This window comes from Pleurodeles waltl, chromosome 6 (assembly GCF_031143425.1).
Source record: "Pleurodeles waltl isolate 20211129_DDA chromosome 6, aPleWal1.hap1.20221129, whole genome shotgun sequence".
Classification (NCBI taxonomy): domain Eukaryota; kingdom Metazoa; phylum Chordata; class Amphibia; order Caudata; family Salamandridae; genus Pleurodeles; species Pleurodeles waltl.
Window position 1 is genome coordinate 312882005 of NC_090445.1, and position 72089 is coordinate 312954093.

The following is a 72089-nucleotide window of genomic DNA, read 5'->3' on the forward strand; positions in this document are numbered from 1 at the left end:
GTCTCCCACAAGACACCCCCACCAGCCCAAGCAGCCAGGGGCCAATGCTCAGCCAGCACACACAGGAGACAACAGGACCAGCCACCACTGCTACCTGCACCACCGACACCATGCCCTCTCAGGAAACACCTGTTGCAACAGTGGTGTGTGAGCCTGCACCAGGTACAAGCCAGAGTGCCACGGCAGACAATACAGGGCCTCCACTGCTTCGCAGGCGATGTAGAATATCAACAGCAGAGCGGCAGGCAGAGTCAGGGCATGCCTCCACATCACCAACCGAGGCCCAACTGCTACGGGGTCAGCGCCTGCAAAACCAACAATTAAGGAGGATTAGTGGGGTATTGCGGCGCTTTGAACGCAATCATGCCATCAGTATGCAGCAGGTACATTGGAGTTGCAGGTGATCGGTACCAACACGGGTGACCTTGCACTGTCTATGCGCCAACTAGTGACAGGACTGCTAACGCAGAGTGACAGTGCACGGCGCAGGGACCGCCAGCTGCTGCAACGCCTGGACAGGATGGCCTCCTCTATAGTTAGGCTGGCTGTCAACACAACAGGGGTGTCTAGGCGCACAGTCAGCCTCCAGGTGGACATGGGCCACTTTGCTGGTGATGTGGCACGGGGACTGGGCCGTCTCATCCATGCAATGGACCTCATGGAGGCACGGAAGGTGGCCAGGGGCACAGGCCACACGCCACAGGACAGTGAGGAGGGCTCCACTGTCAGCAGTGTCTCTGCCGGTGACACCAGGGTGCTACGTAGTGGAAGCACAAGGCAGAGCACTGCTGACCCCCCTAGTACCAGCCAGGCTGGCCGAGCCCGCCGTAGGGTGTGAGCTCCACACTGTCCTTGGGTTTGGGGCACATGATGTCAATGTGTCCCATGCCAGGTGGACTATTGAAGCCCCTGAACTGTTCCTATTGTACATAGTTTGGTTATTTGCACTTATTAAATCACTTGTTCTTTCCACTTAACACATGGACTCTTGGTGTGTTACATTGGTGAGTATGGTAAAAGTTGGCACGTACCTTCCAAAGTATTGGTTTGCAATGTGTTCCCGTCTCAGTCTGCCTTGATTTGCGATGCTCCTATCCCCATGATGGCGATGTGGTTGCTCTTGCTCTTCATCCTCAGAATCTGGGTCTTCAGGGGTGAGAGGTAGCCCATGTTGGGTGGCAATGTTGTGCAGTATAGCGCATGCAACAACTATTTTGAAAGCTGTTATTGGGGTATACTGGAGGGCACCTCCACTTCGGTGGAGGCATCTGAACCTTGCTTTCAGTAGTCTAAAGGTAAGTTCTATCATGTTCCTGGTCCTCTTATGTGCACTGTTGTATCGCCTCTCGCAATCATTGCTGGGTGTTAAGTACGGAGTTAGTATCCATGGATGTAGTGCATATGCACTGTCACCTGTTTGGCAGAAAACGTACAATGTTAGCAAGGCATGGGTGGTTTGCACATTGACCTGTGTGCATGTCTTCAAGGTGTATTCAGCTCTACCTAGGAGGTATCCGTCTCCAAACTCCCCACGTTCCAGGCGTTGGTGTATCCCACTGTGCCTAAAAATGTAGGAGTCATGAGTACTGCCTGGAAATTTGGCAACCATGTCAGTGATGACATAATGGGCGTCACATACCACCTGAATATTGAGTGAGTGGGTACACTTCCTATTGCGGAACAGATATTCCAGGTTTGCAGGAGGGCATATTTGTATATGTGTCCCATCTACACACCCTATGACATGGGGGAAGTTGGCAATCCTGTAAAATTCCAACATGGTGCTGTTGATTTCTGCCTCATTCCTGGGTAGGTATATGTATCGGGACATGTGTGTGAGTAAGGCGTCTAGGAATGCCCTAAAGAACCGTGATAGTGCACTTTGGGATACCCCACCTGCCACAGCAATGACCCCCTGATAGCTACCCGAGGCCAAGAGGTGCAGTGAACATAGCACTCGCACATGCGTAGGGATGGTGCAGCCGCGCACAGTCTGGCGCTCTAGCTGTGGTTTGAGTAATTCTATTAAATCTAGTATAGCTGCGCTGCTAAGTCTATATTTATCATAAATTTCCTCCTCAGTTTGCTGGAAGAGTGTCTGCCTTGTTCTGTATATCTTCTCCTGTCTCTGGCTCCTCCTCCTCCTCTGCTGGGCGGCGTGGGCTCTCCTCCTCACTGCTATCAGGTATATCGCCGCCATCTTGAGTAACCCAGATGCCTTCTGGGTCTCCTTTTATACTTTGGTTCTGGTTACCACCTGCTCTGAGTTAGTGGTAAATTGGAAGTGCAAAATGTTTTTTTTGCGACTAGTCGCAATTTGCGAGTTGCTATTGAATATGGTTTGCGACTCGCAAAATGCGGGTCGCAAAATGGGGTCGCAAATTTTGCAAGTCGGTAACGGCTCGCATCGCATTTTGCGAGTTGGAAATGGGATTTTTGCATCTCATTTCCGATTTTGCGGGGTGGCAAATTGCGAATCGGGCCATTTGCGACTCGTAAAAGTTTGCTACATCTGGCCCTAAGTCACGCTGCAATTGTTGGAGCGACTTATATTATCACGTTCTCCGACCCAAACCATTCTTGGTGGCTTGTATTTGTAGCTACTCAAATGGTTGCACTTTGTATACTGCAAAGGAGGTTATCGTGCTATAGATCTGATACCGTTTGGAAGCTTAGAAATATGCTATTGGCTGTCTGATACTTCTCAATCGATTAAAAGGTGCGATACCGAGAATGATATTTACTCAACTGAAGTGAGAAGCATGAACTGCGAACCTGTCGATGGGTTTAGTAACATTTCCTACTAAGTCCTATTGAGGGGACTCGGGTACTGTGGTTGTGCCGCATGCTTATTGATTGTGACTTACTCCTGAAACTAATTTCATGAACTGATATAATATTCAATAAGAAGAGTTTCTTATTGACTACTTAATGAATCTCAAGTCTCTTATCTGTCTTCATAAGAAGGATTATTAGTTTATTGCTCAGCAGCTCCACTCAAGTTCTGCATCTGTCCATCATAGACCTTGATAGTGAATGGAAAAACGATTTACCTATAATGCCACCGATATATTCTACCGTGCTTCATAGTCAGTGCCTCGGTAACTCAGCAGAAAGAGACAAGGGAGAGGTACAGGAAATGTGGACATTTTATCCTTCTCACATCCAGATCTGGTAAAGAATGGTGATAGTGCCCGTTCTGATAAAGAAATAGAGAGCTTTACTCAAATCCATAGCATTTTTGCAATTTCATGCTCATCAAGTAAAATCTTTTCAGCGCACTGCTAGAATAGGCTAAACGGAATCCTGTCCTCCCTATTTCCGAAATGGGAATTTGTGCACTCAGTCAACTTTAACCAATATCTTTGTACGTAACACAGAACAGAAATGATCCTCCATTATGTTGAGATTGTATTGATTTAAAGTTCACACTCAAAACAATGATAGCTCAAACCTGTTTACAACAATTTGTTAAATTAACAGTGCGAGAGGAGATTTTGAGCAGCATCTGTTTGTCTGAGAATACCTGTGCTGTAGTCAGTATGGGAAGGCAATGGAGTAACAAGAACTGTAACTTTAATGGTGTAAATCAAGATGTATGTTAGCACTTGTGCTGATCAATATATTCATTTTTCATTTATATGAACATTTATTGGAGACAAATGTTTGTCCTCCCGCATTCATTTTGTACATGTACAATATTGCTCTCGTTAGTCAAGCTCCTGCTGGATTGCAATAAATGTTAAATCATTTGGGTCATTATTACAATATTGATGGATGGGCTGTGAACCATTTTAAGAGTAAACACGTGTGTCTTAGCTTCTGTAAAAGAAATTTCCCCTTAGAAATATATACAATATATGGGATTAGAATATGGGACTAGAAACCTGTAAAACAATTGCAAAATGCTAACGCTAATTCTCTTATGGAAGGCTTCTTGAAATATAACTAGGTGCTGGGTGAGAGTTCCCTTCTACCTTTAAAGATGGTTGATAACTTTACAGTAATTATGTATTTATGCTGTTACTCTCTGTTTGGGTGCAAACTCATTTAAAATGATTGGATGTGGAAGAGCGATCTTTGCTCAGAGAGCCCATTGACTTACAATTCTGCATCAACAATCGAACATGTTTGATTCCTTCACTAGATTAACATGGTTAAAAGCAACACCTTATTACATTTTTCTCAGAAAATCTAAGTATATGCCCTTTTTAGGTCGCAGCCTACAAGACAGCACAACTGTCTGGTTTGCTAAAGACTTCTTGGGGACCTTTAGAGAGTTGACCTAGGAATACATTCCTCTCATTGATTACTATTGGCTTTGTGGTTTGTCACTTACACTTTCTGGCTTTCCATTTGCTGGCTTTCTTTGGTTTAGGCTCTGCAGGTTCAATGTGTTCCTCCCATTGCCTCAGCTGTGTTTACGGTAGTCTTCCATGAACTCGCTTTCTGTTAGAAGGACTTTAAATGTTGTTCTTATCTCATCACATTTGCTGTACAGTCAAAGACCGAGGTCAAATTTCAGCCACTGTTTTCCAAGGGCGCTTGTTTACTTTTCCTTCTCTGACTTCAAAGTGAGAGGATTTATGTGACATTCTTGCTGGATATTGGAGGTAGGAAAACGTTTTTTTTCTAGTACACAACATTTAAACTAACTGTGTAAGCATTTTAGAATATATCAGAATTACGAACACACAAATCAAGCACATTTTTGTTATTTCTGTAGTGTGTTGGAAACAAAAACTTTAATATGATCAAATAGAATCATTAAACTAAGAGATGCAATTTCCACAGATTTTTGTCTATGCTTTATGTACTCTCATTAGTAAAACTATATGTCTGTGCAAATGTAATGGTCATTTCAAATGAAAATATGTTGTCTGTGATGACGGTGTGCTACCACACCATGAATACTCTTTTCACTCCACTTTTTTCTGCACCACTCCACACCACTGCACTCTACTCTGTCCCACCCCACTTTAAACCACTCAACGCCACTGCACTCTGCACCACTCCACTCTACCCCACTGCAGTCTATGCCACTTCACGCTATGCCTCTCGGCTCCACACCGGTCTTCCTCAGGACTGATCTACACGGGACACCCACATAACTCCACACTACATTAAATATCGATCTTCATCAATAACCCTTAATGAGTCCATCAATCTTGACTCCCACAGGAATAATCCACACAATTTCCACTTGAATTCAGATCACTTCAAAACCTTCCATATATCGTCTCTTGTAATTGAATTTAATGGCCCTTTCTTTGCCAGCATTCCTTCAACCTTACATCCTTCGTCGAAGACCCGTGTGGAGCCGATATTTGGCCTAAGAGCGTGAGGGGGTCGAAACGTCGACGGTGATGTTCTAGCCTAGATTTGGTTTATTGTTGAAGAGGACCGAATTGGGGATATAATTCTGTTGATGAAATAATATTGTGATTTAATGTGGTTGAAGGAATAACCAACAGGCTTTTTTATGATAAATTTTTTTAATGTTTTGTTTGGAATTGTTTAATGGGAAATCTATCATTTCTTATTCTGTCTGAAACACGAGCACTTGATCTTAATTGCACTTGGTTCTATTCTATCTCTTCTTTTGTTGTGATATGATGGGGGACTATACAAATTGTATTTATATGAAGTAAATACATATGGGGTATTTTTAATAAATAATGTTCCTTGGAATGATTGAGTGGTAATGGTGCATGTGTATATATGAGGGGTGAGGTGACTGTGGTCACACTTTTGTTCCCAGGGGTTCATGTTGTTTTTGTAATCAAGTTTTACCCAGACCCCTTTGGGTTTTCTGGGTTACCCTCTGTGGTTGGCAAAATACTACACTAAATGGCCCTATACTCTACCCTGTACCACTCTATGCTACTCTACTCTGCATCACTCTACACCACTGCACTCTATGCCACTCAAATGTACTCTGCACCACTGCCCTCTGCATCACTCAACTCTCACCACTCCACTCTGCACCATTGCACTCTACTATTCACCACTCTCATCTATGCCACTGCATTCTACTATGCTGCATTGTACGCCGCTGAATTCAATGCCACTGCACTCTACCCCACTATTCTCTGCAACACTCTATGCCAATGCACCAGTCCACTCTAATCGATGCTACTCCAGTGTATGCCAATCTACGCGACTCCACACTATGCCACTCTAATAGATGAGATTCTCTTCCACTCCAGTCTACAACACTCTACTCTTCGCCATCCCATGCCATGACACTCCACACCACTCTCCTCTATGCCACTTTGTTTAGCCAAGCTGATCAACAGCCACACTGGTGAACAACATGGCTAAAACACCTTGCCAAAGCCAACAGCTCTTGCATAGGCGAGACATATTGGCTTTGCCAATGCTCGTTTACATCACTCTCTGACTTGGAACGAATTGCTGGCACTCATTGAATTTGTCAATACCTGCATATTTTTATTTGAACCACTGAAATTAATCATAAGTAAATCAATTGTTTTTGGTGCCATGTGGGAAGTGGAAGCTACTTGGAGTCTAAAAAATCTTTTGTAAGTTAGCTTGCAACTACGAAGAACAAAGCCTTGACTTAAAATGATATCTTCTCCTTTGACCTAAATTTGAGGCATTTGCTTCATTTAGAGTGTCCATTGAAAGCATCATCAACTACTACATCCCTTTCACACAGATTTCCGGCCCTCCCACAGCACAGAGACTGCTCTTCTGATTGTTATCGAAGAGCTCAGCTAGATATTGGATAAAGGACGCTCAGCTGCACAGATACTTTTAGATCCTGGTGCAACATCAAAACACAGTATCACACAAGATATTAGTTAAGCGACTAATGATTCTAATCATAGAATCCTCCTAACACCAAGCCTGCTGTAAAGAGTTTAGGTGTCTGGATTGACAGCAATCTATCTTTATATAAATATAGACAGTGACAGCCTGCTGTTTTGGCATGCTCAAAAGACTGAAGGAACTTCAGTGAAGCTTTCCAACCTCCACTCAGAGGGCAATCATTCATGCCCTCATTATGATGTCATGTTTCGATTTTGTCAATATACTATATACTAGTATCAGTAAGTCATCCAGAAAGAGTCTTCAGTTTGATCTAAAATATATCGGCGAGGCTACTTGGACATCTTCCTAAAACTCATTCAACTTCTGGTCAGCCTTTAAACATCACTGGCTCCCCCCAGGGAAACGGATCCAGTATAAGGTGCTCTGTGTCATGCTTTGAATTCAACTGATACTGCCCCTTCTTACCTGAAATGCCTTCAGACTAGACTTCTTCGATCTTCAGTTCATATTCTGGCCACCATACCATAGTTCAAATGGCACGATAAGGTGGCTGTTTCTTTAGTATATTTGGCCCGAGACTCTGTAACAACCTTCCATCTAATTTACGTTCCTTCAGTCACCTACTCACTGTCTGCAAACATCTCAAGACATGGTTGTTCTAATTTACCTTCTTGGACCAGTGTCTCCTACCATTGTTTTTGTCAAGCACACTGGGAACCCACATTTGGGGTAGCTATGTGTGATACAAATTCTATTAACATAACTTCAACCAATTATTAGTGATGGATTTGAATGGTTATCTCCATAGAGATCGAATATGTAGAGTCTGTTGAAATGACAAAGAAACTACTCAGCATTTGTTCCAAACTGTTACTGGAATACAAAATGAATTTATTTTACCTGACTTTGAGTATGAAGAATCCTGCAGAATGAGTTGACAGAAATTGTACAATTCACCAATAATAAATGCGATTGTCAATGTGTCTAACTTTGTACAAAATGTATTATATATTTCATATTTACTGGAATGTGTGTGAAATAAAGATGGATGTTGTGCGTGTGTTGGTGTTTTAGAGGTTAAATGAATTGGATAAACAAAGTAAACATTGATTTACAGTAAAGTGATTTTTCTTTCAACATTCATCACATAGTGGTACATGTGACCCTTCCCAATATAGATGAATCTCAGAAGAGGCGCACCGCTGGATTTCTTCGAATGTCTCTACTGAGGCACGTGGGTGCGTCAGTCACAGCACGGTCACGCTTATTTTCCAAGGATAAGTGCGTTAAAGGGCAATAACAGTTTTCTTAGCCTGCACAGGAAGAACATATTGAGTACGAAACAAAGGTGGAAAAGCAGAGATAGTAAAGCCGCTAACGGTGAGATCCAGTTTTACACATCTAAAGGGTTATTTCTCCCCTTCTGAGGTACTATTATTTTAGCTAAATATGTTACATTTTTTCCAGATTATTGTGTTGGCATGTTAGTGTACTCTTACGTCATGGTCTATTGTTGTTTCCTTTCCACTCCGGCACAGAACATGTCCCAACAACCAGCCTTTCTTTCTTCGCTAGAGGAAGCAAAGGTAGCCTGGTTGTGACCATGGAATGTTTGAGGCATGCATTTTCCATTGGTGGGAATACATTTCCATCAATTATCGAGGAAGCTACTTTGCTACATTATTTAGGGGTTGTGGTCGGGCAGACTTGTGACGCTGAGAGTGATTCCAGTTGTGCACACAGAGGGAGCACCGCAAACCCTTTCAGCGGATGTTAATATTGAAAAGACTCTTCGGACCAACAGTTGATATTGTGCTGTGAGAGACACGTGTTCGTCCTATGCACATGCACTAGAAGAACAGAAAGTAAAGGGGTTAGTTTTGTCTTGTGAGTTTTGGAATCCGATGGACTCGTATGAAAGATTATCTGGGAAATGAACCTACAACAAGTGGAACCAGGAGAGGCTGACAGTGAAAAATACATGTTTAAAGGAAACCGTTGATATTGCCATTGTGTTCTCTGCATTTCTGTGAGAGAGATGGAAACCGTGTTTAATTTGTAATGGAGCTGGAACCTTATGTTTTACTTTGGGGTGCTATTTGCCAGGGTCACTAAATACCAACTCAGTCTACTCTTGAATCTTCCTCATGCCTCTTTCCTTCACCGCCCTACATGCTCTGTCGCTTTGTCTCTCTATTCTATTCCCGTGTCTCCCTTTTTCACTGTTTTACTTTTTCTTTCTTCTTCGATCCCCCTTTACTGCCTTTCTCTCTCTTCTTCCGGGCTGATGATGAAGAATAAGTCTGGTTCCCCACAAATGAGTCCTAGTGCTCCCCACCTGCACAAATTAAGCACTTGAAAACGGGGTAAACGGATGAAGGGAGTGTAAATCTTGTAAGTGATGCAGCCATGAGTAATGATCTGAAGGCAGATAAATGAGGTAACAAAGGACATGTTTTTTATATCATAAACTGTTATTCTCGCAAGTAATACCGATCACATGACCCTGATTCGTGTTTGTAATGCAAGGAAGAGGCCACACGAGCGGACGCAGGAGACCTCATGCATGTCTTTAGAGGGGCGACGAAGGAAGAGGCGAATTAAGTTTGCAACCAATACAGGATGCAGAAGGTAGAGAATCTTCAGCAAACCATATGATGATGTTTTGTTTGACGCTGCAGACCTGCATGTGTTGGTGATCTAAGACTTTTTGTAAGATCTTCTGGGGAAACAAACGTGTATGAAGGTGGTGAGAAATAATGTTTTTGACACTGGGTGCTTGACATACACTTGAGGACAAGTGAACCAGTCTCTGAAAGTGGCTGTATGTAAATCGGAGCCTGTACATCACCCATGTAAGAGCCATTACTTCCATGTCCATCTTCCCAGATCCAGTCCTTACACATGAGATATCATCCACTTCTGGCAGGCCCTATTCCCTAGCCGACTCAAAATACTCCCCCCAACATGGCTGCCATTACCCAGGGGCCACTAGAAAGGGGAAGAAGTCAATCCATACATCCTGAAGTACAAAGCAAACCACAGAAAAATGAACCACATATTATCAATTCCCCTCACCCCCAGGCGGTGGGAGGAGGGCAATCCCAGGACTGAATCGGGGAAGACTTGGACCTGGAGTAATGCAGATTACCAGTAAGTAACTGAAGCATTAGACCCTGAACTGGACGAGCCTTAAGAGTGTTAAATAACAGAAACCATTGGGCCATTTGATGGCTTAGACCAGTGGACTACTTTAGACATGTCCTACACCTACCCCCAAATCATAATAGGAAATATTGTTGTTTAACAACTTGCTACGGTGTTTCGGTGATTTATGCAGCAATTTTTTGAAGTAACTGCTAATGCATCTTGTTTTCAAGAGCGATCTGGAATATTATAGTTGGACTTCTCACGAGCTGGTGAGGTTGTTCTTAAACAATGGGACGCCCGGAAGACAGAAATGTCAGGTAAGATTTGAAGAAGTAAGACCTGAGGATTTTAGGAAATGAGTATCACTGATAGTGACTTTGGAAGAGACCACCATTCTGACGTCACCAAATACCATTTGAAATAGGAATCGAGAAGTAAACCAGGAGGGAGAAGCGTTTTTGTACAATAACAGTGTTTCATTGTCTCGACATTCATAAGGTGCATGAGTGAAATCACTTCAGGGTCTGCGGTACAACTATAAAAAGCAATAAATGCTTTAAAAAGAAAAGTACCACAAGTGGTTGGAAAATGAGGGATAGTATAACAGTAAGTATTAAAATGGTGGAAACGAATTTTCCATTACTATCCTACCCACTTGATTCTCTGCCCTCGCCTGTGTCTTCGCTATACGCCTCTCTGCCCAGTGTCTCCCCCTGCCTGCCCCTCACCCTATATAACGTAATGGGGCGCCCCCCATAACAGTACGTGGGAGTGCTACCGTGTCTCTCAGGCAGCCCGCCTCACCTACGTGTTAACGCACTGAGCTGCGCGCCTCAGCCCACTTGAGAGGCGGTGGTCGCCTGCACTGCAGTGGCTGCCGGTGTCTAGTTCCGCCCGTTTCTCCCTCCCGTCCCGGCTCTCTCCGTCCTCCTGCTCCCTGCTTCTATTCCGAGTCGACCACATCTCCCCAAGCACAGGCGGAGAGTTTCCTCACACTCCACAGGTCGTGCCTGGTTAGTTCAGCTCAGGAGAGTGAATGTAACGCGTGCATTATTGATTACCTCAGGGGAAGTGCCGCCTGTGGCGGGGGGGGGGGGGGGGGGGGGGGGGGGTGCGAGGCGGCTCTCGCGTCCGGTGGGGTGAGTAGGGGTCTCTGCGCATTCAGACTGCAGCAAAGCGGCGGCTGCCGATGTGATGAACCGAGAGACTGGGAGAGCCGAGGTGGCCTTGGAACAGGAGGGTGGGAGGTGTCAGAGGCAGCGGTGCTGCGTGCGCTGGGGATTCCTCCTAACTTGCAGCTGTTGGGGTTCAATCGGTTGGGAGTCGTTTGAATTCAGGGGGTAAAACTCCTTGGAGAAAAGAATGATCCAATTCGTTATTACTAGAGATCGGTTGTTTGGCCGCAAAATCGATTATTATTAGAACCTTTCAATTATTGGCAGGCGAAGCAGTTATTGAAGCGTTGGGGGCGACTCGTTTACTTTAGAATCTGTTTTCTGATTGACACGTTATTTATTTCCCCGGATTCTGCGCCCTGTTGATAAATTAAGCCTTTCATTTCTGCGGCTGTCTGCTTGAGATGTGTGTATTCCACCGGCAGTTACACACGCATCCTTGCACTGACAGCTGAGGCAGCCTCCTGTCAGTTCCTGCCTGCAGCCCCCTCACTCCCTCTTGTATTGGCAGATGATGCATTGCTGCGGACTGCCTCTTGTATTATCAGACGAGTTAGGTCACGGTGTTCCTGTATACTCTCACCTTCATTGTAAACTGAGACCCTGCCTGCTGCACTAGGACCAGTCGATCGCCCCCTCAGTCCCTTACAATCTTCTGGTATTACCGTATAATACCAGACACCAGCGGCAGTTCTGAAGAGCCTGCAGAGCAACCGTTATGTGCCGCGGCAGCTCTTCTGGTCATTACGGTAATCCGTGCCCTTCACAGGGAGACGCAAAGAGTGTAGCGGCGACGAGCTTCACTGGGAGCGGAGGGACCTGAGCATCCGCGGGAAAGAGGCGAGAGGGTCGAGCACCGTTACTAAAGAGGCAGGTGAACATCACCAGTGAGAAGCCAAACACCATCATCGATGAGAAGAGTGGCGAGCACCAAACGCGAAGAAAGAGGTGAGCGTCTCCGGCGAAGGAGAGGTGAGCCCCGCCAGGAAAACGGGGAGACTGTGGGATTCATCAGCAAAAAGGTAAAACCGCCCAGTAGGATAGCGTGTTTAGAGTGATCAGCAGAGATGCCCCTCGCCAGGAGCTGACCATATTCAGGATGTGAGCATCACCAGAGCAGAGAGAGCATCATCACCGAGCGAAGGTGCGCATCGCTCGAGAACAGGTGGCCAGTCACTAGGAGAAGTGCAGAGGAGACAGGGGCGCATTCTTTCCCAAAGAAGGAAAGAGGGGATCAGAGAGCGAGACAAATATCATATCACTAGGAAAGCGGTAAGCCCCACCAGGGAGAGGTGGGCGGGGAACCTCACGAGGAAGCCAGCGGGGTTCCCCAGGGAGAGGAGAAGTGAGCACCATCATGTGCAAAAGAGAAGTGAGCTTCAGGGAAAAGAGATACTGGAGCATCGATAGCCTCATGAGGATCACTAGGAAGAGCTATACATTATCAGGCACCACCATGAAAGCATTGCGAATTAGCAAAGACAACGCGTGTGTGAGGCTCACCAAGAGAAGAGAGTAGAAGGTAAGCATCACTGGAGAGAAGTGAGCATCGCCATCATGAAAACGCTGACCAGGGAAGTATCTTGGTCAGTAAGATTGGGGGGATGTGAGCTTCAGATTTTGCAACAATAGCGTTGGCATAGAGTTACCATACATTCACTTAGATGCAGGGCATAAGGGGACATAAGGGGCAGTGGAAAGGGAGAGCAGTGTGGATTGTTAGTGATAAGTAAAACAAAATGTTTTGTAAAATAACCACAATTTTTTAAGAATTTCAAAACAGAGAGAAGAGAGAGAGAGAGAGAGACAGTGTGCGTGCCTATGTGTAAAACTCGTAGGTGAAATCCGACCTACACCTCATCATACCTGACTGAAAGGTCCCCGAAGGTACGCCACTGACGGTGCGCATAATTGTATAGAACGTACCGGTGGGCATCATTAGGAGAAGTTGACCATTATCAGGGTAGACAAAATGAGCACTAGGAGGAGAAAAGTAAACACCACCAGGAAGAAGGTGAGCATCATCAGCTGAGCAAGGGGTCTGAGCATCACCAGGAGATGGGGGAGCAGTGGGGACCATCAGGCGAGGAGAAAGGTGAGCCTGTTTGGCTAGAGGAAGAAAGTAGACATCATCAGGTGAAGATAGTTGTGAGCATCACCATAGGACGAAAGTAGGCCTCACCAGGGAGAAAAGAAATGTGGGAGAGATGAACATCATCAGGAGGGGGGAGAGAGTGGATAGAGTAATCCAAAGAAAAATGACCATCATCATGAGAGAAAAGAGTTAAAGAGGACCAGGATGGGACAGCATAACCCAGGGCTTTCAGTGGGGCGGGTCCTGCCGGATCTGAGACCCAGCAGTAATTAAACAAACTGACTTTGAAACGGGTCCTTATAAGGCTCTATATTTATATTCTTCACTTTTGAAGTAGAAACATTGAACAATATCTCAACAATAACTCCAAAAACTCTCAAGGTAGTCCTTGTTAGTGAAGAGGTTCCTTTTAGAATTTACAGAGTTTACTGCATCTTGTATTCCCTCAGGGTATGTGCTTTTTACAGAGTCTTTACTTTTTTCATGGAACATAATAAATCTTGTATAGTGCATGCTGTGAATTAAGTCCCCTGCAGGGGTCTGCGTGAAGTCAGGATGTACATGTGATGGGCACAATTTAGAGTTCTGGAGTTCAAGCTGAAGGCAGTGTGAGTTTCTCACAGAGCCTATCACTGGGTCTTAAAAGTGTTCAGACTACATGCTCATTCAGCCCTCACCCTCTATGCTGAGCGTTTAGAGCAGGGGTCAGTTATGTGCCAGTTGTAATTGTGGTAAAGTGTGAGAAGAAGGTACACTGCTGTTGAAATATGGACAGTGCCTATAGAAAATAAAATTCATGCTTACAGATAAGTCAGAGGGTTGTGTGTGAGGGATGATGGAGGAGATGAAAGGATATACATGCAAAAAGAGAAGAGTGTAAGTGACTCACAGAGTTAGTGATTCCAGAGGAAGGTGATGTGAAGGGAAAAATGGGAGTGACTCGGATACTCTGAAGACCACTTCCTTTTACATGGGCCTAAGTAATGTTTACTTCACAGTCTCATATTTTCAGCATTGAAACATTTTCAATTCCAATTATTCACTATTCACAAGAAAATCATTGTTGTTATTCATTTATTTGACACTGCCGAATATCATTGGAAAAGCCAATAGAGCTGGCTTCTTTTAAGCACGTCTGCTGTTGTGTTATATGTCTGGATGTGATATCGAAAAATTAACTGAGAAACCCCCAAATAGAGGTCAGGGGGCATGCTATGTGAAGCACAGGATTTTACTTGAGATGTTTTAAGCACATAGACCACAGCTCTTGGAAAGGATTCCTTGTTACACTTCATTTGCCACTTCCCTTTTTGAGAAACCTCAAATTTTACATCCCACTTAAATCACAGGCATTACAAGTAAGGGAGAGAGGTAAGCGTCATCAGAAAAAGAAAATACGTGTGTCTTATTAGTAAAATAGAGGTTGGAACATCATTAGGAGGAGTCAGTGGCCTGAAAATCGAAAGGAGAGTTGAGCCTCAGTAACATAGGACATAGGTTTGCATTCTGAAGAAAGGAAAGAGGTGAGCATCACCTGAAGAGGAGCGAAGTGAGTATCATATGGGAAGGAGACAGGTGAGCATCGTATGGAAAAGGTGAGAGATGGACACCATCAGGATAAAGATGCAAGTGAGTATTATCAGGAAAGGAGTGAGAGGAATGTCTTGAGAAGAGTGGAGGCATAACTAGGAGAGAATAGACCAGCCAAATCAGGACAGGAGAGCGGTGATAGAATGGCTCATTTTGGAGATTAGGAATACACCATGTGACCACTGTTTCCTTTCCCCTCTTAATAGTCTGTGCTCTCTTACAGACGGATATCCCAGCAGGCTCCACCATGTCTCGTGCCACCCCGCCTCCACGGAGTGACATCCCACGGAACCTCAGCTACATTGCTGGGCTGTATGAGCGGGCTTACTATCGTACAGCGCGGCCCAGCCTGGAAGAGGACGCTGAAGAGGAAGAGTCAGACGATGACTGTGTGGACAGTGATAGCCCAAAACGGGCTGGCTACAGTAGGGGTCGGGATGCCAAAACTGGACCTTCATCTCCCGGCACTCGCCGGAGGGCCCGCTCGGCACCTGCTGACCGTACTCGTGCTGAGGCAGCTGCACTGCGCAGTTGCAGCCCAAACACAAGAAAGACGGTGCGTTTCGCAGATTCCCTGGGTCTAGAGTTGGCCAACGTCCGCCTCTTCAGACAGTCTGACCTGCCCCGGATACCAGCTCATGTGCAAGCCAAGCTGTACCACGATGCCATTAGTCACTTCGGGCCTTGCCAGCTAGGCCTCTCTCTACAGGTATGCCACTCTCATATCACCACTGGAAATCCGTGAACATGATGCTGGGTGGGCAAGGGCAGTAGCACAAGCCTTTCCTAGGCCTAGCTAGTTATTTTATCCAACAATGGTTCTTCAGCGTCGGATCTTTCATAGATAGTTGTACCTTTTATTATTCCATCAATAATTCAGTCCCGTACACATAACAGTGGCAAGATCAATGTATGATTCATAACATATAAAATACGTTTAAAATTCATACAATAGTTGCCTTATCATATTTCCTTTAAAAAAAGTTCGCATAGTCGACAAAGCGTAGGCCATTTGTCCATTTTCCAATGCTGAATTTCTTTCAACTAATTAGTGAGTATCATGCACACATAATAAATAACAGTCGTCTGTCATTGACTAATTTGTATGTTTTATACTTCAAAATATAGTTCCTGAATACTATCTGCACAAATCTAATGAAAGTGAGTTAAATTGGCAATATATGAATTCGTGCTGCTCCCACATTCCTTACATAGCTGTAATAGTACATTAACCAAATAAACAACTCACTTTTGAATAATATCCATAACAGCTCGTTATTTGCTATAATTTCTCAGGAAGTACTGAACGATCACTCACAGAGTCCTTTAAGTAATGTCCCTCGGTGGCAAGGGCAGGGCTCTGCCTTAAAATTAACACTTTTTTTATTTATCTGAAACAGTGGTTCTTGTCAAACAGATTATGTATATTTTCTAAAAATAGCCCAACGGTCCTTACTGGAGTTCCTGAATGTTGTTTTCATTTAGCCGCTTGTCATAAGAATCTCTGCCCTGGAGAGTTCATTTAAATAAGGGCGAGCCTGTCTGAAATTGGTTATGTGCCTCGAACTCTCCACCGCAGTGATCAGTCAACTAATATTATTTATTGTGATCGTACAGCAATCGCACAGCTGCTTTATTGGGTGAGCCCCCTTACCCTTACTTGGAGTCATGACTGGGGTGTCACGCTCCTTGTAAGTATGTTTTTTTTTTACTATATACTGAGTGGTGAACTCACATGGGTGTTGTTGGTTCCTTGCTTTCATCAGGTATCCTTATTATATGGTGGTCCTGATGAGACCCACCTCTTCTTTTAGAGTGTCGAAACGCCGTTGACTGTAATTAAGTGAACCTAATAATGTAACCCTTTGGAACCAATTGGGTTACACTGACTGGACTATTGGTGAATTTAAGTCACGTTTGTGTAAAGTATAGGAAACCTGGACTTGAAATGTGGTGAATGTTTGTGGTTTTTAAAAAAAATAGCACTTGTGGGTTCTGGTTTGCGCTGGGCACCTAACTTTGCTATTCCATACTTCAAGGTTTTGATACTTTTGGCTTTTGTATTTTGTCATGTGAATACATTTCCTTTTGAATTATAAAGGGGTTATATCTCCTTTTTCAGAAAACTATTCTCTGTTGTGTGGTTGGGCTATTTTTTAATCAAATATACAAATACTGTTTGACAAGAACCACTGTTTCAGATACAAATTGAATGGCCCAGACTTTTTGCTGTGTCTTATGTAAATTAAAATGAACACTGCAATGTTAACTTCTGCAATTCATAGACATAATTTTTTTATGCTTAGTCTTCAGTTTGCCAAGGACATCATGGAAAATACAAAGACTGGCTCTCAGTGAGTATCTCACATTGCCTTGAAGCACAATAATGTGATTAGTCTGGCCTCATCTTGCACTATGTGTAAGGAAAGCACCAGCTAGGAATAGGTCCCTTGTCTGTACAACTCAACACCATATCTTAACCTATCCTTATCCAACACCGCCACACGAACGGAATCTGTAATCCAGCAATTTCATGGATCAGCTCATTCCTCTCTGGATGTATCCAAATAGTTAGTTTTGCTCTGTTTACATCCTCTGCCTCAAAATTGATCTTCAACATCCCTTAAGGGTCTTCGTTGATCCCCACATCTTCACATTCTACATAACACCACTCACCAGTATGATCCACGCTCATGGGCTCAGCATCATCTCATACGCAGACTACCCCCAGTTTATTCTCTCCCTTTCAAATCACATCCCAAACACCCAAATGGATTTCATTAGCTGCTTGTCTAAGATCGCGGACTGCGTGAGGACCAATTGCTGATTGTCAACAGCAACAAAACAGAAGTGGTCATATTCAGAAATGACACACCCGCTGTCCTCGTAATAGTGACCTCCCCTCCCCCCCAAACTGGGGCCGACTCCTAGTCTGCCTAACTTGGCTAGGAAATTAGGCATCATGATGGACAATGAACTTTTGATCATGAACCATGTCAGCTCGGTCTCCTCTGTCTGCTTCCACACACTCAAGGCTCTTAATAAGGTTTTCAAATGGCTGTCAGTGGACACTCATAGGTCCGTCACACAAGCTTTGGTCACCAGCAGACTGGACTATGGCAACACATTGTATGTCAGCATCACCTCTCAACTCACCAGAGCGCTCTAAGTCATACAGAACGCAGCTGCAAGACCCACTCTCAAGCTGCCACACCCATACTTACTCATATATCCACTGCACTGCATTGTCTCCCTATCCTCAAACGTGCCCTCTTCAAGCTGCTCGCACACCTACAAAGCACCACACAACAAAGGCCTAGCTTACCTCAACAGCTGCATCCAGCTTCACACACCGACCAAACGCCTAAACTCGGCTAACCTTTTCTTCGCTCTCATCCCCCACATCCACCATGCCAGAGCCAGGGGCTGTGCCTTCTTCTACCTTTCCCCCAAATCCTGTAATGGCCCCTGCCTTGTCAGAGCTGCAAGCCCCAGCTTTGAGTTCAACAAAAAACTGAAAGCCTCTCTCTTCCAACAGGCCACAGAATAGTGTACATCTCATTCTCAGGCACTAGGATACCATCCTGGGTGACATGCATGCCATACAAAGTAACATAACATAACATACCTCAAGGACCAAAACTTAGCAGATTGTTTGAGTGACACACAGGAGAGAAAACAAACAAAAGGATTCTATGAAGCCTCTGTACTATAAAATAAACCAGAAAGACGAGAAAACACAATACCCACTCGAGCATGACTCATAAAATATCTCATAGTTGCAGTCTGTTAGGTCAGATGCAGTATCGCACACTTATAAAATGCAGCAGTCTCCTGCAGCTTACAGTCACAAGTATAAGCAGAGCACAGCAGGTCAGCTAATAGTGGTAAACATGGTTGGACAAAGGGCAGTACTGAGAGGTCACTTAACTTTTGCTCCAGAAACAATCCTATCCTCCTGTGTTTCTTATACTGCTCAAATAGATCTTGCTCCTCCCTGATATCTGTTTAGCAGGTGAAATTCCCTGATCCACCATGTATCTATAGTCTGTGTTGATGGATTCATCAGTTGTATGTGATGTGGGGACAGATAGGTTGCATGCAGATAGTTGACCTGGATCATACGAAGCTATGAGGACATCACCAGTTCCCTAGGGTACAGGCATGCCTCCCTCCAATCATCATCATCCAGCTCAATTTTTTCCTCTGAAGAGAAGGGAAACCATCGGGAGCATTGATAATCAAGGGCATAATCACAGATACAGGTCCCTTAACCAGGTGTCCCACGAGGATTTTAGCCTCGAGCGGGTTGAAGTCAGGGAGTTGGGTGTCCAGTGGGAGATGAGCCCGTGGAGCATGCTGTAATTGAAAGAAACTGAAAATATGTAGGGGGGATAAAGCATAGTGCTGTCTCAATTCTTGGTAGGACATCAGGGTTCCCCTGTGGTGGATATCTCTCAGGTACGTAATTCCAATCTGATTCCACTGGGCAAAGCCTTTGAGGCTCGAGACTTGGTGAAGCCAGGTGCCCTGCCATGGGGGAGTCAACTTCGTCGGGCAGCAGTCCCATTGGATAAGGTGAAGTGCTGCTGTCCAGCACAGTACCACCACACGATTACAGGATGGTGCCGTTAGGGCATTCGGCCTCTGTAGAACAAGTCAAAAAACCCTTCAAACCCAGAAGATGATACTCCAGGTGGTAGTCAGGGTCATCCTAACCCCCTGCAAACCATTAATTTATGGCCACCAAATGTGCAGCTAAAAGTAGCTATATATATCAGATATGCCAAGGCCACCATTGAAGGGAGATTTCTGTGCTGACTTGAGTGCCACGTGGTGGCTCTTACCTGCCCATATGAAGGGCGTCAATTTTGAGGTCAGGGAATAGAACCACCCCTGGGGGACTGGATTAGGAAATTTTGCCAGAATGTATAAATACCGGGGGAGGCACTTAATTTTAAAGACTACAATGCATTGCTTAGGGCTAAGAGGTAAATGGCTCCATCTGTGCAGGTCCTTGTCCAGAGTTGAGGCCAGGGGTTGAAAGTTAAGGGACCAGGTCTAATCTGGGAGCCATGATATATCAATCCCCACCAATTTCACCAGTCACCTCCAACAATAGGAACTTACGTGCATTAACTTGTAGACCGGAGAACCCTCCATAGATAAGCAGGATCTCCATGCCCTGGGGGCCTGAGGCTGGGCAGTCACTGATGAAAAGAAGAATATCATCAGCATATAGGGCTATGCAATCTTCAAATCCCCCTTCCTGTCCCAAGCCTATCCGTAGAGGTCCAGTAAGTGGGGCATCATAATAGAGTGGTATCTTTTGTAATGTTCAATAGGGAAACCATCTGGACCGGAGGACTTCCCCGACTGGAGTTCGGATATAGGGCCTGATTACAACTTTGGAGGAGGTGTTAATCCGTCCCAAAAGTGACAGATATACCACCAGCCGTATTACGAGTTCCATAGGATATAATGGACTCGTAATACGGCTGGTGGTATATCCGTCACTTTTGGGACGGATTAACACCTTCCTCCAAAGTTGTAATTAGGCCCATAGCCTGGTCTACCTCTTCAGTCTTTGAAGGGTGCTCCAACTCATCAGCCAGAGAGCTGAAGGTAGAGGTATGTTCCAGAGAAGGGGTCTCTCGGTCTCGGGGGTGGGTGGGGGAGAGGTAGGTGCGCATCTCATATAGGTCTCGATAAAAGGCAGCGAATTGGTAGGTCTTCCTGGAGATTACCAGGAAAATCACTGACAGCAGGCACGATTCTAGTAGAGATATTGTGCGTCGCTATCCAGTATAAAACCTTACCAGATTTATCTTCTGATTCATATACCAGTTGGGTCGAGGCCCTCCAGTGCTGTCTTTTCATTCTCCATGGAGACCTGTCTCAATTTGGATCATGTTATTGCTAGCAGGTGGTGGACTTCATCTGTACTGGAGCCGTGTACTTGGCATTCCAAGGTGAGGATTCCGGCCGTTAGATCTGCTACTTGTGCTTGTTGCACGGATTCACTCCGTCACATATAGCACTTGAGCAATCCTCTCAGGGTGGGTTTACCCTCTGCCCGCAAAGTTGCCATCAAGGGTAAAGAGCCCACATTAGTCTGAAAGAAGGCTCACAGTTCCTTCTCTATGAAGGGGACACACTCTGAATCCATTAGATGCCACGCACTAAACCTCCAAAGTGGCTATTAGGTATGCGGTTGTGCACCATACTCAGTAAAGATGGGGCACAATTGGATATACGGCGCAGGAGGATCCGTATGGGCCGTAATGACAAGAGAACAGCAGAAGGCAACTAGATAAGATCATCTGAGATTCTGTATTGTAGGCTGCAGACTGATGTGTATAAGACCATTGCGAATGATTCCACGAAATCGCATGCATTGCATAGAATCCATGAAATCTGCCCAAATGACCATAATCGTGAAGGGCATCTGCCGCCCAGGATGTAGGATGTCGGGGGTGCCCCGCAAGGGATCAGGAACCGCATTAAAGTCCCTGCCTATAAGGGTAGTCCCGGTGGGAGGGCTACTATTAGGGACCGGAGGACCTGTAAGGTGGGTTGCTGGAGCTGTGGAGGGACATAGCAGGAGATAAAATTATAGTGTCGGGCAGCCATATGTCCCTCAATCCCCACATATCTCCCCTGAGGATCTTCATTTGCCCTGATTACTGTCAGTGGAAGGGTTCTGTGTAAGAGGAGTGCGACTCATCTTGAACCTCTGGCGAAGCCTAAGTAGAAGACTCTGTCATACCCAAAGCAGCCTAGAAAAAGGCATTGAGAATCTAGAAGGTGTATCTCCTGAAGTAGGACCACATCAGATCTATACCGCCTGATATAGCGCAGTACTGTAGATCTCTTAAGACAGTCTAGGAGACTATTTACATTCCAAGAGATGATCTTAATCATCCAGGAGGGTGGTGCGATATATGTGCGGTAGTCGGTAACTGGTCAGTGAATGAGGTAGTCAGCGCATGGCAACCCAGAGCATAGTCCAGGAGGAAAAAAGGTCACAGTGGAGAGCTCGCAGATCGAATACCTTAAAAGTAAAAAAGGACACACAAAATAACAATCCCACGGAAAACAATATAGTCCCCCCGTTAACTCCCCACACTCCATACTTCCTCCTCTGAAGCATCTGTCACCCATAAATAGAACATGAAATACAAAACTCAGAGGAATTTCAATGGCAGTGTCAGTCACCCATTGGTTGGATCTGACAGCAATACAGTGACTGACAGAAATATAGTGACTAACTAAAAAATGAAAGCCTAAATTTAGATGCCATACATATGGTTACTAAAACAATACAAGACTAAGACATTTGCATGTAGTGAATACAACCCTCCCATATGTCCCCCCACAGCCAGAGAGTCAGGCCTTGAGGTACATGATACCACTCTGGGTGTCCATAGTCAAGTCTTGTTCCATTGTAGGCCCCCATTTCTGCTCAGACATAACGCTGGGGAAGGGGGGACTAAGCCAACGAGTCGAGCACACTGTCTGGGGAGCCGAATAGTTTCAGGGTCGCTGTGAGAGTCTCATCAAGCTCCATATTAGCTAGATTCTTCACCACAGTGTGTGTTCTTGTTGAGGTCCAGGGCCTGAAGTGCTTTCTTTGGGCCCCCGGGTGGGGAGTGGCAGGGAGCAGTCCCATGCCCCAGATCCACTCGATCTCCCAGTTCTGCAGGGCATATTGGTCACCTCTCTGCAGCCCAATCCCTGGCCTGCTTCGAGGTGCCAAAGAAATGGGTTTGAAGTGGGGCGGAAAGAGAAGCATATAGCAAAAGTCAAGAGCACAAACTTTCTGTTTAACTTTCTCCAAAGGAGTGCAGTTTCTGTTGGACCACCTAAGTGTAATTCGGGAAATGTCAGAGATCTGGTTGGTTCTGAACTTCTCGTAGGATGGTGTCTCAGAGGTTAAGGAGTTACAGTATCACCAGACGAGGTGGGGTCTTCCTGGTCAGGGCCCGGTGTGCCCTATCAAATACAAAACAGCTGGATAGTTCGCCTGCTGGGAAACAGGATCAGAACCAGCTTTCAAGAAGTCCGCTCAGCCCTGAGCCTTCCAACTCTTCAGGAAGCCCCACAAGGTGCAAATTGTTACGCCTAGAGCATTTTTCAGCACCCTCGTCGCTCTTTTCTAGGCTAGCTACTGTGGGTATTAGTTTTGACACTTTGCGCTTAAGTGTAAAAATGTTGTCTTAATTCGTGAAGATCCGTGTCTCAGTTTCAGTCACTCTTTCTGCAGCTTTGCACACAAAAGTGAAAGGTCCACATGAAGACGGTCTACTTTGGTTTCAACCGCCTCCAGTGAGTTCTGGATTGCCTTCAGGATTGTTCCTAGGTCTGTAGTAGATTGAGCCAGGGCGGCAGAGTGGGAAGCTTCCATGGTCTCTTTGATGTCTGATGTCAGAACATGTCGAACCATATACTGGTCTATTTTAGTCTGAGCTGCCATAGGTGAAGGAGGCTTACCACATCCCATCGTCAGATAGGCCCTGACCAAGGATGATAGAAAGTAGGGTCGTTGGGGATGGGCCCGCTTGCCCCAGGGCAGCACGAGAAGCCCGCCACAGTGAGGTTCAGGTCCTCGGAAGCAAGTCCACAGTGATACACCAGCTGGTCAGAGAGAGAAGAGGGCCCTCAGGCGGGACTGGTAGGAGGGTCCAGTAGCACTGATCCGCTTGCCACGGGGCAGCATGAGTAGTTGGCAGTACTTGGCAAGGAGCCATGGAGCCCTGGAGAGGAGAGCCAGAGCAGAGAGTTGGATGGTCGACCTAAGTCGCTGCAAGTCTCACACCTCCCCGGGCTCTCTCTAGCCTCGGCAATGCGATAATGTCTCGATTACACAGTGTTGATAGCACACCTCCAGGGGAATCGGCTTGCAGAAGGCACAATTAGGGTTCCACACGGTTGAAGCAACAGAATGCTTAGTTCATGGCTTGATCATGGTGAACATTTCCTAGATATACCGGTGGCGCACCTTACCTGAAGGAGGATTTGATCAGATACAGGGATCAGTGCAATATCATATGAACCTTTGAGGCACGAACGTTAACCTCGTTGCTCCTGTAAATGGTCCTGCACACAAGGCAGCCAAGCACCAGTGATGTGCCTCAAATCCAGCAGTTGTTATTCCCAATGCAGTGACAGTCTGTGTTTGAGGGTCCAGTCAAACTCCCTCCTTCAAAGTCACAAACAGGTGGAGAGGTCCTGAAGCACCATGATTACCCCAAGGCCAAGGGAACTCGACAAGGTGTTCCAGCCAACACGAGGTCTAGACGGTATTGTGCACGTGAGCAGGGCCTGCCGCAGTCGCACCGAGAGGTTGCGTGAGCTTGAGAGCAGGCGCTTAGGTTGCTGTATGGGATGGTATAAACCTCTCTTGTGATCCAGGATGTGTCAGGCGCCCTTAGCTGTCACCTTGGGCCCAGTTGTGGCACCACTGCCTGCAAGTCGTCTTTGTTGGAGCCAGCTGCAATTTCACCAAGGCAGGAATTCTTATTGGCCCCTTATAGGGAGGCCATGATGGCTATTTCCATCTCTCTCGAAGTCCTCCACACTCCTGTTGTGTCACTGGGGTGCGTGTGGAAACTGTAGACTCGTAGTTGAGCAATGCTGGGTCTGTCATCTGCCTCAGGTCGGCATGCAGGATGTGGGAAGCGTGGCCGTGATGAGTAGAGCAAAGGTCATGCAGTATTAGGAGGTCGCTGGGGGCTTGGGTGTGTCCTGAAATAGGAGAGTACACATGGGGAATGGATTACAGTTGACCAGGATCCACTTAGCCAATGAGGTGCAACATACCATTTGGGATTGTGGGTGCCGCCTGCTTCTGAATATCTAAAAGGCAGGGGAGGAGGCCTCCAGGCCACTCCCACCCCCTTTGCTGGTGTTGGAAGTTCCCCAGGTTCTATACCCATCTCCGCCCAAGGAAAAGCAAATGTGCTGACTGGCCCATGCCCACAATACAGAGCTGGAAATCACCGTAAGCCTATGCGGGACCAGGATGTCTCCCATTCGAGGGCACTGGGACTACAGCTACATGTAGGCCACACCATGAGGCTGCTCCAGGCAACAGAGACATTTCACAGCGACCGCCATCATGTCGCTCTGGATTCACACAGCTCCAGTTACGTGCTGCAGTGCCTCTCATACAGCAGATAGGGCACTAAAAAGGGGGCCACTTCATGTGAGGCAAGGTTCAGGGGAGCACTGGAGGGGGTCAGTACGGCTCTGTCAGGCAGGATGAAGCAGGATTAAACTCAGGTGACAGGAGCACTATTAAAGCTCCACCGCTATGTTGGCCACCTAGGTCACACCCCTCACCACCACCAAATTTATAGTTTAGAGGTTTGCATTATTTCTGATGGCTTAGCATCACCACTGGTGGTAATACTCTTGCTTTGAACCCAGCACAAACGGAAATGGTGTTGAAGGGGCCACTCAGTTAAGGACCATCTATCCAACATCCTTACTACTTGCACCTTTTCTTTCAGGACCACCATTGAAACTATGGCATCTCTGGTAGTCACCCACATGCTGCAAGATCACTCCTAGCACATTAGTAGGGGACAGTGACCTTCAATTGGTGGTACAGTTCCTGGACTCACATATGTGACAACAGTTCTGCCGCTCCATACCTTCCCTCCAAAACGGCTCTTGCCATATGTCTTTCTCTGCTTTCCATATCCAGTCTGTGAGGATCTGATTAGGAAGCCATAGCACCTTATCTTAGAGTGTCTGGGCTGCTATGTCAGGAGATAGAAAGAAAGCCTATATGTTAGGATCGCATGGCTCCTGTTAGGTGAGAGTAAAGAAAGAGTAGCCACACACAGCTCTGCCAATTATTCCTACCTCTAACATAACTATAGTCTGTGTTTTGGAAAAAACCTAGAATGTTTGAAAAGTATCACAGAAAAACAAACAGCTTGCTAAATGTTTTTTTTCTTTGTTTCCTCCTCTCTCTATCTTTTCTCCCATCCCGCCGCATACACTCTATCTCCCAATCACTGTTTCACTCCATTCCCTTTTCCTAATCTTCTTTTCTCTTTTTTTCTTCCCGCTTTCTCTTTCACCCTTTCACCTCACTTATTACGTCTTCCTATTCTTCTTCACCCTTCCCTTACTAACTTTCTACCTTATTTCCCACACTTTTTGCCTTCATTCCTTCTCCATCCTCTACCTTTGCCCCACTCTTTGTTCTTTTCTATTTTCCATCTTTCCTTCTTCTCTTACATCCCACCCTCCCTTCTTCCCCTTGTTCAATGTCTTTTTTCCTTTCTTCTTCCTTTGTTCCCTTTCCCTTTCTCCTACTTTATCATAATCCCTTTGTATCCCATGTCTCCCTCCCACCTTTTTTCTTATAACTTTCTCCATTATCATTTCACCTTTCACCCTTTGAATCGCCTTAACTTCCATTCTCTGCCCTCTTTTCCCTTGCACTTCCCTCTCTTTTCCGCTATTACACCTTTCCCCTCCTTGTTTTATTTCTTTTTTTGACTTTCTTCTTCTTTGACTCACTTCATTCTTTTCTCCATTGCTCCTTGCTCCCTTTTCTTTTTTACAATCTTTCCTTTGCCTTATCTCTCCTCTTTACTGCTACACTCTCTTGTTTCCTGCAAACTCTCTTGTGCATGCTCTCTCCCCCTCTCTCTCTGTGTACACACACAAATATATGTGCATACATATAAATATATACATATTTGTTTATATATGTTTATGTACATATATTTATATACACACAACTACTACTTTCCTTATTTCACTGTGTTTTCTACCGTTCTTCCTCCTGTCTTCCTTTGCCCACTATTACTTCCTTCTTTTTTCTTGCTGCCTCCACTTTGGACCTTTCATTTTTGCTGTCCTGCTTCACTTATTCCGTTATTTGTTTCCATTGTCCTCTACTTGTTCCCTTCCTCTTTTCATGTATTAATTTACCTATTCTAACCTGTGCCGCCACCCTTCATTTCTTTTTATATTTGTATTTCTTTCCTTCCCAATTTGCCTCTTTACCTTCTTTTCAACCCTACTTTCCTTCCCCTTGCTTAATTATGTCTTCCGTTCTTCTTTATTTTCTTCCTCTTTTCTGTCTTACCATTCTATCTTCCTCCCTTACTTTCTTTTCTCCTCCAATACATCTTTTCTCTTATTTCCTCATGTCCTCTGTTTATTCTCCCATTCGTTCCACCTTTCCTTTTTTCTTTTCTATCATCCCCCTTCCCTCCTCCCTTTATTCATCTATGCATTCTCCCTTTCTTGTTTCCTTCATTCCTTCTTGCCTATCCTATTACTTCCTAACTTTATTACCTGCTTGCTCACATCCTTATCTCTATCTTCCTCTTCATTCCACACTGTTACCACAATCATAATTCCCCTGCATTTCCTGCCCTCGCTTCCCTTTGTTTCCTTCCCCATTATTTTCCTTCTATTACTCTCCATCATGCCTTCCTTACTTTTCTCATTCTGTTTTCTCCTTCCCTTTTCCCTTGCCTATTTTCATTCTCTATCTTTATTGTGCTTGTTTCTCCCTGTTTCCCCTTCCTATCTCTGTCTCTGTTTCCTCTTTTGATTTTCCCTCCCCTCTATTCCTGTCTCAATTCCACCTACATTTCCCCATTTCCCTCCTTGACAAATATATCTGTCCAAATCCCCTCTCTATTTCTTCTCCACTCCTCTGAATTTGATCTATTATTACTCCTTGCCCCCTCAACGTTATCTCACTCCATTTGTCTCCCATTGCCTTCCTTTCCACTCCTGCTTGACTTCCTTAGGACCCAGCTCCCCGCTCAGTGGGCACCCTTGTGCCCACGTTCCCTGATCCAGGCTTGGACCCATGTTTCGTGGAGCGGGTGTGTGCTCAGAAGGTGTGCCTAGAGAGCGCCCGTGTTGAGAGTTTCTTCATCTCAGGCTGGGTGCGTGTGCTGAATATGGCCTTTGAAAAGCAGGTTGGTGTACGCTACACTACAGACAACTGGACCACACATCACGATGCTCGCGCAGCCTATGTGCCTCGACCTGCATATGTCGGTGTCCCTCCTCCGCGTACTGACCGCTTCACATTCCGCTTGCCACTCCCTGTTTGCCTTGGCCCTGATGGTTCCATGCAGTTTGCCATCTGCTACCAAGTAGGTGCTGCTGAATATTGGGACAACAATGGCGGTTCCAACTACAGCATACGTGCCCAGGGCAGTGAACCATCACCACCCAGAGGAACTGAAAATGGTTGGGTGCACTTTATTTAGGCCCTTGGAAAGCCATGTGATGGAACTTAAGTGGAGGGATTGTATCCCTCTCTAAACACCTTGCTTACTTAAATGTGGCCCATTTCATGGACTAAGGGAATGTGCAAGAAACAGAAGAAATATTGTCTTGATTGACCTTCTTGCCTAGAGAACTCTATCTGTTTTGAAACTTACCAGAAATATGGAGTTGTGATCTCAGAGTTATTTCTCACATGCCTGATTTGTCTGGAGTCCAAGTCAGAAAAGAACCAGTTGGTCTTAGTGTAAGAAAATATTCTGGCTGTTGAGTCTATTTGCTAAGATTTGAAGCTGAACAACTCTATAGGTTTTGCAAATTTGATTAACACTCCTGATGGATTAAGAAAGAGGTGAGGAAAGAGCATGAAAGAGGAGCATATGTGGCGGTTATTAATGATAGTTAGACAACAGGTAGAATTTTGCCAGAGCCTGGTCTGAGTTTGGAGTGAGTTTCATTACTGCCATTACAAGGGGCAAAACCATAATACAATTGGAAAAGAAAAATAGAAAAAGACATGTCAACGGAGAACAAAGCATGCAGATAATTAAAATAAAGGATACAAAGGAAGAGAGGCAAAAGATGCTTAATGGTTTCAAAAATAAAGACTGGGCTAAAAACAAAGATGGATGTAGAAAGACTGCTGGTGAAATATATGGAAAGTTGGTTACCAGTCAATCTCAGTCTGCTGTGTTTCTATGAATTGCATTTCTGTTTTTTTCTATTCTCACTCATTCTGTGTTTACCGACATACATGCTGTTTCTATGATTTTTTCTGTCTTGCATTTTCTTAGTTTTCTCTTTCAACAAGATTCATCATTGTCTCTTTCTTCAATTGACAAACTCTACTTCTCTTTGCCTTTTACGTTACTGTCTCGCCATTCTCCTTATTCCTCTCACCTTTTTCTTATTCCCCATACTTACTCTTCTTACTTTTTCAAACTCTCACCTTGTACCTGAAAATACCTTCATAAATCATAAGATGCCTGACATATTTAACAAGTATTTGATGAGAAAAAGTACTTTGTGTCATATTGAAGAAACCTATGAGAAATATGAAAGGGTGTTGAGTGATCTAATAAGTTTTGAAAACATGTGATATGCTTTTGAATGGTATGGAAAGGTTTGTGATTTTTCTGAATAGTCCTTCTGTCATCAAAAGCAGCATTGGCACTGATTAATATAGGGTTTATCTGAGATGTCCTCCATTTATCAGAAAAATCATTGATTTACCAGCTACACCCTCAGTTTGTCCAAGAAATCAAGGATTTCTAATAAACATTATTGAGATATCTGAGAAATCTTCAATTTTTAAGACATAGTGGATTTTCTTTCGTCTTAATTGTTTCAAAAGATGTTATTGAAACATCGTTGATTTATAATAGATTTCATTGATTTAGTCATTATCATAGGAAAAGTCATTTAAGAATTCATTGACGTCAAATGCTTATCTCAAATGTCATTGATTTATCTTATGGGTTCATAATGTATTGGAGAATTCATTCACTGTTCTGACTGATCTGAGAAGGCCTTGAGTCATCATTTAAGTCATTTATTTATTAGTCATGTCCTTATGTTAATAAATCCTTGATTAACCTGAGTTCTTAATTTATTTGGAAATTTCTTGAAGTATGCTCTGAATGCAACTAAAATGTTATTTTTTATTAATCAACAAACTAATGTATTTGTTAGACAAGCCTTTGATTCTTCTTGGGTTAACCTGCTTTGTCTGAAAAGCAATGTATACATCAGAAACATCACTAATGTATTTAAATGTGCTAAATTTATCCAAGAGGTAAATAATCCAATGATATTATTGATAATTTATTCCCAGAAGTACTTGATTTATCAGTGGTTTGAATTTTAAATATTCTGTTTGTAACAAATCATTCATCCTCATATTATCTGAAATATCACAGAAGTCTTGATTAATCAGAGAAATATTGAAATAACTGAGCAGAATGTGAACTATCGTAAGATGCCTTGAGACCTATGAAAAGCCTCTAAATGATACATAAAAGGTTATTTATTAATATGAAGACTTAGGGCCTGATTATGACCTTGGTGGATGGGATACTCTGTCACAAATGTGACGGATCTCCTGTCCGCTGTATTACAAGTTCCATTATATCCCATGGAACTTGTAAAACGGCGGATGGGATATCCTTCATGCTTATGATAGAGTATCCCATCCACCACGGTCGTAATCGGGCCCTTAATCTATATGAATACTACTGGTGAGATGTTTATAAAAAGTTCTTAAGATACATGTAAACTGTTGGAGCTATCTAAAAAGGTGGTTCTTATATAAGAAATACCCTATGGTTACAGGAAAAGTCTTTGAGTTATAGGGACAGTCATTGTCATACTTGTAATGTATTATTAGAAAGGTTTAAAATAGATGACAAGTCATTGAAATATACCAAAAGTCCTTGTGTGTATGAACTGACCTTAAATTCCATTAAATGTCCTTGTGATATATTTATAAAAAAATTCTGTTGTGTTTGAAAAGTTCTTATATTCATTGAGCTGTACGAAAATTCACAGTGGCATGTTTTTGACAAGTGTCTGAGATACATGAAAGGTCATTAAGATATAAGAACATTCTCTGAGTTGTTTGAAAGATTCATGAGTTATGTGAAATACCCCTGAGATTTATGAAGAGTAATTGTATAAGTTATTTAGAAATTCCTTCAGTTACATGAAGAGCCCTGAAATATTGGGTATGTGTGTGTTATATGAATAATTCTTGGAAGGTTCTTTAAGATACAAAACAGTGAAATCACTGAGCTATGATATACTCCAAAACACAACAAATGGGATAACAAAATTGTTTATTTGTACACTTCTGTGACTGAACTAAACAACTTGTCAACTATTTTTAAAAACTCTAATGACAACTTCACAGCAAATGTTCTTATTTACAGAATGTCCTCTGCCCATTGATATTTGGGACAGATTCCCCCAGTGAGGCATGATTTAAAGTTATGCTTTAGAGTCAGTTATTCCCTCTTATCCCAAGGGGCTCCTAAAAAGATGCTACGGAGCATTGCACCACCCACGCAATACTGGATGCCAAAAATGTATATATATTTTGCACAAGATCGCACTTAATGCCTAATCTAGAAGCATCCCATATTGAGGCCATACACTATGAAGGGTGATGGTGAAGAGAAGAAAAAACCTGCTGAAACACTGTTGCTCTTCTTCTGATATGTTATTGTGACCAGGGGTAGTCACTTTCAGTTTAGTGCTTTACAGTCCTGGTTGGTCTTGGGTAATGACCTACCTTTGAAGCTTGTCATTAAGTCTGTGACATGACATGGTTACATGAAAGGGACATGTAGTGTTGAGGAAGGGCCAATAACATATCACTCATTAAAAGGCTGACATAGTTGGTGTTGAGTTTGTGAAATCCACAGCTGGTGTCTCCAAACAGCTATTTCGGTTGCACTAGAGCTCTTTACACAGAAGGTTGATTCCTTTGAAAGGCTTTCAAGACCGGGGCTAAGTCATGCCAATACCTCCAATATATATATGAACTGCTAATTCAAATGGAGCATGGTCTACTGTTCAAGGCCAGTGTGGCTAGGGAAAAACAGTAACATATCAAGCAAATGTCCTTGTAATGCCGGCTTGCCCGGGGCACATTTAATCATTTGTCAGGAAGATTTATCAGAGCAGGTAGGGCTATGTCACTGTCCATTGTATGTGAGATCAGAACCTGTGAAATGCTGAACGACTGATATGGAGTCATCATATGTCCAGCTTGAGTCTCTGAAAGGTTGGCAAAACTTAGTCAAAACTTTCTGGATATTTGTTTGATGACTCTGAATGGGTGGCATGGCCTTTTTAGTTAATTATCTTTCAGGCAGTGCTTCTGGAATGTTTGAAGGGATGTGGCATTATCTGCCATGTAGCTAGCCTTTGAATCTTGGAAGAGCTAGAACCATATCAAAACATTATTTCTTTAAGGCTAGAGAGGGTGTCAATTAGACATTATTGGTGGGGCTTTAGTACTGCATGTCTTTATGAAAGGTCTGCAGAGGTAGGGAACAACATAGCAGTGAACATTGTAAATGGCATAGGCAAACACATCTGAGTCATGCCAGCAGATTAAGGGTGTCATCTCAATGGGACTATAAGGCAGGAGCAGCTGAGATTGCACTTCCTTCCCTATGAGTGATGAAGTTCTTCTAGAAGAGATGAGTCTAAGCAGTGGCAGTTTCTTCTTGAGGGCAGAGGAGTATTGCCCCCTCGCCCACTGTGAGCCATGCAGGAAAAAAGAAAAAGGCAATGAAAAGATTGTATTGCCATTTTATTTGTACCAGCACTGCGTGCACAAGCCCAGAAACATGCAGCAGAGGACTGGAGCAGTGGCTTGACTGGACACCCCAAAGTCCACATGTCACTTTGGCCGGCTGTTTTGCGCTGGCCAAAGTGACATGCGAACATTGATGCTCGCCAGTCAGCTGTCTCAAGACAGCTGGGTGGAGACCAAGTTTAGGCCTCTAGGGTCTGAAGCAGTGTCCAGTCAGCGCGCTCCATCCAATCCCGGTGCTTTGCTCATGCTGGTTAACAACATGAGAGCAGCTTCTGGATTGGTTAGGGCAGGTCTTCTGGCATCAGAGAAGAAGAGCACCCAGGAGGATGCACATCCCATTGGTAAGTGCAGTTTTTGTTATTTTAAATGTGTAATGCATATGTGTGTAAAGAATGTAAGTGTGTAATGCATGTCAGGATAGTCATTGTTGTATGTTGTGTTGTATTTAGTGTTATGGTTTTATTTGGGCTTTGGGAGGGAGGAATGGTTTATTTTGAGGCTTTGAAGAAATGGGGGCTTTTTTTTTCTTTTTGAGAAGTGATGAGGAACTTCAGTTGCCCCACCACTTACAAAGGGTACAAGCCACCCCTGTCTTCAAGTCCTTCCTGAGCGGCAGGCGTATTAAAAAAAGCCTTATTTGGGGAATGCTGCTCGGGATTCTGAGCTGTTGGAAATTGAGTTGCTGGTTGAGTGGGAAGAAGCAACCATAATCCTTGTCAGGGTAAAATCACAAGCAACCCCCAAATTAACATGTGCCCATCCCTCTGGTAGCTTGGCATGGGCATCAATTCGCTAAATGCCAGGGGTAATGGAACTGACATTACATACTCTTTGATCTTAATTACATCACAGGAATTTACATCATATGTCCCCTGACCCAGATTATTTCCAGAAAGGTATTTCACATGACCATAACGTGACAACAATTGAGGATTTGTGTTGGATAGTATTCTAAAGTAACGTAAGGGGCATTAAGGGGGCATTCCATGAGTGGTGCATGGGTGTTCCCATGGAACCACCCATGGGAATTGATACAAATCCCTATTTACAAACACTGATAGACAGGAAGTTGCTGCAAAATCTTATGCTGCTGCAAAGCAAGCATAACAAGGAGAATTATTTTTCATTTCTCTTACTTTTTCCAACTTTGCATGTTTGCTGCATTCTACATCACACATACAAAGTGGGGAAAGTCTTAAAGTATAGTTTTCGAATTTGAAAGGAACCCATTCTATACAAAACATATTCTTCTGAGAATACATACACCCTTGCACTATTGCCCAAGAGTGTGTGCATTGGCACATGACCACCAAAAGTGCAGTAGCGCACCATGAGTGAAAAAATGTGAGATATCTTATTAGATATTGCACATTTCTTCTGTCTCCCATTGACAAAAGGATGCACAGAAACTTTGGTGCAGTGTTGTCTTGCATCAATGAATAGAAAATCTGGGCCTCAATCTCACACAGTCTTACTCAATGTCACTTGACTTTCACTCACACACACACACACATGCTCACACATACACACCCTCTCTCAAACATGCTCCTGTCTGCAAGCATGCATATAACATACATTTAAAAACGTTTTTATTTACCATAGCAGCCACCAAAGGTCCTAAATGCGCTTCATTTTTTATTCTACTAATAGTGAATACTAGAACTTAATTTCTATTAGTATAATGAAAAACTGGCAGACAATATTGATTGCAGAGCCATCCTAGTAATTTTGACACTGATTTTTCCACCTCTGAGGCCAGGGGTCACAAAGGCAGTGTTGGATTGCAAGGGGCAAGCCAGGAGTCGCAGCTTTGACCCCTGGTGACCCTTGAATTATGTCCATGTACATTGGCACAGAGCAGTCAGGCTTAACTTTGAGACAATGTGTCACATATTTATGTAGCGCTTCAGACAATAATAAAGTGAAAACACAAAGCAAGAAGAATTCCACACCAAATTAAACAATAGGGTAAATATTATTAAATAAATCAAGACCAAAATGACAAAAATCGAATCAGTAGAACCTGAGATATGCAAGTATAAATATTTTTGCACTGAACCTGGACAAAGTCACAAGTTTAGGCCGACCGGGATGGAGCGGAGGCTGGCTACAGGAACCCAATTAGGCCCCAGTGAACAAGAGTATCTTAAATCCTGGTTGTGGAGCGATGCAAAGTTCTTGTACTGAGTTGCGCCGGCTGATGTAGAGAACCCGCTCATGTGGAGCTTGCGATGAAAGGTCCTGCACCAAGATGCATCACGCAGCGAAGTCAGTGACTGTTGATGGGAGCTTGTGATGCAAGGTCCTGCTTCATTGTTGAGGAAGCTACTGAGGCTTCTGAAGACATGTGCAGCAATGCAGCAGTGCTGAAGCTGGGGTGCATCATGCCAGTGCTTGTAAAGCCATTGGGGCTTGCGAGAACTTGCATTGCGATGCTCTGCGTTGAGTTGGGTTGGTTGTCAGCATCTAGATGTGTTGCACTAAGTCAGTCTGGCACAGGTACCGAGGCAATGTGCAGTCCTGCTTCGGAGCTGCGATGAGTTGCAGGGAAATGGCCCGATTGTCAGCATTGAGATGCCTCATGGTGGATCAAGTTTGTGGAGCTGTTGAGGCAATGTGCTGTCCTGCGTGGTGTAGAGAAGCCTGTTGTGTCCCTGTGGCATGAGAACAGGTCAGCTACTGACCCTTGGAGATCTTGGAGTTCTGGGACACACAGGCATGCTGGTTTCAGCAGGGCAGCTCATAGTAGAAGAGTCCTGGTGCATCAGCATCAGTCCTTGGTCAGCAGAGAAGTCTGTTGGCAGCAAAGCAGGTCAGCAGGGCAGATTTAACAGCTGAGCAGTCATTCTAATTAGCAGAGTTCACAGGTCTTGACATGATCTGAAGAGTTGGGGTCTGAAGTCCAATCTTTATACCTGTTGCCTACTTTGAAGTATTAGAATCTTCCAGAGGTTTCCACCCCCAAAAGGCCCTTGGAATTTCCTGTCTATCTGTCCTATGCCCAGATAGACCAGTCTCAAATCCCTTTGTGAGAGTGATTTGGCAAGCCTTTGTGTTGCGTAGGTGGCCCTCGGTAATTCAGAGTGGCCCATCCTGCCAACACCTATCTTCCCTTTTTCTCACTGTCTGGGAGCAATACACAACGGCCAACAGCCTGTCACACCTAGTCATGTGACTCTGGAACAGGCTTCCGACATCAAATGGTTAGGACATGAAAATGGCAACTTTCTAAAAGTGCCCTTTTCAGAATTGTGACAAAAAAATTCAACTTTACCATTAAAGAGGGCTTTTAATCATAATCCTTTAGACACCAACTCGACATTCTACCTGTAATCAATTGAAAGTTATCAATTATTAAATGTAAAAGTTAATCCAATGTTATCCTATGGGATAGGGAGGCCTCACAGTAGTGAAAAAAAATTAAGAGTTTTTCACTATAAAGACATGTAAAACCTAAAAGTTCCTGTCCAGCTTTTTAAATACATGGTACCCTGCCCTCTGGGCTGTGTGGGTTCTACCCTAAGGGTGACCTATATAAATTAAAAAAGGAAGGTTGGGGCATGGCCTGCAGCTACATGGAGTGAGACGTGACCCCTGAGGCCCTAACCACTGCTATCGACCACATTAGGACCCTTCCTTCCCCACTCTGGAGACTCACTGAGGCCCCGATCACACCTAGACTAGCAGAGAGATCCCGAGGGCCACTGGTAACGCGTCCTCGAACTCTGCAGCTGCCATCTTTGTTGGACCTCACTGGTGTGCTGGGCCTGATTTGCGCCACCAGATACGGCCCCTGTAGTGGCACCCCGTCATCTCTTCTCCCTGTTGGAGAGGAAGCATGACCCCCTGGATCTGCCCCTGCTAATGAGCCCAATACCTCCTGTGGGCTAGGGGACTTCGGACTGGTCCCTGGGGTTGGTGGAAAGTGAACTGTTGCCAAGGGGCTGGACAGGCCCCTCATCTACTGTGGCCCTACCCCCTTCACCTGCTGGAAATCCTATGGCTGTGAGAGGAACCTGTGGGCTGCCACCCCTGTCTGCCCCCATTGCCAGAGACTGAGTCCTGCTGAGGCTCACCACCGGGAACACGTGAGAGGCCAAGTCCCATTACAAACACTGTGCCCACCTCCCTCTGTGATCACTGCCACCACACAACTCTGGCCCCAGTGAAGCTAGGCCTCTCAGGCAGGGCATTACAACAGAACCCACACCCGGCCTGGAAAAAGCATACACCTAACCCAACAGATTGTGTTAAGCCAGCGAGTAGCCCCCCCAACTGCAGCAGAGCTGCATGCTACGAACCCAGCTGGTGTTGAAGTGCCCTCTCTGAGACTTAAGACCCACACCATTGGTTCAGACACTCACAGGCGCAAGAACCGATGTCACCCATGCACCACGCCTGACTGCCCTTATACTGTTCAAGAGTAGGAGTACCTCACCTACCAGCGGCCTGAGGCGCCATCTTAATCACACTGTGCAGGTTGCACCCTAGGCTGCGACTCCAACTGGCTCCTGTGCTCTTCCTGCTCATATTGATACTCCTGCCAGCAGGACTTTGCCTCTCCACCTCCAGCTCAAAATCCTAACTAACGGGAACGATGCGTCAAATGCCTCAGCACCTAGCTCAGGGGCCCCTCATTTGCCACTGGACCCCCAACATGCCTTGATGTAAATCCACTAAGGTGCTGAGTGGAGCTGAGTCTAAAGATATCTCTATCACTTCCTCGTGGCAAAAAACACAGGTACCATGGCCTCTTCCATTGTGAGGCTTCTCAGACATCCACCTCTGCAGCCTATCTCACCCAAGACTACATGAACAATTTTCTCAGTGAACTACAAGCTGAGATCGGCTCCCTTAAAACAGAATTCAAAACTTGCATCCATGAAATTAAACAAGACTTGGGGGAGAGAGTCAACAATATGGAACAGACCTTAGACTCAAAGGTGGAGGACCTAGAAGATCTCTGTTGTAGGGTGTCCACTTTAGAAGACCAACAAATTGACCTCAAACTGAAGTACAAAGACCTGGAAAACTAAAGCCTGAGGAATAACATTTGCATGGGGGCATTCCCAATGATGCGGAAGGCCCAGACATCATGGCCTTTGTAGCAGCCCTCTTACACACCATCAGGGGGGGATCCAAACACCGCCCCTGTTCTGCTTTACTTCAAACCGAGAGAGAACAAAGTGAAAGGAATGCAAAGAATACAGCACTCAGTCTGAGTAATGAATGTATTAAGGCACTTCCCAAGTTACATGAAGATAATAACATGAACAACACACATGCAACTCTTAAAATAATTACTGCAGTAGAATAATAATGATCAAAGAAAAAGCAATACATCAGCAATGAATATAATATATATAGTAACTACATATTCATGCATGCACACCACAAAGCTAGTAATAAGAATTAAAAATGCATCACCATGAGGCTTGACTCCAACATCATCCCTTGTCTACCAACATCAGATTGTGGAACCCTGGCCAATCGAGACAAGAGAGAACAAACCTTATGGGATTAATCTCTGGGCAATGCGTCCATTCCCAAAGATAAGTTCCTTCTCTCAGTTGTCAAGCTTCCCCACCTTGTATACTTTAAACAAACTAAAGAGGAAGGTTCTAGAATCCCCCCTCCCTTTGAGTAATTTGTGAAATTCTAGTGCTGGCCGTACCAGGTCAGTGTTTAAAAAACATAGAGAATGGCCAGATCTCACAGTGTATTTCCAAGACCGAACTGTACCCTGCTCTACCATAAACATTCTCAGCCTAGTACATCCTTATCTACATTCCATCCCCATGTTATGTTCTCTTTCCTAGTGAGAAAAAGCAAAAATATGTTAACAAGCTATGATCGGGAAAATATCTCCACCACCAATGTGAGAGCGTTTGAAGCTAAGCTAAGTACAAAATGGAGTCAGTGGTCCATAACTTTGTGCGCCACCAATGTGACGGTGTTTGAAGCTAAGCTAAGTACAAAATGGAGCCAGTGGCCAAGATGGAACTGGTGGGTAAATACAGATAGCATTACACCCCCCATACTGAACAGAGAGCACAGAGTTGTGGGACTGCAGGGACAGCCTGTTCAACCACTAGACATTCTCTCCCAAGTACACTTCTGTGTCAAAAAAGAGGCCATCCTGCAGGACTCAAAGTAAAAAAGCTGACCTATTATGCAAGGGCCACAGAATCCAGCTGTTTTAAGATCTTGCACCATCTACCCTTCGGTGCTATAGAGACTTCCATCCAGTGACCAACAAGCTCTGTGAACTCGAGATCCAATACCAATGGGGCCACCACATTCCCCTTCTCCTTATGTGAGAAGGTAGGCGAAGAACACTCTGTTCCTTTAAAGAAGCTCAACACCTTCGGCACATCCAGACTACCACCAAGGATTAGGATCTCCTAATCCTAATCAGCAGACTGTGTGTCCTGCCGGGGCTGCAGTACCCCCACGGTTCAACTCCAAGCAACACAGGGACCACCAGGCACGTAAAGGGCCAAGAATTATATTATTCAACACTTGCGTAACCTGGAATCTTACTCTGCATCCCTCAATATGACAGCAGATCCATGATATCCTGCTATGCACACCTCCAACTCCCTCCAGTTCAGATCCACCACTTCCCTTCTACAACTCCCTATGCTACATATCCATGGCCGGCATGGGCATGATCCCAACCAGGACCCAGGTTTTCGAGCCAGTCATGCTTGCCTCTGTCCTTCTGGCAGGTGGTGGAGGATGCATGGGGCCGCATGGACACAGATATTACCAGCTCAAACTTGTATTCTTCTGCAGCTCCCGCCTGAAATGGGCCTGGGGATCCAAGGAGCCACGATTATACTCTTACTGTCTGCCTGTCCCCTAATTCCAGATATGTGGGGAGTGACTTCCCCTGGTTGGCTGGCGTCTTTATACTTCGTCCCCATACAATCCTGGATAACCCATTTAGGTTCTGTTGACCTGTTGGTATTATTTTATTAAATGTGCTTTTCTCTTTGTCTCCCCAAAGATGCCTCCCCCCTAACATGCCTGGTGGAACACACCCTCGCCAAGCACCCTTCTTAATCTGACACCAAATACTGGCCCACCCATAATCAACAACATTGGCCCTTCTTCCCTTCCTTGTCTCTTTCTCATCTAAGTCTGCTGGGCCACAGTGACCTCTACACTCCAACCCCTACTTTATACCCCTCCTATTTCTGCCACCACAGGGGTTAAAATCCTTACACTGAATGTGCAGGGCTGATCTTGCCTAACAAAATAAAGCAGGAATGATGGTATCTCCTTCAATGGGATGTCACCTTCTTGTAGGGGACACATCTCCTCCACTGTGAAACCCCACGCATGGTGCACCCCGAATACTCCAAATGACACTGGGTCTCTGCAGCTTCAAAAACAGCTAGGGTTGTGATCTTCTGAAAAGCCGCCTGTGTGAAACCCATGAGGGTGGTTTGGGGTGGAGAAGGTTGCTTCCTCACATTTGTCGTCCACCAGGGTCCCCGCCCCCTTACCCTCCTCAATGTATGTGCTCCTAACCAAGCTCAATACACCTTCCTTAGGTGCGTACTTAGGGAGCAACCCTCCAGGGAGGATGGAGATATAATTCTGGGAAGGGACCTCAAGCTGGTCTGGGACCCATCCTTGGACAGGATCGTGACTCCATTCAGACCACTGCCATATCAGCAGCCCTTAAGCACAAAAGTATTGCCACCTTGGCTTATGGCCAAACAACCGGCATTTTTCGACTTCTGCCAAGCCCTTTGCACAGGAGAGGAAGCCCACCCAATGCCATTGCCAATTATTTGAAGGGCTGGCAATTGGATCCCCTAGACACCTCCTATGCTATCTCGTTAGATGATCTCCAAAAGCCTCTCAAAAACCTCCCCCTGGGTAAAACTCCCGGCTCAGACGGCTTCCCTGTAGCCTTTTACCGCAAATTCCTTCCACAACTACAAGACCATCTTTTAACCTCCTGTAACTCCTTCACAGCTGCCTCGGAACTTACACCCATGATGGTGAAGGCCAAAATTTCCTTAATCCCGAAGCCGGGCAAAGACCTGTCGCTCTGTGACTCATACCGCCCTATAGCCGTCCTGAACACTGAGGCAAAATTGTACACTAAAATTTTAGCTAGTAGGCTAGAATGCTACCTTCCGGGCCTTATCAACCCAGAACAAGTCGGCTTCGTCCACAACAGGCAGGATGCAGACAACGTCAGCCGTTTGGCCCATCTGGTGGAGAAATCCCACTGTCTCAACATCCTGGCCTGCCTTCTCTTGCTTGATGTGGAGTATCCGTTTGATAGAATCAGCTGGCCCTTTTTAAAAGCCGTTCTTCAGAAGATCGGATTGGGCCATGTGATGCTTGACAGGATTATCGCCTCCTACTCCTCTCCTACCGCAAGAATCCGAGGGCTAGGGCTATCCATCTCTGGAGGGGTATTACAGGGGGCTGCTCCCTCTCTTCCATCCTGTTAGCCCTGGCAGTAGAACCCTTAGTAGCTGCCATCTGACAAACGTCAGACCTCGTGGGGATTCCCTTTGGAGAATGCCCCGACAAGGTCGCCCTATTCACTAACAACCTCCTGTTGACCCTAACCCAGCAAGAAAGGTCCCTTCCGGTGCTAGTCGAACTGCTTCGATTGTTCGAGGTGGTGTCTGGCTTTAAGGACATCTTTTCCAAAGAGAGCAGAAGCACTTTACTATTGGTTAACAGTGGTAAAGTGTTCAGAAAGCCAACAAAAACAAGTTCAGAAAACAGGAGGGAGGTTGGAGGGAAAAAGTTTGATAATGACCCTGAAGAAAGGGCCAAATCCAACATGAGCACATATATTTTCTAGCACTTCTGGATTTGGACTATGGAGATGTCATGGTTCCTTAGGTTGCGCTGGCCACCTGAGGTGGTTAGTTCTTTGAACAGGTGGGCTGGTGAGCATATCATTATTTTATTGGTGATGCAGCTGGTCTTCAAAATGATGAGTGCCTGGAGAAGCAGGATAATTAGTGATCTCAAACTGGGTGTTATGTAGTTATACTTTCCACCTCTTAGATGAGCTGAATGGCCATAGGTAAGGCACTCTCCAGTGAAGCCAGTGTGAAATCTGCATTCCAGCACATAGGTCATTGACACCAAGGACTGGAACTTGAACAGTACTTATGAGGCAAAATTAGATAACAGTGTAGTAGTAATTGCTGGTACTGTGCTGTTTGGAAATTGAGTTTTGAAGGAGAGGTTACTGTCAAACGCGAATCTGTTTAATGGAGAACGAAGGTGTGAATCTGTCAAGTTTCATGTCAAATAGCCACTAACAGATGTGAGTTATTTCATGGTGTAATAGGGTTCAGCTTTAAGTAGGCGCTTGACATCCTGTAGTTTCCGATGTATATTTCAGATATCATATGTTATTTTTTAAGATAGCATGTTCCATATTGCTGTACCTTTTCCCTTGTATCTGATGTAAGGCGTTTGGACATACACGCGCCACGGCTTGGAATGTTGTGGAGGGTTTTGACAGTTGCCGGTACGCTGGTGAAAGATTTGTTGAAGGTATTAGAATAAAGATAACCGACGTTACCTGGCTTTCACGTCGTTTGTACACATCCATGCTTGGATAAGTACTAGGCAGTCCTTGAAAGGGGCATAGGCCGGGGTAGTCCCTTCTCTGATTAGAGGTGTTGAAAACACAGAAGCTAAATTAGTCTGATATCAACCGGTGCGAGTGCGGTGGTAAAAGTAATTGTTTAAAAGTACAGCTTTGTGTCCCTGAAGTTAGGTGCAACAGGATGGACGTTTTTAACTGGGAATGGCCAGATTGTACCTAGACAAGCCACCTCTCAGTGTACTTAATGCATTCTTCCTATACCTGTTAAAAATTTCAATTAATCAACCACTTCACTCCGTTCAAAAATCTAAAAGAATTACATTGAAGCAGTCTTTCGGGGGTTGAGTGGAACATTTCTTCTCATTCAAGGTGATCCAAGATCCATGATCTCCATGAAATTCCATGAAATTCGTTCTTCATTCTGCCTCCCTCCATTAATCGTTCCAAATGACATTGCTGCTGTAAAGAAACCAGCAATTCTCAGACATGCGGATCTTACTGATCATCACCAGTCTATACCATTACATAACATACCCTTGGGCATTATCTCAGTGGTCCTACGACCAGAGTGCTTTTAGTCCTCGAGCGCAGCTCGTATTTGCGGGGCCTGCGTTATTGTCACTTTCGTAGCGATTGTGCTGAAGAGCAAGTCTAATGTTTCCACCACCGTCAATACTTGCTTTCGTTGATCCAATCATTTCAAGTAAATGTCAGTGTACAAACAATAATATGGGTTTGAGACGTTAATCAAAATGTCAGGGTGCCCCATCTAATAGTTGTCTAAACATTCGGTTCTGTTGTTCACCCCTTTAACCAGACAGAACTGCAAAATTTTGTTATGCATTTTATAGTCAGCATCATTTGGACAAAGATGGGCTTATCCACGTTTCAGCCTTATAACCATGCAACAGACAATTTACCCTATTTCTTCCGGAAGCACAAGAAGGCTTAAAGTTATTTTCCAATCAGAATTTTTCAAGGCTAAGCCCAGTGAACAGTCCAGGCTCTTGAGACATGCTTTTCTATTAATAACAAGTCCTTTCATAAATCACCCATGACTAAAAAAAATGTTCATCATGAATCAAGCATAATCAGATACCTGGTATATCAATAGAATTAGTACAAGAATAGGAGCATTTGGGTGTCGCCTAGGATAATAAACTCAATTGGGAACGCTTATGGGCGAAACAGGGAGCCTCACAGCAGGAGTTTGGGCACTTTCATGATAAAATATGGTGGTTGAAACCATCATACATTTGTTTACCGAACGTCTAAATAAAGCACACAAAAATGAAGCAATCCTATTTCAGTGAATGGCAATGCCACTCTGCGCTCTATTACTCGATTGGACTCAGTTAGATCAGGTCGTGCAGGTAGTGCATGTTGACCCAACTCAGGCATACAAAGGTACCTTTGGTTAATGTTTATCGAAATCATTACACAAAATAATTGTATGATTCTTTAAAACAGCTAATGAACTGGGTTAAAGACCTCTACTTGCAGACGAATCTACTATATGGTTATTTAGTCAAAACTGTTGTCAAATGCCCCTTGAAATAGCACATTTGACATTTTATATTCAGTCTCGTTTGAATGGGATGGCATTTAAGCAAACGAGGCTGGCCAAGTGGGTGAAATATGCTCACCTGACTAGATATCAACAAGCACTGGCAAAGCCAATAGGTTGCGCCTATACAAGAGTTATTGGCTTGGCAATGCGTTTTGTCAAGGTAAACACCAGTGTGGTTGCTGTTGATCATTGCTAAAAGTTAGTTGCACAGAGTATCATTGAGTGGAGCCGGTGAGTAGTGTTATAGAGTGGATTTGTTGGAGTACAGTGTCATAGAGAGGAGTAGGGTGAGTAGAGTGTCATAGAGTTGAGCAGAGGGGAGTAGAGTCCAGTGGTTCTGTGCTAGAGAGTGTCGCAGAGTGCAGTGTCATAGGGTGGAGTGGTGTTGAGTGGGGTGGCCTGGGGGGAGTGTGTTGGAGTGGAGTGAGGTAGTGGTTTGGTTATAGTGGGGTGGATTGGATTGGGGTACAGTGGGATGGATTGAGTGATCTGGGCTGGATTGGAGTGGGGTGAATTGAAATGGGGAGGTGGATTGGAACAGGGTGGATTGAGTGGGGTGGATTATATTGGGTAAGTGGATTGAATTAGAGTGTTAGGACTGGAGTGGGTGGATTGGATTGGGGTTGGGTGGATTGGATTGTAGTGGGGCTGATGGGAGTGCGGTTGATTGGAGTGGAGCGGTTTGGAATGGGGCAGATTAGAGTGGGGCAGAATGTTTGGATTCAAGTGTGTCAGGCTGGAGTGGAGCAGACTGGATTTGGGTAGATTGTTTTGGATTGGAGTGGGGCAGATTGGAGTGGGGTGGATTGGAGTGGGGCAGAGCGTTTTGGATTGGAGTTGGGCAGATTGGAGTAGGGCAGGATGTTTTGAAGTGTGGCAGAGCGGAGTGGGGCAGAGTGTTTTTGGATTGGAGTGGGGCAGATTATTTTAGATAGGAATGGGGCAGATTGAAGTGGAGCTGATGGTTATGAATTGTAGAGGGGCAGAATGGAGTGGGCAGAATGTTTTGGATTGGAGTCGGGCAGATTGGAGTGGATCAGATTTATTTTGGATTGAAGTAGAGCAGATTAGAAAGGGGCAGATTTATCTGGACTGAAGTGGAGCAGTTTGAAGTGAGGCAGATTGGAGTGAACTGGTTCAGACTAAGATGGCCTAATAATCCTGCATCAAGGGGCATCCCCAGAGTATGTGTATGAATGTGCCTTCTTCATTGCAGCCCCTCAAACATAGTGGGTTCCCCGCCTACCAATTTTGTGTAGCAATGGACGAGAATAGTACTATCTATGCAGGATTTTTAACTGGACTATTCGGAACCTGGCCATGATGGCTATGTCCTTGGGGCTGCCGAGTGCCTCCACCCCCAGGTCATCTTCTAAGTGCCCCAGGTCAGCCTCCCGTGCCTCCCTCAATTTACTAAGCAGGTCTGGGGAATTGTTGATTAATTTCTTGTAGATCACTGAAATTCCTTTTTTGGGAAGTGGTTCTAATAGGACCCTGTCCTCCAGTGGGGATGCTTCTGGCAGATGATTGTCTTCCCAGAGCGTGCCCCAGCTGCAAATAACGATAATATTCAGTGGTCGCCAGAGTGTATTCCTCCTTAAGCATCTCAAAATACATGCCTGTCCCCTCCACACATCTCTCAGGCGTTCCATACCTATCATCTCCCACTTCTGAAATCCCTGCAAACCTTGCATATCTGTCAGTTCTTCACTATGCCATTGCGGGGAGAGGTCAGTGAGTTTCCCCACCCACCCCAGTTATTTGTTTGCGTCTTTCCTGGTTCTTTCAAATCTGGCATTATGCAGCAAGGCCTCGGGTCCACCCTTACCCATCATGTGCCTATCAAGCCTGTATGCCGGATCCTGCTGATCCACAAACACCCATTAATTGACTATGAGAAGGTGGGACTCCCAGTAGTGTTTTTGGATGTCCGGAATTGCCAGTCCCCCATCATAGACCCCCCTCTGAAGCTTGGCCAGGGTAATCCTGAGCGAGCTCCAGCCCCACAGGAGCCTGCGTACCTCTGAGTCAATGGTACTAAAAACTTCCAGTGGAATATTATAAGGTGTGTTCTGCAGGATATAGAGGAGTCGTGACAGGCTCATCATTTTTTTGAGAACGGCCTTGCCCATTGGGAGGCCATGCCAGTGAGTGACGTCCCCCTTGAGTTTTTCCAGTTGGGGAGCTAAGTTCCTCCTCAGGAAGTCCTGGGGGTTCCTAGTCACATATACAGAATGTTTTGAATCTGAGTAGGTCAGATTGCAGAGGAGCGGATTGGTGTTGGGTAGACTGTTTTGGTTTCGATGGGGGCAGATTGAAGTGGGGCAGAGTGTTTTGGAGTGGAATGGGGCAGATTGGTGTAGGGCACATTGTTTTGGATTGGAGTGGGGCAAAATGGAGTGGGCAGATTGTTCTGGATTGGAGTGGGGCAGATTGGAGTGAGTCACATTGTTTTGGAATGTGGCATGGCAGATTGGAGTGGGGCAGATTGTTTGGAACTGAAGTGAGACAGTATAGTGTGGGGCGGATTGTTTGGATTGGAGTAAGGCAGATTGGAGTGGGGCAGACTGTTTTGCATTGCAGTGCGACAGATTGTGTTAAATTGGTGTGGGGAAGATTGCTTTGGTTTGGAGTGAGGCAGGTTGTTTTGGACTGGAGTGTGGCAGATTGTTTTGGATGGGAGTGGGCAGATTGGATTGGGGCAGATTATTTTAGATTAGAGTGGAGCAGATTGTTTTACTTTAAAGTGGGACAGATTTTTTTGGATTGGCTTGGGGCAAATTGTCTTGGATTGGAGTGGGGCAAATTGGAGTGGGGCAGATTGGTTTGGGTTTGAGTGGGGCAGGTTGTTTTGGATTGAAGCGGGCCAGATTGGTTTGGATTGGCGTGGGGCAGATTGGAGTGGGGCAGATTGTTTTGGATTGTAGTAGGGCAGACTGAAGTGGGGCAGATTGTTTTGGACTGTAGTGGGACAGTTTGGGGTGCGGCCGATTGGAGTGGGGCAGATTGTTTTGGATTGGAGTAGAGCAGATTGGAGTGGAGCAGATTGTTTTGCATTGGAGTGGAGCAGATTGTTTTGGATTGGAGTAGGGCAGATTGGTTTGGTTAGGAGCTAGACAGGTTGTTTTCGGTTGGAGCGGGGCAGTTTGTTTTCGTTTAGAGCAGTGCAGATTGTTTTTATGGGAGTGGGGTAGTTTGTTTTGGATTTGAGTGGGGCAAATTGATTTGGATCAGAATGGAACAGATTGTTTTGGATGGGAGTGGGCAGATTGTAGTGGGGCAGACTGTTTTAGATTAGAGTGTGGCAGATTGTTTTGTATTGGCTTGTGGCAAATTGTCTTGGATTGGAGTGGGGTGGATGTTTTGGGTTGGAGTGGGGCAGATTGTTTTGGATCGGCGTGGGGCAGATTGGATTGGTTAGGAGTGAGACAGGTTGTTTTGAGTTGGAGTGGGGCAGTTTGTTTTCGAGTAGAGCGTGCAGATTGTTTTTATGGGAGTGCGGCAGTTTGTTTTGGATTTGAGTGGGGCACATTGATTTGGATCAGATTGGAACAAATTGTTTTGGATGGGAGTGGGCAGATTGTAGTGGGGCAGACTGTTTTAGATTAGAGTGGGGCAGATTGTTTTGGATTGGCTTGTGGCAAATTGTCTTGGAGTGGGGTGGATTTTTTGGGTGGGAGTGGTGCAGATTGTTCTTATTGGATTGGGGCAGATTGTTTGGATTGGAGTGGGGTAGACTGAAGTGGGGCAGATTTGAGAGGGGCAGATTATTTTGGGTTGGAGTGAGGCAAATTGTTTTGGATTGGAGTAGGGCAGATTGTTTTGGATTGGTGTGGGGCAGTTTGGAGTGGGGCAGATTGTTTTAGATTTGAGTGAAACAGATTGTTTTGGATTGGAGTGGGGCAGATTTTTTGGATTGGAGTGGGGCAGATTTGTTTGGCTTGGAGTGGGGCAGAATTTTTGGAATAGAGTGGGGCGGATTGTTTTCGATTGGAGTTCGGCAGATTGTTTTGGATTGAAGTAGGGCAGATTGTTTTGTATTGGAGTGTGGTAGATTGAGGTGGATTGGATTGGAGCGGAGTGATTTGGGTTGGAGTGGGTCGGATTGTTTTGGATTGTGGTGGGGCAGATTGTTTTGGATTGGAGTGGGGCAGATTGTTTTGGATTGGAGTGTGGCAGATTGTTTTGGATTGGAGTGGGGCAGATTTGTTTGGATTGGAGTGGAGCAGATTGGAGTGGGGTAGACTGTTTTGGATTTAGAGAGGGGCAGATTGAAATGTGGTAGATGGGGTAGATTTGAGTGGAGTGGGTTGCTTTACAACATTTAGAACAAGATCTTCATCTTTTGAGAACAGTGCCCACGAGGAAAAAAAACAATTGCAAATTGAGAAAGGAAGACTTGGCAAAATCAAAGAAACAAGTTAACTATAGAAAACAAAACGTTTCAATTTTGTTTGTCCTGCTGCTCAACATTTTGCTAGTCACACACCTTTTGTTTGCAGGGCCCTAGAGGTTAAAAAGAAGTACCTCAGTCACGCTGGATGCAGCAGACGGGCACTGATTAAATTGAATCAACCAGTGCTTGGTCCCTGCTCCACAGACAGGAACGGAAATAATGCTAGGCCTCCAGTGACCAATCACGAGGCTGTAAAGACGAGTGCCACATAAGCCAACAAACAGTAAGCAACTGGAGGGCTCTAAACCCAGTGTAAGATAACAATAGCATGCAGTGTCTAGTCTAGACCTTAAAATATTTAACAGAGATAATAAGCCATGCTTACTACTTAAAATACATGGGATTCACTTGTAATCATTTTGCTGGCTTTGCTTTAGTCGATCAGTGGATGGGCAGCAAAAAAGAGCAATATGAATAGATGTTATGTCCTGCAGGTGTATAAACCAAAGACCATGTTATATGTAATTGTAATAATGGAACATAGTAGTTTCCCATTTTTAAATACATATTATTAATATTATCTGTTCTTGAAATGGGCAGTAAACAAAATCCATAAATTTGAAAGATAAAACGAATGATTTGATAAATCATAAATTCCATTTATATACACTATTACGGATGGATACCTTTTCACGTTTATCCACTTTTAATTTATGCATAATTTTAGTGTTTAATTTATTGTAGAAATTAACAAATGTATTTGTACATCAGTTTTCAGAACGTTTTATTTGTAAACCGAAATGAACTGTCTTCTAGGTAAAATAAAAACAGATATTGTATATGTCGGAAACAGCAGAAGCTTCAGTATCGGCAAGCCTGCAGACACTTTTTGCCATATTTTAAACCTTTTTCAGAGCTCTCTGGAATAACCACCACAACTGTAGGTTTGCAGATTATTAGAGCAACCCCTCTCCTTCCAAACCTAGTAGCAAAATGCTGCCAGATATACCTTAGTTAATTCCAAAAATTAATTGGAGTTGAACGGTATTACTGCCAAACTGCAGTTAATTATGGGAAATGTTGGTGCGAAATGTAAATGTCCATAAACGCTATTATCGAACTTTTTTTTCCATCTGCGCCATTACTGCAAAATATTAGAGGCGGCATTACTGCAAAGAAATGTGAGGCTAAATTTGGAGGAAAGCTCAGTGGAAACATTTTGTTTTATCTCCAAATTTAGCACAGGACGTGAAATGAGCACTATAAGAGTCTAGCAAGAAATAATAGACAATGAATTGGGAGTCCGTGGTGGGTTCCTGTGTGGTACCAATAGTTGGTTTATCTGTACATCAATTGTACTGTTTTTCCTACACAAGCACAAGATACGGTGGTGACTTAGACCACCTTTACGAGTGACCAGGTGTTTGGTGCGATAGTTAACAAATCATTTAAATAATGCTCGGGGTGGCTATTCATCAGGTGTGAAAAATGCCTCCAATTGCGATTTTTCGTCCTAAAAAGTGGGACTAACATGTAGATTTTTGTGCTTTCATCCCCAGATCTGCCTGTCTCGGTTGTAGCTTTCTCAACATCACTTGTACTGCATGCTTTTGATATATGCTGTGACAGGTGGGCACCTGACAGCTGTCACTTGTAATGAGGGTCTAAGTCGAGTCCATGATCTACCAGTGGACAGTAAAATGGGGGGGGGGGGGGTAGGATAGGTGCTCTATGAGTATTTGGAACAATACACCATAGCGTGTTGTTACAGACAAATACGTCTGAATGTATTTTCAGCCGTATGTATTTTCAACCATATACGGCATCTGCAACTGTGACAATTGATGTCTTTCAAAATTTCATGACAATGATTGTTTCACATATTGGGATAAATGCCCTTCAAGGCAAATCAGATATGACATGCTGCTTCCTTTTTGTGTGCTCTCACCTACCCTGTGTAATGTGTGGCTAGTGCTTCTAGTAACCACTGAAGGATGCTCGACATTGATTCTGTGGCTCCCTAGCACTGTGCTTTGCCCCTGCCAAAGCCAAATCGACGGCGTACTCAAAATGTACCCACAGGCACTGGATGGTGGTTGCTGCCCCCACACCATGCTATGGAGGGACAGACGGCGGCAGCGGTTGTAAAGCGCAAGGACACATGCCTTGTTCTGTATACGCATTACAGAGGTTTCTGCTGACCTCAAGAAAGGCCCGGCTCCAGGATTCGGAATCTGGGTGGGCCATGAAGAAGCATGGGTGGGCAATGATGATGAATGACCTTGCTTAGCATCTACTGGGTGTCTGAAACCTGGGTCTAGGCATGCTGGATAGTCTTGTAAAGAGATGAGCTGCATAGCCTGCATACTGTGGGTGTAGCGCTTACACGTTTTACCTCTATTTCTAAGGGTTTATTCTGTAGCTATGTTCTTTATCTCTGTTGCTCTCTCTGTGTCACTCTCCTTTCTGTCTCACTCTCCTTTTTCTCTGCTGTACCCTCCTTTCTCTACAAATCGTTCCCCTTATCTATGCCTCTCCCTCCTCTGTCTTCACCTCACCTTGCTTTTCTCACCCTTCGCAACCTCCTGCCTCACTCTTGTCTCTTCACCTCACCCTTCTCTTTCTCCATCTCACCCATCTTTCGCCACCTCATCCTCCTGTATCCCTGCAGTGGCCTCCTCTTTCTCCCCCTCCCCCTCCACCTCACCCTAATCTCTTTCTCCCATCACCCTCCTCTCTTTTTTTACCTCCTTCTACTCTCTTTACCTTACTATCCTCTCATTGTACTTCCACTTCCACTGTATTCTTCTGTCTCTACTTCATTCTTCTTTGTTGCTCACCTTTCTTTCTCTACTATGCCTTTCCCTCCTCTCCACTCGCTTGCTTGTTTTCTTCATCTTTCAATCCTTACTCTCTCTTTCTCAGTATCCTTAGTCTCTTTGCCTGACCCTCTTGTCTCCCCCGCACACTACTACCTATCTCCCTCCCCTCTCTCTGCTTCAACACCCGCTCTGTGAAACAAAACCTCTTCTCTCTCCATCTCAGCCTTGACTCTCCATCGCACCCATTTATGTCAGCCGTGCATTCCCTGCTTCTACCTGCAGGGTAATTCTTTTGTGTATGCAAAGGAAGCATGAACTGTTTCCATACAAGCTTTTGTGCTTTTTTGGGTGTGCATAAATGAACCTTGTAATCCTGCTGCCCTGTACTTGTTCTCCACTTTACTTAAAAAAAATATAATAACAATTGAAAGAGCAATCATCATCATCATCATAAAATCTTTATTCGGTTACCATAAGCAACCAAAACGAATATGATGCATATAAATATAAAACCATCTCAATAAAACATTTGCACCTCAAAATCCCAATCAATAAGAACTAATCAGGTTGCTATCTACTGGGCATCAAGGCGGCACGTGCATAAAACAATGAGCGTGACAGATTCATTGGGGAGCATCTGTAAATAGATCAAGGCCAGCCTCACTTGTGGGAAATTCAGCGACTTCAACACGGGGAATAAAAATTGTTTTCTGGGCCTACTAAAATAACTACAAAACATAACAAAATGTAGGGTGTCCTGCAGAGACCTATTGTCGCAACTGCAGAGCAACCTACAATCAAGCAAGGCCCAGCCAATCAGAGAGGCCAATAGATGGTGAAGCAAGTTAAACCTGAACCTAGCCAACAGAAACCTATCTTGCAGGCAGCAAACCTGAGATAGATAAGGTTACTAGCCCTGAACAGTTTTCAAGAGCATGTGGCCCACACCAAATGTTTCTGCAGCTACCTCTGTTCTCTATCCAGCTTTGCCCACTCCAAGAACAACCTCTTGACAGATCAGGGGAAGACACCACATTTGGGTCGGTGAATATGTTCGGTCTCCCTAAGGAGGCAAAAGCTGCCTTGACATATGCTACCCAGGGGATTTTGAGCCTCCGGTCAAGTGCTTGTCACGACTTGAATGCTTCTTACCGCTATAATCAGCCAGTCTCTGGACTCCACTTGGTTCTTGCTTGTTATGGATTGTCCAAGGTAGGGGCGACCCTTTCCAGTAGACACGGTTCTGCTGATAATAAAACACCAAGCAGGCAGTAACTTCCAGAAGGAGTGCCAGAGGAAAAAACCCAACGTGGGAAAAACATTAGAATCAAGGACTCCTGGGAAAAGAAGAACAAAAGCACAAAAAAGAACTGGAACAAACTGCAGGTGGAAAAAGAACCGGAGAATCCAAAATCACAGGATACGGGAGCGAGGAGCACAACCACGAAGGAAGTGTTTGCAGCGCAAGGAACAGAAAACCAACTGGTGCTTATATACTGAGAAACAGGAAACGACGTACAGAAAATATTGAAGACACTATCTTGGATTGGGAAAGATCACATTCACGTGAATGGAAAAATAGCCATATACTGAAAAACAGGAAGTGACATACAGGAAATATTGAAGAGACCATCTTGGACTGGAAAAGACCACATTCAGGTGAATGAAAAAATAGCCATAGTATAGAAGGGTAAAGGACACAGACTCAGAAACATGGCTAAGGCAAGGAAAACAAAAAAGGAAGAAAAAAGAAGAAAAGAGAAAAACAACAAGAACAGGTAAGCAACTAAAGAGGGCAAGAGCGAGGGCAGCGTAAACAGTGCCCAAAGGGAAAGTTTAGCCAAAAAGCAGACCGCAGCAGAAATGGCCATCCGAAACGCGGACCGCTCAGCTGACCGTGGCCCGTAAGTGAGGCACCACCGGTCTTTGCAGCGTCACAGTGCTAGACAATCTACCAGGATCAAACGATTCAGCTTCAAGTCCGCCCTAGTCCATACCTTGATCCAGCACAGAAGAGGATTAAGAGCCACTATGTCTGACACATGACTAAAACCCAACTCCTCATACACAGAGAATGCAGGAATGCAATGAGGGACCTGCACCACTTGACACAATTTTTTTTTCCCACAGTTTGAATCTTAGCCAAGTTTGCAAACCCTCACATCTCACTCCCATACCGTATCTGGGACACACATTTGGCCTGGTTAATCTTTAGGAATACCCTCAGAGACCAAGTCCCGAACCTCTGCGCAAAGGTAAAAACCACCCCCCTGGTTTTAAGGAGCTCAGTCCTTTTGCCCCCAATAAGCAGTTTCCAATTATTTTGTGCTCCAAACAAAACCTCCAAGTACGGAAAGGCAGAAACTTTACCCAAAGTGTGGTCTGACACAGTGAAGGTCTTAGAAGTGATGGACTTGGGACCAACAACCATAATATAGGATTTTGAAAAATTATCCGACAGATCCAAATCCCCCATGAAAGAAACTGAATTATCCAAAAGTATTTCCAACCCTCTGTCTGTGCAGTCCTTAAGGACCGCATCATCTGTGTATAACAGTACTGGGAGAAATCTCACACCTGCTTGGGGCAATCTACATGAATCGAAAGGAGGGCGGACTGCAGCCCGTTCACATACAAGGTGAAGAGGAATGGGGCGAGAATGCACTTCTGGCGGACACCGCCACTAGTGGGAAAGACCAGGGGGCATGTTTATACTCTGTTTGCGCCGGAATTGCGTCGTTTTTTTTGACGCAATTCCGACGCAAAACTAACTCCATATTTATACTTTGGCGTTAGACGCGTCTAGCGCCAAAGTCCATGGAGTTTGCGTCATTTTTTAGCGTGGACACCTACTTTGCGTTAATGAGATGCAAGGTAGGCGTTCCCGTCTAAAAAATTGACTCCGAGGCATGTGCGCCGTATTTACACTCTCGGGCAAAATTCACGCCCGGGAGTGGGCGGGTAAAAAAAAATGACGTACGGCCGCTTTTGCGCCGTTTTTTAGCGCCTGGACAAGGCAGGCGTTAAGGGACCTGTGGGCTCGGAAGGAGCCCAGAGGTGCACTCCCATGCCCCCAGGGACACCCCCTGTCACCCTTGCCCACCCCAGGAGGACACCCAAGGCTGGAGGGACCCATCCCAGGGACATTAAGGTAAGTTCAGGTAAGTATTTTTTTTAAAAAAAATTTGTGGCATAGGGGGGCCTGATTTGTGCCCCCCTACATGCCACTATGCCCAGTGACCATGCCCAGGGGACAGAAGTCCCCTGGGCATGGCCATTGGGCAAGGGGGCATGACTCCTGTCTTTGCTAAGACAGGAGTCATTTCTATGGGGGTTGGGAGTTGAAAAAAATGGCGCAAATCGGGTTGAGGTGAAAAATTTGCCTCAGCCTGACTTGCCCCATTTTTTGATGCCCAAGCTCCATATCCCCCTACGCCGGCGCTGCCTGGTGTACGTCGTTTTTTTTTCCACGCACACCAGGCAGCGCCGGCGGCTAACGCCGGCTAACGTCATTGATTAAATATGGCGCCCGCATGGTGCTTCAGAATGGCGTTAGCCGGCGCTAATTTTTTTGACGCAAAACTGCGTTAGCGCAGTTTTGCGTCCAAAAGTATAAATATGGCCCCAGGTATCAGCAACACTGTGAAAAATGCAGTGGGGCAGAGGTTTCAGAGTACAAGTCCGATAAGAGGGCCACAATGATCAACCCCCATCTTGGCGAGCAGAGCCCATAATTTGATAAAAGTAATTGGATGAAAGACAGACATAAAGTCCATAAACGCTAAATGCAAGGGTTGAGACTTCGCCACGTCTATTTAATAATGATCAGGTGAAGGTTCAGGCATTTGTCAGAAGTAGACCTACCCGACCAGAAACCGTAGTGAGCATCACTCAAAATATTATCTCATTTGCCCAATCCAAGAGCCTGTTAAAAATTACCCTCCCTGAGACCTTTACAACTGAATCCATTAGCAATATTGGGTGGTAACATTGGGATTATCCTTGTCCCACTTCTTAAAGATCAGCACTATCACAGCTGTAGACCACTAGTATATGGCCCCCATCCGGATGGCTGCCTTCAAACTCTGGATCAAGAGAGGCCCCCACACCTCCATTTCAGTCCTGAACAAATCCAGGGGATTTCCATCTGGGCCAGGAGCCTTATTACAGGATAATGCTATGATACTCGGATTCACTTCTTCCAGGGAAAAAAGCCAAGGGGGAACTACCTGGGACCCCTACTTCCTTGTAATTGACCCAGCGTCCCCCAGTTATAGGCACCTTCAACGTGGTTAATCCACTGCTGATCCGGGATATAATGACACAAAGCCAGTCTGCAAAACATGGTCTGTTTACTACTTTCCAAGAAAGGGAGCAATCCCTGCTCTCACAGGCCTAACAAAGCTCTTCCCAAGTCTGCATTTATGGTTGTCTGAAGCTTTCTTATAGGCCTGCCTACACTCTGCAACCAGGCACCTATCCCTAGGGGATTGTTTAAGTATAGCCTTAAAGTGCCAAAGGGATCTCGCACAGTCTCCATCAAACCACTTTGGGACTTGGGGGCCCTTCTTGGAACCAGCTTTAGTCAGAAGATTACTGGCACCCAGAGTGATACCATGAAATGTTTGCATGACCTCCCTTCCTGCAGCATCTATACTCAGACATTTTGCAAACTCCTGCTTACATTTAGCAAAAAGTGAGGCTTTAAAGCGCTGATGATCCACCTGGGAACAATTAAGCATTCTGCCCTGATCAACCTTAGAGACCACCCTAAGAAACTACTCCTGCACAGGCCGAGCAGCCATGGGGGGCATCCAGGGTCAGGCTTAGGGGACTATGGTCACAAAAGGGACTGTTAGTAATGATACAGTTAGAAATACGTGGGAACAATGGGGCAGAAACAAAGATGAAGTTGATAATCGACATAGAGCCTTTTCCCTTGAAAGTGGGAACATTAGGATTCGATGAGTAAGCACATTTATCCTTGGTAAAAACCAGATTGGGGGAGTCCAAAATTTCCCCCTGCTCCAAACCCCCCTTTGAGTGAGTAAAGTGAAGCCCCTCAGAAAGCAAACACTTGGGTTTCATATCAAAGGACTCAAGGGGAGAGGCACATAAGTGGCAATTAAAATCCCCCAGAAGTACTGTTAGTTCTTTTCCTGAGCCCCTCTCTCCCAACGCATTAAAGGACAGACTCCGACATCAGAGACTAGTGATCATGTCATAGCCCCCCGGGCATTGTAAAAATTAACTAAAGCTAATGGAGGAAAATCTGGCATTGAGATCAGCAGCCCCTGCAACAACTGTGCCCGCAATGCAGATCATGGATGAACCTATTAAGCTCCACTGCAATAAATATGATCAATCCCGCCCGAGACCCCGAGCCCTTCATGCCACCAAAAGTTCTGATGGGCAGAAATAGGTAGTAAAACCCTCCAGGAAATAGCTGTTTTTAGCCTCCTAAGTTTCCTGGAGGCTGATCATCTGGTAGATTTCAACAAACTGTACCCAGCTCAGATCTGTAAACTTGTCTGAAAGTCTTGCGATGTCATATGACAAACGTTTCCACCCATTAGTTCATGAAGACATAACCACAGGGGTTGGGCCAGCTGCCAGTGATGGCAAGGGGGATCGGGCTAACCCAGTCAGCCATACAGCTCTAAGTTAGTCAGGGGGTCGATCTGTTAGAAGAGCTCAAGGGTGAGGGTAACCTAGATGCAGCATGCACACTCACTAGAGAGGCCCTGTCCTCGGGGACCTGAGACACAGTGAGAGAGCAAGCCCTTCCTGGCTTATAAAAGAAACCCAACGGGACAGCAATTATGCCAAGTGGGTCACAAATCCTTGAAGGGGGCAAAGCGGCTAGAACGGCTGCAGCTGTCCAAAGGTTGTGAAAGTTAACTACCACCTAGTCCCCCACCCATAATTTCCTGACTGGGGACCACCCACCCAACCCTCTGGGCCATTATGATAGATTCCAGTAACCTGCATCCTCCATAAGAGTGCGAGTTGAACCAATGCACCACCTTGTTTTTCAATTCAGAAAAAGTTTCCATATCAGTGTTGGGGTGAGGTGGAACATTTTCTAGAACCACAACATAGGATGTTGCCTCTTGGGGCAAATTGAGTACAACACCGGGGTTCTGTGGGGTCGAGGGCACCGGAACACAAGAACTGACCAACTTTCTCACAGGAGCTGAAGAGGAACTGGCCACATGAGACTCCACTGACAGGCCCCGGGGCTTAGGGATGAAGGAGGATAGGCCCCTCCCCGCAGGTGGCCCTCTAGAACAAGGACCTGGGACAGGATGGACAGGATCGGTAGAGTTCGACTGTACTATTAGTGCAAGCTGCTCCTGCAACAGCCCCTTCCCAAATTTGTGTGGGCCAAAAAATCTCTGCCACCTGCGCCTCAAGGTGAGTGAGCCTGGACAAAATAGGATCAGGTTTTGCTCTTAAGAGACCCTCAAGCTCAATCCTTGAACCCCAGGTGCAAATTTGGCCTCCTAACTAGATGATTAACCCAGGAATTACATTGAATTGTGAATTGGGCACGTCTCTTCCGCTTACATTTAGGGCTCACCATCAGAGAAAAGGGGGTTAGGGTCACCCCCTTTGCTACCCTCTATAGGAGGCTGGCCCTCTATGTAGTGTGCAAAACTAAGCACACTGTGCAGAGGGTCTGGGCAACCACACGTTGGTTTACAGAGATGTAAACAAGACCACCTAATGCTCTAATTTTTATGGTAGCTTGGTCGAGTAGTTAGGCCAATCTTAGAGAAGTGCATCTATCCACAGCATCAATAAAGCAAGACATATACTCAGAAGAATAAGTCAAGACTAATTTACAAAAATACTCCAGATTTTTATAATTTTTTTGAGACCGAGAACATCAAAACCAAGTAAGTACTTCTTGAGTTATGGATTTTTAAAATTTTAGCAAAAATAGTCTTTTTGTGTGTAATTATGGACGATAGTAATCAATGGCGTAATAATTTAAAAATGCATATAAAATCAGGCAATATGTTTACAAATGTCTCCTTTTGCAGGTATGTCGAGGTCATCAATGGGCACTATGGACCAGCTGGAGAAGTTTGATGGGAGCAGCTGCAGAAGTTGTTGGAGCTGCTGCCAGGCCACTGCGGGGGACCACTTGGAAAAAGCACTGCACAGGTGAGCTTAAAGATAAGTCTGGTGGGTCTCCTTGGAGTGTTGAGGTCGCAAGTGGTGGGGAACCCTTAGGGCACAGCTGAATCTTCGGTGCAGGGCACAGGGTGACCAGGTGCAGAGCAAATCGGTGAGCCAAGAGCTGTACGCAAAGGTGCCCTTAGAAGCAAGAGGTAGGTCACTTTGAGGTCACCTAAAGGTCAGCAGTGCACTCTAGTGGGGGGTCCGGTTATTTTCTGAAGTTTCTCAAATGGGGCTTCCTCCTGGTCCTTTTTCAGTCCAGAGTGGACTGTCCTTCTGAGTGCCTGACGTTAGGTGACCACTACCTTGGGTAATGGTGTGGCCCCCTGGAGGGCAGAGTACCACCAAACTCTACACATAGGCAGGGTTTTTCCCCTTAGTCCGTCAGGTGGAGTTTGGTCTGGCTGCGGTGCCCAGCATCTTTGTCAGCAGCCAGTCAGTGAAGTGGACTTCACTGGGTCTTTGGCCTTTGTTGCAGGAGAGTGAAGACTTTACTCAGCAGGGAGATATTTAACAATTTTTGAAGTGTGGAGGTCCTCTGGGGGTTTGTGGAGTCCATCCAATGTCCAAGCAACCCCACAGCAGGATTGTCAAGTACTGGGGGCAACTGACAGAGTTTAGCATCCTTTTCTTGGTGCAGCAGGACCTCAGTTCTCTAGCCTTGTGTCTTCTTTGATGGTGGTCTTTTTTGTCGTTCGAATCTGAATCTCTTGTCTCAGGGTGCCCAGTAAATAATGCATTTAATGGGCATTTAGGGGAGTACCTAGTAGTGACCAATGGGTCATCTACCTTAGGGTGGCTACACCCACTAAGTGACTACTTCCTGTGGGCACCTGAGTGGCTATTTTCCTTCCCTGCAAAACTGAGGAAAATTAAATGGAGGGGTCACCTCGCAAGCAACACCTAGGGATGGTGCAAACTGGGGCTGACCACTCCTCCTGTCCTTTGTGTGTTTACCCACATCAGCAGCAGGCTTGGCGGTCAAGTTTCAAGGGCGGTAAAGCCTTTTAAGCTTGTTAGCAGGGCAGTGCACATTCCTGGGTGGAGGTGTGGTAGCCCCTCTGCCCAGTGAGGGCTTTGTTCTGGGACCCAGAGAGCAGGATCTCTCACCCTAGGGTTCCAGAATCTTGTCTGGTGGTGTGAGGCTGGTTGTGACCAGCCAGCAACCATGCCAGGGTAGTTAGCCTTTGCAGGGGCACCTCTAAGGTGACCCCTGGCCACATTTTGTAATAAATCCAATACTGGTACCAGTTTGTATTTATCATTCTGAGTTGATTGATACCAAACAACCCAGGATTTAGAGTAGCCATTGCTCATGCATCAATGCCACACAATCAGTATATTGCACCCTGCCTTAGGGCTGAAAGGCCTGCAGGAGGGATGACTTACCTATATTGCACGCAGTGTGCAGTGGACAGGGCTGTGTGCCATGATGAGTTTGCATTTTAGGATTGCATCAGAACACTCAGCCTGCAAAGGCAGGGATATTTTTGGATGCATGGCTACCCTTAGTACCCCATGCCCTGGGTACGAAGTACCATTTACTAGGGACTTATAGTGGCAGCTAAAGATGTTGCCAACTGTGCCAATGCATCACTATAGTTTTAGAGAAAGAGACCTGGCCCTGAGAACCTGGTTAGCAGGGGCCCTGGGCACTAACCAGGCAAAAAGTGAGAGTAACCATGACAAAAGAGGGATTTTCTCACACCCTCCCTCTGACCTACCAGATCACATACAACAGACCAGTCGTCCCACAGCAGATGTTCCTGCAGCCCCACTGCAGTCAGGAGAAGAAAGGGAGGGTAAAGGAAGGCTATCTCTAGACAAGAAGAGTCTTCTTTCAGCCAACTCTATTTCTTTAGATACCATCACCTGACTAAAAAAGCTCTTGAGGGAAACATGAGGTACAGCCAGCGGGGTTGATACTTTTCTTCTACCTATCCTTCACCGTCAGAACAACACCAACTGCCCCTGATCCCACACTAGCTAAGAGGATAGGCCCTTAAAGCCCTTACAACCTGACTCTAATGGCCCCGTAGGACCTCAATGACGACCACAAACGTAAGCCCCAGCCCACCCGACAAAAAAAAGGGGAAAAGATAACCAAAGGCAGCTTTGGAGAACAGGGCTCAGGAATGTTCTAAGGCCCCAGCAAACCCCTGGGCAAAAAAGAAAAGGTAATGAATCCCTCAGCAAAAACACAAAGAGCCGAGGGGTGACCCTACCCTGTCTCTTCCTGTTGCTGATGGGAGCAGGATGGGCCCAGCCTTCGCAGCGCCGCAGGAGAGTTTGTGGCGCTGTAGGTGCTGGATGAGTAATTGCCTCCTCCACCTGTGTAGGTGCCTTCTGGGGCTGCTGAGCTGCTGAGCATCCTGAGACTTGCAGTCCCCACAAGGAATGGTCCCTCATTGTGGGAGAGTTTGTGGTGCTATAAGTGCTGGGGTTGTAATTGCCTCCTCCACCTATGCAGGTGCCGTGCATCCTGGGTCTTGTAGAACCCACAAGAAATGAGAGTGCTTACAATGTGTCAGTGTGTTCGTGCTCTACTGGATACAGCACGTAGGGGGTTGCAGAGTGGTGTGTAGGGTAGCGGCATGAGACCCAGTCCCAGTGTGAGATCGCGTTTGATTCCCCAGGTGGCCCCTCTGACCTGGGTACAAACAGCACCAGCCACCAAGCCAGCCACTTCCTTTCCCTGGGGTTGAGGCTGCTGTGCATAGTGCACCACAAGGTCAACACTTTCTGCATGTTTGGCACACTCACACTCACCTTGCCACCACAGCTCAGGCTTATGCCCTCCTTGTGGCCTTGTAGCCCGTGCAGCCAGGTACTTGCACTGTTACTGCCCTAAAGCTGATGGTGAATAACACCCCAGCGACTACGGCGCCACATCAGGATAAGTAGCTAAACGGGGTGTGTCTTGCAGTGGGCTATAAGTGGTAAGCAGGCTCTCCTCTCCTTCGGCGTCTGGCCTCTGGCTGTGACTCTGGTTCAGACCCTGGTCCCTCCTCCCAACCTCTGGCCCATCATATCTGCAAAGAGCAATCGAAGTAGGCACATGGGTAAATATCATATGCAAGCCTGTTTGTTCCCTTAGTTGTCCACTGTACCACGAGGCACTGATTCTGAGGATTAAGACTGGAATTGTAATTTAAGCTGTGAGTCCTTTGAGTAAAAAGTATTTTAAGGGGAACAATGTGGGAATGTATAGCTCTTGTGAGTGCCTCTAGACGGAACAGTATTTTCAAAATTGTGACTGGCATATCCACTCCCATTCTTTTCTCACTCCAGTCTCTTCTATTCCATCACCCTGTCTGTCTCTATCACCCTCACTTCCCATCACTCTCCTCTTCCTTCTGTTTTATCACCCTCCACTTAAAACTCCTTTGCCCCCACACAAATTAGCATTTGCTTATGCGACTCCTCTATTATTTCATTTTTCATCATCCTAATCCTTTATCAGCCTTATCCACCACCTTCACTACTCCTCTCGCTCTGTTCACCTCTTGTCCCTTTCTCAGTTCAGATCTATCAATCACCCTACTCCCATCACCCACTTTGCTCATTATTCTCCTGCTATATCCTTATTTATTCCCCTCTATCACATCTTAATCACATTCTCAGCCTTATGACACACATCACTCTCCCACTCCTATTTAATCAGTCCTTTTGTCATATTTTTCTCTTCCCTTCTACTCACTACTTTACTCTTCTTTCATCCACCTCCTTCCTTACCATTCTTTTTTGTTATCCTTCCTTTTTTCCTTACCCTCATCCCTCATCTTTTCTATCTTCACACTCTCCTCTAATTAATCTCAATTTCTAATCTCTGTACCATTCCTATCACCATTTCCTCTTGTCAAGAACCTAGAATGTTTCCACAAATTCACTACCCCATAGAGCCACAGTGGTGGAATCTGTGGACCTAGGTTTTTCATAACGTCTGACATAAGGACACTATCACATCCATATCTGTGAGTTAATAGTTAATACATTAGTGGTCAAAGCAGTATATGTGTCAGGCCTTTCAAAATGTGCCAAAACACAATTATTTGCAGCTCAAATAAGTGTGTTGTTTATCAGGGATCATGGACCGCTAGAATTTCAGAATTATTATATTGATGGCAGGGCATACATTTTTTAACAGAGTCTACTGTCCCAATCTTTAATCAAAAATAAAAAAGCTGAAAAGCAATATTTGACCTCCACAGATTGTAGGAACATCTGAGCAGGAAGTGCATTATCCCACTTTATTATCTTATTGGCTTAGGTTCGAGGGGTTACAGTAGCCCTATAATCCATTTCTATCCAGGTGATCCCTACACCCTAAAGGGCTCTGTCTCCGCCTTAAGGTCTTCTACTTAAGTTAGACTCATCTATCACCACTGGAGATTTGGAGTAGGCAGGGCAGTGGCAGTACATATTGCCACGCTGACACATAATAGCTGCCATTACTGTTCTTTATATGATAGGAATTTGCCCTGCTCCTGCTCATTCTGTATCTAGGTTATGTTAGTGAAACTTGGAAAAGTCGTTTTAATTCAGATAAGTAAAAACGTGTGGCACTGGCAGTGATTGTTTTTTATTTAGTGCAACAAGTTAAGAATAGGGACACACCAGGAAGAAACTAAAACCCTTAACAAGATATAAATTGATTGTATGCATTACTCTTCTTAGGATGGCAAAATGCTTTCAGATTGTTTCTGCCATAATTAGGGCCAAATATTATTACTTGGCAAGGGAGGACCAAATAATGCTGCAAGATGTTCTAAATTATGTAACAAGAAAAGGCAAATTATGTGGCCTAATGAGGCATATTTTGATACAGTATTCATAGTTTTCTCATTTTTACAAATGTTGACTCTATGGACAAAGATTTTCCTTCACTAACATCATTTTAATATCTAAGTACAGCAATCTGCAACAGAGAAGTTACTTGTCTGCTCGTGACAAAAAGTCTGCTACTACATGGAAACACGTGATAGTGTTTTTGGGTACTTTTGAGCCGTTTGAACTAGACACATTTTTTGTTAAAATCTGTAAATTATTGGTGATATGTGGAAAATGCGGCCAATCCATACTTGTGCAGAAATCACCACATCTGCAGAATCACAAACTACCTAGTGACCCTTGCCATAAGGCATCTCTCAAGTAATGTGCAGTTGGAGTTTGCAGGCCTCTTTTGATACTGAGAGAGCGTAGCCTACATAACCTATATTCAAATGAAATGTCTATATATTAATGTATAATGATGCCGCCTAGAAACTATAATAATAGTGATTTTTGCTTAAACGTGCACCTGAATTGTGACCACGGTGAGTGGCCACCAATGTATACGCAAACTAATAATGATGAATAAAATGTTTATGTTATGTTCAATTAAGCTTATATTAGCGTTCGTATTGTTGAATCTGCATTGAAAATCTTCATAGGCCATAAGTTAGCGTGAGCTGCAGTTTAGCTGCCTGGCTCTCATATTAAATGCATTTTTCTGTTTTCCAGTGTGCTGACTCACAAGGGGCCATGACCCTGCAAATGTTCTTTTCTTCAAACTTGGAAGATGAATGTAACCATGTTAAATCCGTTCCCAAGCACATCTTCGGTGCCTTGGTTTAAAAGTTATAAATGAATTGAAACAAATGTAGATTAAAGAAATGTACAAGGTCACTTCGACCAGTGAACAACGAAACTGCTGACCTAAAAGATGTGCCAAGAAATGCCAAAATATGAAGTAACGCCGGATGTGTCACCTCTGAAGACGTCAATTATGAAGACCAATCAAAGACCTGTAAATTAATGTGGGGTTTGACAATTGGGATTACCGAATGTTAAATTTGATAGGTTAAAGATAGTGGGGTATAGTAAATGTCCAATAGAATTTTGGGGGAATGTACTATGAAAAAGGGATAAAAACTCATGTCACAGAAAGGTCGGGGGAATTAGGTAGGGAATGCTATTGATTTTATCCAGAAACTCTGTCCCTCTGTTTGGTGACTTGAGACTTATTAAAAACCATCCTTATCCATAGACAGCCCATTTACACTTTCCTCCTTTAAGTCCTGACTGATGGCGATTTGACTGATGTCCTGAAGAAGAAGACTGAACCTGTGCGCTGACCTAATCCTTGGAGGGTAATTATGACAATGCAATTGTAATTTGTCTGTTTGCTTTTCCTTTCTAGGTACCAACTGCTTGCTTTTGACAGAGACCATAGCTAGATGTTTTCCAAATTGGTGTTCTAAATTGTTTTGCATGAAGCCCAACATGCGAATGCTAATCAGTGGTTAGGACAGGTGTTTACCAAATTGACGCAAATAGACAAATGACTGAGACTATGCTTTGTTGAACTGACACAATATCAATATTCTGTTATACTTTGATCTATGTTCACACCATGCTATGTTCTGATGTTTGTGATTCTTGCGTTAATGAAATCTTATCACAGCTGCCATATCGTGACTATGTTATTATGCTTCTTGGTATTGAGATTAACCCATTTGCTCGTAGACTGTAATGAATAGGGAATTAAACTCATAAAATTCTATTAAACTGGAGTGGTTATTCATGGCTGGAAGGTCATGGTTGCGTCTTCAAATTGATTAATGACTTTGACTAAAGTGAAATGTATCGTTGTGATAGATATTGATGACATTATTGATATATTGATTGACATATTGATTAGCTATCGCGTCCTACAGTGTCTCTCAACTGGGTCAAAAGATTAATTGGCCTAAAACGAGTCCTAATGTGTAATAAATTAACATAAAGGGACGCGTTAACAGTTTCTGGTAGCAGAGGATGGTTTGGCCCTTTGGGGCCCTAGGACGGAGAATCATTGTTTAAATTGTTTTCCTGAGAAAATGCAAATTGGAGATATGATGAGTTCCTAAATTCACAATGACTTTCCTGGGATCGCGGAGCCTGCCTAAGTGTGTTGGGAATGTTCTAGGCAGCATAATGTGTGTGGTATAGGGTTTGCGCTTGCTCAGCTTAAGCCTTTTTGCAGGTAATTAATGAGGTTTGTGGGAATCTAGGTCAGGTAAATGTTGTTTTAGTAGAAGTGGGCGTACTCCGCCGTATGAGAGTAGGGAAGTCGGCGTACTTCATATGAGTGTGGTGCTTTGTGCTCAAAATTATCCACGTGGTTGGTTGTTTTGTACGGACTCGTCGTGGTCTAAGACTCCGGAGTATATTGACAAGTGTAGAAGACACTTGGGTATATGTTGTAATCTGTGCGGTTTAACAGGTCAATCAGGCGTGGTTGACAAGTCGAGTTTGAGTCAAAACGTATGTGTGAAACCTTCGATGGAGATTTGGCAAGTTCTAAAGTGCATTAGGATGAACCATTGACAAGTCGAGAGTAGGATTTGCGGATCGAATTCTGCTTGCGTATGCAGGAGCTGAGAAGGAGAGAGTAGCGGCCGAGGCTTCAAGTGAAATCTCTGTAAAGTTCTGAAGTGAATGTGTTACCCTTCCTGTAGTAAACCGGCAGATTTGTGTTGTCATTAAAGGTGCTCACAGTAATTTTGCATTAGTTTTATGTGAATTCAGTGAGGGGTGGACGAGCCGTAAGACTTTGTCAGCTGCAGTGTGTGAGTATGACGTCAGTGGTGCCGTGCTGAGACAGGTTAGTTATTGAGAGGGGTCGCGCACGGATTGGCTGCCGCCCGTGAGAGGCAATAGATTGAGAAAGGTGGGTGAAGAGTGTCCTGGGAACTAAGTCATTTTTTAATTGAATACAAATAAGAGAAAATGGCAAAAATGAATTTTGTTAAGGCATTCAAGAGCGCTCTGAAAGGAGACGCATATATTATGGCAACTGATGGGGAGCCTACACCGCCTGAGGGTACTCCAGCTTACATAGTTATGGAGGAGAAAGGTGTTGCGCCTTTTTTATGGATGAAACAGTGGCGCAAATTAACAGAGAAAGAGGGATGTTTAGCGTTTCCAGAACATGGGACATTCAATCCAAAGGTACTAGAGAATTTAAAGTGGATGTTAAGTACACAAAAAACACCTCAGGCCAGCTCAATACGAGGCTTTAGCGATTTGGGACTTAATGGCTCTTAAACATAGACAAGAAAGATTCCAAAGAAGACTAAAAAGGGCAGAAAAATCTTATGCAGAAGCTAGGTGGGATAATGAGAACAAAATGTGGAGAATGGGAATTGTTGATGGATTAAAATTGTTCCCAGCAATAGCTCAGGGAGAAGAGACACAGGGAAAGAAAGCCTCCTGTAAAACAGACAAGGATTCTAGTAAGCCTAAGGAAAATAAGAGACCTTGGGTAGAGGAAGACGATTCAGACGATGAAGAATTCATGGACTGATTATTACATGATCACCGCCACCTTATGCGGTGAGCGACAGTGTTCCGAGCACTAGTGTGGGTCCTGGGAACCAGACGCAGGAGAAGGGAGTTACTGATACGGTACAGACTAGTGATACGGCTTCGATACAGAATAGTGTCAGTGTACCCACTGCGCCAGACATGCAGATACAGTTGCAACCTCCACCGCAGATACAGAGAATCTATCCAGACGTCCCCGTACTTGAGACTACTACAAATCTGATAGTGCCACCAGACCCGATATATACAAAATCGAGGTTAGTGCAGATTGAGTCAACTCCGAAATTACTGTCCCAGCTGCAACCACAACTGATACCAGGGTACAACCCAGTAGCTAGTCCTCCATTAGTACCTGTCCCGGGTACTTTGGAACAGACCTATGGAGTTACTGCTCCACGGAGTTTGGGAACAGGTCAGACCTCTGCCGCAATATCGTTACCAATTACTGTCGGTCCACCAGTGCCATTATATGCACAAGGTAAATCTGGCGTATGTGATCAGGGAGTAATGACTCAAGATGCAATAAGAGGAGGGTCCATAGGAACTCCCCAAATAATGGCCCAAGGAGAACAAGCAGTTGAAAAGCTGAGTTCCTTAATAGACCTTAGCCCAGTGGAAGCAAACTTGGAAGCAATGCGTCAGGCATGGTTAGGGGTTTTAACTCCACAAACGATAAGTACGAACCCTTCACAGTCGCCAAAGATGCATGCAGGGAACATTTCACTGCAAGGTTTTACAGTGCAACAGCTGAATGAATGGCTAGAGAAGACTTATGCTTCACAAAAGACTACAATGACTGCAGTAGAACCAGAAAGGGTAGGACAAGATGACTACCTGAATTTTGTGAGACTGGGAGTGGAAGCTGCTGAATTAGTGGACGGAACCGTGGGGGTAAACAGATTGGAGTCATACACCGAAGCAGAACTGAGATTCCTGTGTCCTAAGATTACCAAAGAAGTGGGCAAGGTGCATCAGAGATTAGCAAACCTGGCAGACAAGTACAATATTGACATTGAGAACACAAAACATCTAAAAAGAAGTTACAGATTAGATTTTGATTCAAAAGACTTTGAGCACATGAGGTCTGCCGGAATGAAGGCACATTTAAAAGAACTAGTGCGCAAATTTGGGGTGCATTAGAAAAATGGGAAGGCAGATGAGCAAAGAAAAGAGATAAGGAAAAAGGTGACAGTCCAGGGTCGAGTCAGACCAAAGCCTCACCCGATACAGAATCTGTAAAAATACAACCCATGAGAGAAACAGCTGGTGGTGTTTTAGTCCATGTGCCATGGTCCAGAGGAGACATCCTATCTTTTACTAACGATTATCCCAGATTGAGGGAGAAACCGATCGAGTGGTATCAGCAGACCAACAGGTTTGTGAAACTTGCAAAGTGTCTTTGGGAAGACTTGAATACTTTGTTTGAGATCATTGTTCCGCCTGATTTGTGGCTTGAGTGCAAAAGAGGGGTAGACTGGCCGACGAAGGAGCCGGCAAGAGATAAGGTGACTGGAGCACCTTCTGACGAGGTGATGAAATACTATCATAAGGTGATTGAGTTTTTGAAACAAAAGGTGTCGCCGAAAGTGACTGATTGGCAGAAAATCGACCGGACCTCACAAGAGGTTAAGGAGTCTATACATGCTTACTATGAGAGGTTGTTAAAAGCATTCAAACATTACAGTGGTACTGAGACCATTGAGCTGAAAGACATGAACCATCTCGTGTTCAGATTTGTTGAAGGGCTGAGACCAGAGGTCAGTCAGATGATTAAGAATCATTTGATTTGTTGGCAAGCAAAGCCGATTGATGAGGTGTTGCAGTATGCAAAATACTGTAGCGACAAAATTGAGCTGAAGCAGAAAAAGCTGAAGGAGAAAGTGATGGTGATGCAGATAATGGCTGCACAGGCAGGAATACAGGGAAATGGAATTCAACAGATGATACAGCAGCAACTGCAAATGAATAGTGTGTTTCAGGCGCAACTGAGAGGTCGAGGCCGAGGGTTTGTGAATCGCGGTCCAGACTTGAATACTGTTGTGGTTCAAAATGACGCACAAGGGATGAAAAAGACGTCACTATGTCACGCGTGCGGGGGCGTGGGCCACTGGAAACGGGAGTGCTTGAATGTGGTGCAGGATGGTGTCGTTCAACAAAGCACTAATGTCGGTACATTACAAAATGTAAGAGGTCCAAAACTGAGAAATCAAAATCCGAACTTCCAGAATAACCTGGTACAGATGCAAAGGGTACAGCCCATGCAGCAGATGCAAATGCCGCGTGTTCAGGCAGTACAAATGCAACAAGTACAACAGCAGGTTCCCATGGTACCTAGACAGCAAATGCAATTACCAATGACTCCAATGGGACAGCAAAAGGTGATGCTTCCTCAACGGGTCACAGGTCAGGTAATGAGTCAAAATAATACAGTACAGCAATTCCCATTACGAGGTGAAAATGGCATGAATGAGGAGTGGTCAGATGACAGCTCAGATAGCAAAGAGTGCAGGCTTGCGGCATCCCTAGAGGTAGACCAGAGGGGTCCCTATGTAGAGGGAAAGGTAATGGGTCACAAAGTTTTACTCTTCGTTGATACCGGAGCTACACGTTCTACAGTTAGGAGTGCGGAGGTTCCGAAACTACCACTTTCGGGGCGTACCATAAGGGTGGTCAGAGTAGCAAACCAGCACCTGACAAACCCGATTACAGATCCAGTGCAGGTCGAGATCGGCACCTTCCAGGGACTACATAGGTTTGTAGTCTGTGATTCAAGTCCGGTATCCCTACTGGGAAGAGACTTACTGTGCAAGACAAAATGCTTGATTACCTGTTCCAATGATGGAATCGAAGTACAGACTAACAGTGATGATGAAGGAGATGAAGGTCAGTTCTCAGAAGTAGAGACAGGGACTGCAAATGAAGAGTACCCTTTGATTACCTTGTTTCCGATGCTCACAATGATTGACCTACCTGTCGAGTTATAGGGAACTGTGACAGAGAAAGTGTGGGATTTACAGGAAAGGAAGTGGGATTAATAAAAGGTGTAGAGACAGTCAAAGTACAAGTGAAGCCAAATGCAGTGTTTCCCCAGGTGCCACAATATCATATGGCACAAGACGTTCCTATTGAAGTGTCACAAATAATTGCAGATTTTCTGAAACAGGGAGTTCTGAAGGAAGTGTTGAGCAGTCCATGTAATTCACCGATAATGGGTCTGAAAAAGCCCTGTGGGAAAGTTCGAATTGTGCAGGATTTGAGGAAAATAAACGAGATTGTTGTAAAATGTTGCCCCATAGTGCCAAATCTAGCAGTGATCATGTTTCAGGTTCCGTGTGATGCTGAGTGGTTCACCGTAATAGACTTGTCACAAGCCTTCTTTTCGATACCTCTTCATGAGGACAGCCAATTTTTGTTCAGTTTCAAATTTCCAGATAAGGTGTCCAGTTGGTGCAGAATTCCCCAAGGGTTTTCCGAGTCACCGTCCATTTTCAATCAGATATTGAAAAAGGATTTAGAATCCTTAGTACTGCCTTTTAACTCAACTCTAGTGCAGTACATTGATGACTTGCTGATTGCATCCAAGACAAGGGATAATTGTAAATATGACACAATTGCCTTACTGAATCATTTGGGGAAAAATGGACATAAAGTGTCACTCAAGAAGCTGCAATACTGTCAGAAAGAGGTGAAATACTTAGGGCATCTGATTGAAAGAGGGTCCCAAAGAATATCAAAAGAAAGAATAACAGCCATTTTGCAAATGAACCCTCCAACAACAAAGAGAGATGTCAGAATGTTTTTGGGAATGGGGGGCTACTGTCGCCAGTGGATACCCAACTTCTCAATTATCTCAAAACCTTTGATAAAACTGACAGGTAAAGAGATCAAGGATGAGCTCTATACCATAGCTTTGTCCAAAGAAGAGCTTGAGTCATTCATGGAATTGAGAGAGTGCATGTGCAGGGCACCAGCTTTGGGAATGCCTGATTACACGAGTTTTGTCATGAACGTGATGCTTGTTCTTTGTTTGTCTTGACACAGGTCCATGGAGGTGCAAATCGCCCGGTAGCATATTTTTCAGCTACCTTGGACCCCGTCGCAGCAGCCTTACCAGGTTGTTTGCGCGCAGTTGCAGCAGTTGGTCAGAGCCTTATGCAATGTGAAGGCATAGTGATGGGATACCCCCTAACAGTAATGGTTCGGCATTCAGTTGAAATTTTGTTGACTCGAACCAAAACTCAGCACATGACAAATGCTCAACTTACCAAATATGAGACAATTATACTGGGGTCACCAAATGTTTCTCTGAAAACGATGTACTGTATTGAACCCGGCAACTTTACTTCCTGCTGAGAATACTGAAGTTAATAATGAAGAAGAAGTTGAGCATGATTGTCTTGAGGTAACAGAATTATGTACCAAACCACGATCTGATATTCAAGATACACAGTTAAAGGAAAATGATTGCATTATGTTTGTTGATGGGTCTTGTTTGAAGGATTCCATCGGAACACTGACAGCTGGTTATGCTGTATGTACCATAGCTGGTATCATTGAAGCTTCCTGGCTCGAAAGAGTGTTTTACGCACAAGTGGCTGAATTAATTGCCCTTACTAAGGCATGCCACGCAGCTGTGAATCTGAGAGTCACTATCTATACTGACAGCAGATATGGATTTGGAATTGTACATGATTTTGGCCAACTGTGGTCGCAGAGAGGTTTCATGACCTCTTCTGGTTCTCCTGTGAAAAATGGCGAACAAATTAAGGATTTGTTACATGCGATTCAGTTACTGCCGTGGTAAATGCAATGCTCACGTTAAGTCACAAGACTTTGTGTCCATGGGAAACGGTTATGCAGATCAAGTCGCAAGGTTTTGCGCATTGAACTGTATATCGTTCAAGGAACAGTGGTAATTGTTACCGCAAACTGAAAATGACACATGTTTGAACCTTGCATTAAGGGTGGTTGATACCCTAGGTGAGCTAAAGACACTACAGGGTCGTGCTAGCAAAGAGGAAAAACGCTCCTGGCAAAGAATGCAATGTGTACAAAGGGCTGATGATTTGTGGGTCTCAGAAGAGGGGAAATTAGTTTTGCCAAACAGTCTTCTGTCACCATTCGCAAGGCTATATCACGGACAGGCTCACCTCGGGAGAGATGCAATGATCAGGTCATTCAAAATCGATTGGTTTAACCCAAAGTTCAGACATGCCGCAGAGGTTACCTGTTACAGTTGCATCATCTGTCAACAGATGAATGCCGGAAAAGGGACTGTGGTAACTTTGAGCCACATTGGGAGAGCTGGTGGTCCATTCAGCAAGATGCAAATGGATTTCATTGAGATGCCTGTTTGTGGAGGATTGAAGTACGTGTTGGTGATTGTGTGTGTTTTCAGTCACTGGATTGAAGCTTACCCCACACATAGAAATGACAGTCTCACAGTTGCAAAGCTGCTACTTAGAGAACTAATACCCAGGTTCGGGTTCCCGGTCTCTATAGAATCAGATAGGGGCAGACACTTCGACAATGAAGTGATTAAACTTCTGTGTGCCGCACTAGACATCGAACAAAAGCTGCATTGTAGCTACCGCCCTGAAGCATCAGGACTAGTAGAGCAAATGAATGGTACTCTGAAATCAAGAATGGCAAAGATGTGTGCAGCTACAAATATGAAATGGCCAGATGCATTACCCTTAGTACTGATGTCAATGAGGAACACCCCTGATAAGAAGACTGGACTATCCCCCCAT

The 72089-nt window shown here is 44.8% G+C and overlaps 1 protein-coding gene across 3 annotated transcripts; it reads left to right on the forward strand.

Moving 5' to 3' along the window:
• Positions 1 to 10794: 10794 nt before the first annotated feature.
• Positions 10795 to 30569, forward strand: PPP1R3E (protein phosphatase 1 regulatory subunit 3E). 3 transcript variants are annotated; one of them, XM_069238117.1, is made up of 3 exons: positions 10795 to 10961; positions 15032 to 15517; positions 27597 to 30569. In XM_069238117.1, exons 2-3 carry the CDS (start codon positions 15056 to 15058, stop codon positions 28065 to 28067), a joined length of 933 nt encoding a protein of 310 aa, XP_069094218.1. In that variant the 5' UTR covers positions 10795 to 10961; positions 15032 to 15055; the 3' UTR covers positions 28068 to 30569. The 3 variants fall into 3 exon arrangements, with proteins under 3 accessions (XP_069094218.1, XP_069094217.1, XP_069094216.1); XM_069238116.1 differs by lacking the exon at positions 10795 to 10961 and adding an exon at positions 11055 to 12095; XM_069238115.1 differs by lacking the exon at positions 10795 to 10961 and adding an exon at positions 11894 to 12071.
• Positions 30570 to 72089: the final 41520 nt, after the last annotated feature.

Coding starts and splice junctions, on each gene's coding strand:
- PPP1R3E (XM_069238117.1), top strand. CDS start 15,056: ATGTCTCGTGCCACCCCGCCTCCACGGAGTGACATCCCACGGAACCTC. Junction 15,518..27,596: donor AGCTAGGCCTCTCTCTACAG/GTATGCCACTCT, acceptor TGACTTCCTTAG/GACCCAGCTCCCCGCTCAGT.